At 36.2% G+C, this 56,410-nt stretch overlaps 4 protein-coding genes across 10 annotated transcripts; 2 read left to right on the top strand and 2 right to left on the bottom strand.

Annotated features, from left to right (window-relative positions):
- Nucleotides 1–212: 212 nt before the first annotated feature.
- Nucleotides 213–6,301, bottom strand: copz1 (COPI coat complex subunit zeta 1). The gene is made up of 9 exons (XM_019096360.2): nt 6,154–6,301; nt 5,707–5,775; nt 4,634–4,715; nt 4,463–4,554; nt 4,323–4,378; nt 4,161–4,238; nt 2,825–2,876; nt 2,570–2,608; nt 213–716 (listed from the first exon to the last, which is right to left on the bottom strand). Exons 1-9 carry the CDS (start codon nt 6,169–6,171, stop codon nt 669–671), a joined length of 534 nt encoding a protein of 177 aa, XP_018951905.1. The 5' UTR covers nt 6,172–6,301; the 3' UTR covers nt 213–668.
- A 7,117-nt stretch (nt 6,302–13,418) lies between these two features.
- On the top strand, nt 13,419–19,270 carry LOC109081369 (transcription factor NF-E2 45 kDa subunit-like). The gene is made up of 4 exons (XM_042750837.1): nt 13,419–13,599; nt 15,710–15,788; nt 16,599–16,736; nt 17,267–19,270. The coding sequence occupies exons 2-4, from the start codon at nt 15,741–15,743 to the stop codon at nt 18,503–18,505; spliced, it is 1,425 nt and encodes a 474-aa protein (XP_042606771.1). The 5' UTR covers nt 13,419–13,599; nt 15,710–15,740; the 3' UTR covers nt 18,506–19,270.
- LOC109081365 (heterogeneous nuclear ribonucleoprotein A1-like) lies at nt 18,834–22,628 on the bottom strand. 5 transcript variants are annotated; one of them, XR_006158231.1, is made up of 12 exons: nt 22,488–22,628; nt 21,862–21,981; nt 21,576–21,722; nt 21,277–21,487; nt 21,102–21,194; nt 20,907–21,023; nt 20,752–20,826; nt 20,492–20,671; nt 20,259–20,402; nt 20,099–20,170; nt 18,990–19,061; nt 18,834–18,904 (listed from the first exon to the last, which is right to left on the bottom strand). XR_006158231.1 is itself a non-coding variant. In XM_042750839.1 (11 exons), the coding sequence occupies exons 1-10, from the start codon at nt 22,497–22,499 to the stop codon at nt 20,109–20,111; spliced, it is 1,161 nt and encodes a 386-aa protein (XP_042606773.1). In that variant the 5' UTR covers nt 22,500–22,628; the 3' UTR covers nt 18,834–19,061; nt 20,099–20,108. The 5 variants fall into 5 exon arrangements, 3 of the variants coding, with proteins under 3 accessions (XP_042606773.1, XP_042606774.1, XP_042606772.1); XR_006158230.1 differs by having other exon boundaries at nt 18,834–18,917; XM_042750839.1 differs by having other exon boundaries at nt 18,834–19,061.
- Nucleotides 22,629–23,009: 381 nt separating this feature from the next.
- Nucleotides 23,010–30,466, top strand: LOC109081372 (chromobox protein homolog 5-like). 3 transcript variants are annotated; one of them, XM_019096359.2, is made up of 6 exons: nt 23,010–23,182; nt 24,283–24,357; nt 24,803–24,964; nt 25,294–25,519; nt 25,939–26,039; nt 28,793–30,466. In XM_019096359.2, exons 3-6 carry the CDS (start codon nt 24,879–24,881, stop codon nt 28,932–28,934), a joined length of 555 nt encoding a protein of 184 aa, XP_018951904.1. In that variant the 5' UTR covers nt 23,010–23,182; nt 24,283–24,357; nt 24,803–24,878; the 3' UTR covers nt 28,935–30,466. The 3 variants fall into 3 exon arrangements, with proteins under 3 accessions (XP_018951904.1, XP_018951903.1, XP_042606775.1); XM_019096358.2 differs by having other exon boundaries at nt 23,026–23,182; nt 24,803–25,018; XM_042750841.1 differs by lacking the exon at nt 23,010–23,182 and adding an exon at nt 23,220–23,499 and having other exon boundaries at nt 24,803–25,018.
- The last annotated feature ends 25,944 nt before the right edge of the window (nt 30,467–56,410 follow it).

Here is a 56,410-nt window from a genome sequence, read left to right on the forward strand (position 1 = left end):
TGAATGGTTTTAGCACATTTCTATGGAGGTCACATACTTAGTGTCCCGTCGAAAGAGTCCCTAACCCTACGTGTGAGCAGCAGTAATAGTGATGATTGACTTAAAACACAAAACAGTAAACAAAGTGACCTCAAAATATTGGAAAAGTACCCGTCACTGCCGCCTCTGCGAACCAAATAGTATCCAAAAGAAGGAAAACACCGTGGCAGAACTAGAATGAAACTGTTTCTTTACTTCAATCAAAACAAGGGTCAGAGGGAAGAACAGAGAACAAGATCAACCACTGGAATGTACATGAATCCTAATGAAAATCTCACAGTACAACAGTGATATCATTCACAAAACCAGCCATATATTCAAGAGCTTACTGGAATGGAATAAAAAAAATAAAAATAAAAAACACGCCCTGGTACTTTTCCCTAAAAAGAAAGTCCCGCCAAGACAATGTTCCAGCTTCTTCCTCCTGCCTTGACATTCTTTAGAAATGCTCCTGTTCTTTGTCTTATCTTCGAGTGAGAGAAACACTAGAAGTCTTTTTCAGTGGATATTCACTTTAACAGTCAAGAAAATACTCAAGGGAAAAAAGGCGGATAGGACAGTAGTGAGGAAAAGTGGTAGAATTGTATTTGTTCTCCTCGTCTCAGTTCTGGAACGGGACCAAAAGTGTCCTATCGGAGTAGAGACCATTTGATCTGCTCCTTAGCTGACTGTAGCACCTAGAAAAAAACAAAAAGATCCAGTAAAGTTAGAACCAAGACATCTATTAACAAAAATAGTAATATATATATATATAGATTATATGAGAAGAGAGAGAGAGAGACAGAAATATAAAAAAATATATATATATACATGAACTTGTGTCTATGCATATATAATGTAATGATATAAAGAAAAAAAGAAGAAGTAGAATAGAACTGGAATCTCATATCATTTGTACTATTAATTTTTTAGATGTCAAACATTAAATGGAAGAAACATTACTAGGTGCTTCTTTAAATCCACTTATAATGGTTGTTATAATTAATTTGAGGTGTCATTAGAATCTTAGGAAGGAATATATGAAAGTGAGTTCCTGCCAATTGATTAAAACTTGATGTTTTAAATTAGGCAATGCCAAATAATTAGTCATATTTAATTAGAATGAATCGCCAGCCTCGGAATCATTTATTTAAAGTGTTTTGTGTTCCTCTTCAGTAAATCCAATCACTCAGTGATGACGGATACACCAAACCACTCCCTAAAAACCTCACTCGTCTCCAAAGCTACAACAGGTAATTGAATTTTAACGTGTTTGTTCTCTTGACACATTAATGCCATCATTTTTCTTAAGAGATATGCATTCATCGGGATGCTGCTTTATGGTTTTAAAAAAGGCTGAGAACATATCAAGAGAAACTAATAGCACATTTAATGTACGGTGTGGTCCAAAAGCCACAAACTATGGGTGAAATTACTTGTATTTTTTAAAATACTTAAACCAGAAAAAAAGGGGGAAATCGTTTAAATGTATGTAGTAAGATTATTTTAAAGTCTCTTATGCTAACCAAGGTTGCATTTATTTGATCAGAAATAAAAAAAAGTGAAAAAAGTGTTAAAAAAAAGTATTTAAAATAACTGTTTGCTATTTGAATATATTTTAAATTTTAATTTATTCCTGTGATGAAAGCTGCATTTCAGCATCATTACTCCAGTCTTCATTGTCACATGATGCTTCAGAAATCATTCTTATATGTTGATTTGCTGCTCTAATTCTTATCAGTATTGAAAACAGTTGTGATGCCTAATATTTTTGTAATATTTTTACAGATTATTTGATGAATAGAAAGTTAAAAATAACAGCATTTATTTAAAATAGAAATATTTTGTGACATTATAAATTTCCTTCCTGTCACTTTTGATTAATGTAATGCATCCTTAAGGTATTAATTTCTTTAAAAAAAAACAAATACATACATACATATACATACACATATACACACACACATATATATACATATATATATATATATATATATATATATATATATATATATATATATATATATAGCATATACTTAAACTAAAACAAAAAAACTACAGAAGTGAAAAAGCCAAACCCATCATACGAAGGCACTAACATTGAAGGGAACCCTGTAATCGAGTAATGCAGGTGCAGCAAAACATCCAGGAATTAATTCATCATCTTAATTTGCACGAGGCGAGGCAAAGTATAACCATATAGTGGGGAAGACGAGGAGACAGCCATTAATCACAGACACGAAAGGCATACAGCCAGCCTGTCGCAGGGCCTCTTAAATGAGAACATTAATCAGTCCGCACTCACAAGTACGGCAGCCACGGGGAGCCATCGCTGGCAGACAGCCGCCAATAATTAGCCATCATGTTTACATGCAGCAGACACACACGGGAACCCAGAAAGCACGATGAAACGTTCTTAATGTGGGAGCTGTGAAACCAGACCACCGTGGACTCATTTTCTAAATGAATCATGGGTAAATCTCAGAGCTACTATAAAACATAAGAGCTGTGATGGCGACAGGTGCCGCTGAAGTGCGTCGACTGCTCTCACCTGAGTGACTGTCTGTTCTGTCAGAGGCACGTCATCGCCCTGAAACGACATGAGAGAGGGAGGTGACTTTAGGACTGCTGGCTTGCTTTCTGTCTCACACATGCAAGATTATTGGAAATCAAAGTTAATAGCTGCCTAGCAGGACCATAATGCTCATCAGTGCACATGAGATGAAGCAGAGCCAACAAATACTAAGCAGATTAACATTTACAACAGCATCATGAAAGTCAATAGAGGAGAACGGGAAGTAGTTACCCTCAGAGCGACACGGTGAACCACCTGCTGTGGGTCGCTCTCCAGGATCACACTGTAAAACAGACAGTTAATGAATGATCAGTGCTGCAACCAAGGCAATGTGATTTCTAGGCTCATTTCTGTTTTAGAGAATGCCACTTTTATTGATAGAGAGAATGCAGAGAAAACAGGAAAGGATGTGGACAAGAGGGAGGAACTGGATGAGGAAATAACATACGCCAGAATCAAACCTACGTGGTCGCAGTGGCTTTTTAATGACTGATGTCTAGCCCCAGAAGGAATCTATAGACTCTTCTGCAATTATTTTGGGGAAAAATCTGTGGAATTTGGCAGATGCCTTTAGCTTAAGGGACTTATTTTATTACTACATTTATTTCCTTTGGAATCGAACCCATGATCTGGGTGTTGCTAGCACCATGCTCTACTGTTTGAGCTACTGGATTGGGGTATTTAAACATAATAAAAAGTGTTAAACAGAGCTGAGAGTACTACAGTCTTATCTGTAGCTAAAAGCATTAACAAAACAGCCAGAATATTCAATGAATTAATGAAAGGAGCAGTTAACTCTTTCCCCGCCATTGACGAGTTATCTCGTCATTTAGAAAACAACGCTTCCCTGCATTGACGAGTTTTACAGCATTTCGTGTTTTCACTGTTATACACTCAGGGGCGCTATTACACATCTTCTGAACGAGTACAAAACCTCCCGAACAAAAACACACGTGAACAGGACAGAGAAATAATCAATCTCTTACATAAACAGATGCATATGATAAATAATAAGATCATCAGCAATAGACAGCATATAAATGAAAACTGCATAATGTTATGGAGTAAAATGATGATCCAGGAAGTGGTATGTGTCTGTGCAAGCTCTGGAGGGGTCAATGGAAGTAATTTACTGGATTTATGCTTTGATAATCATACTGAATATTATCCAGATGTAGTTGTGTGATTTTCTCACCTTTTTGCACAAAATTATACATTTTTATGTAACCTACCTATATTCAAGTGTTGATAAAAAATAATGCTTTAAGCTAGAATAAAACAGATTTTTTTTGTTTAAAAGTAGAGGCTTTGATCAAATATTGTGCATAATAATAATAATAATAATGCACATTCAAATATTCATACAGAAAAATATACTGTAGGCCATCAAATTTTTGTTAAAATCATCAAAATCGCTGGCAACTTTTCAAAAATGCTGGCGGGGAAAGGGTTAATTTATATTTTATGAATGATGAGAATTTATATGGAATTCTTAAGCTGTTGATTCTGTGTGGGCCTCCTAAAACCCAATTTAATTTTAAAAAATGCACACAAAATTAAAACTTACCCTCCATCAACAATCTCATCAACAGCCAGGAAAAGACCCTCCATATTTTCAAGCAGGGCTCTCTTTTCCACATTTTTCCTAAAAAGAAGAAGAATTCAGTCAAGAACAAACTGTCGTTAGCTGACGGAGACCATATAGCATACGAGAAAAAGTCTTTCCTACCTCAACATTTGGCTCAGGGAATCAAAGAGACAATTCAACACTGACATGAGCATCAACTGTGGGAGAAAAGACAATAACACTCATGAGACTCACAAGGTTTGATGAAAAGATACAATCCTGGATCAAGTATAAAGCATCACCTCGTTTTCATGGGAGCTGCCGATGACATAAAAATATAAATCAATATTGCTCTTGTACACAACCGTTAGACCCTCCAGCAATGCGATTTCACCTGTGTCAAAGAGAGGAAGCATGAGTCCACAGGACTTTATGTTAGCCAACACAACACGGACAGTATCAGAGTCACTTACTGTCTGTTCTGTGTGTCTTGTTGAAGATGTTCTTCTCAAAGGCTTTCTGCTCTTTCACTGTGGGATACGTGTCATCATAATACTGAAACACAGTCACAAACTAATACATGAAGCTTCTAATACAGTGACACATCTAGACAAAGAAAGAGCTAACAAAAACTCATCCATAAACCTTATGCAACAAAAAGGATAGACTGCACGGTTAAAAAAACATGTTATGTGGGTTCTGAATAACATAAAGGTGTTAAAATGAAGTTTACTTTCAGGTTTAATCCTATAAAGCCTGCTGTATCATATTTGAAACATGAATTTCTAAGGCCTCTAAATGATCAGCATGATCAAAACCTGTTGTACACAATCTACCACATGCCTTCCATCATCTGATTTATAGATTATAGTTTTTAAACAAGTAAAAAGCCATGCCTGACCTCTTCAGGTTGTGCTCCAAGTGTCTTTTGGCTGTGATTTTTTCAAGTAAACATAGGAATAACTTTTATAATGTTAGAAATATTTCAAGATGAACATGTACTGGACTGAAGCCACTTAAGTTTACTTGATTATCCATATAAGATCTTTTAGAAAATCATGTTAAAACGTGATGCATAAAGCTTGTGATGATTGTTTATTTGTTCACCCTCCATTGCATTGCATTGCATTTTATGTTTTTCTCCCTCAATTAAAACCACGGAGCTTTGAAAACTAAGCATTTAAATATCTTACTAGACATATAATTGGGAAATACAGAATGACAACTCATATTTATATGCATTTCACAAAAGTAGTAAAGATCTCATTGATATACAAGATTTTCTCAGTTTGGGCTGCTAGTGAAACTGAAGTGTGAGCTCCGTATTCTCACAATATCATATTACATGAGCCATAAAAGCCTGATATATCAAATATAATATGAAAAATCATAAAACATGTTTGCAAACTTTATTTTAGTTTCCTTTAGTTTGTCTTTTATTAATGTTAAATGCATCTGTCTGACTTCACAAGGTTAATTAAATGAATCCTCGCTGTATATCAGTGCAAATCTGATTATGACCCTTGTGTTCATGTGATGATCTCACCTTCGCATACAGTCTCTCTCCATCATTGTCCATGATCAGAACAGCTTTGACAGTGTACAGAGAGGGCTCCTGTCACAGCACGCACGCACGCACGCACGCACACACGCACACACACACGACAAATCACCAATGAATTACAGTGAAAACAATCAGCTGATCAGGCCAAAGGTAGAGCAGACTGTCCCTGCAGATACCCATCAGCTTAATATTAAACTTAATATTTTAACATAATACTTCCCTGTAACAGTATACTAATTTTTACTTTTTGATATATATTTCATATGCACGGTAATGCTAAACTCAAGTTAGATTGGTTACTGATTCATTGTTTCATTGTTTAGCGGAACTAACGTTACTCTCTGAAATGGAAACAGCGGATTGAACTGCCAACGGATGTTGTACACTTTACATGCAAATATTGGACACACAAACATAAAATCATATTACCAATATTAGCGTGTCCATCTTGTACTGTACAGATGTCGCTCACTCAGCCTCCGTGTATTGAACTTCTGTGTATGTGTACTTCCGCTGACGAGATGAGGTTAAAGGGCAAAACTGAGCGGAAGTACTTTAAAGCGTCTTTAAAGATTGCGGAAAATATTGCGGGAAATGAATAAGTACAAAAAAAATGTTTATCATACATAATGAGTTTAGGTGTAGGACGATATAAAATATGGGCTGTGTAGTAAAAACCAGTATGACTGTGGAGAATGTGTGTGTGTGAGTATAGGTTTAGCTACTGATGAGAGCCAAATACATGTTTGTGAGTGTCCTCACAAATATACTGCAATATCATGTATTTAATATTATATAGTTATATTTTATCATACATATTTAATAACTCTAAACAGGCTCAATAACAGAAATTGTGGTAGTAAATGTACTAATTAAAGGGGTGGTTGATTTTTTTTGTAGTGCACGACTACAACAGCAATATCTTTAAAAGAAAATATCTCACTTTGCATTGAGCTTTAAGCATCGTAACTTTGCAGACGATGTTTATGCTCTAACAGCAACATTAGCTACACACTAACTGATGTTAAAAAAGTGAAATTCTCCTTACACTAGTAAAGAATAAAAAAAAAAAGATATTTGTTAACTTATAACCTATATTGAAGCAATACTGATGTTGATATTTGATAGTGTCTGATACACAACCATAGGCTTTGTTATTTATTAGCCTAAATAATGGCACGTGTTGGGGACAAACATGCAATATAACACACAGGCCTAGGCTAAAGTATAAATCTAAAAATAAAACAGAGTTAAATATACTCTGAGCCCATTTAGTTAATGTCACTATATATGTTATTACAGGATAGAATAACACTTTACATCTATACATTTAGCAGACGACTATTAAATAGTGAAAAAATAAACAATCATGAACACTGAAAACTCAATTTAGTAGTGTGATTTTTTTCTGTATGATCAACTCTGTTCCTCAAGCTTTGTTATTGGCATCCAGTATTTTGTCTGAATCGTCTTCTAATAAGGACATAAATTATTATTTTTTTCCTCCTGACACCTCCTCACCTTTTGAGCCTATTTGCATCTGCATTTAGCTGATTATTAACAACTTGTTAGGCCTGTTTACTTGAAGTTTATATAAAAAAATTAGAATTTAAAAACAAAACTCCTATTTACATCCTATTTAGTAGCATTAAAAGTCAACCTAGGTGCAATGATTTAATCTTGCTTTCAGCAATGGAAACAATCTGACCTGAAGTAAACCTCTGGCTCTCATGAGCAGACGCTTAGTCAAAACTAATGAGTGATTCGGATCCTGATTCTGATCTGATTGGGATTGGAATCTGTTTGCCCTCCGTGAATGACACACTGGCCTCAATGACACAAGTCCTCCTCAAAATTGCATATGCTTCCAGCCTGTCCTGTTTTTTTTTTTTTTTTTTTTTTCTGTGATAAATTAAGAGATCCTCCTACAACTGGGCAACATAATTACACTGGTCACTTTTTCTGGGAAGCACCACTGTTAAAACTAATCCTAACAGGGGTTTTCCCTGCGCACGGCTCACAGCGCTTTACTACAGCAGCTACACTCACATCACAAACGGTTTAATCTAGAGAGCTGTGGTGGGATAATTTGTAAGTAAAACTCAAAATACAATGCTGAGCATGTTGACTGCATTTAATTTTGTATCCCAATTGAGTCTCGATGCCAAGAGGACAAAGAGTAGTTAGTATTCTGAAAAAAGGTTTTCTTTATATGCTTCTACAGTATGAAAGCTCACCAGCAAGTTTCACAATGAAACACAGGGTTTTCACAACTTTACCACGAAAAGCATTTCGAAATTACCCTATATTATATGAGAGAGGATACAGTATGTGTTTCCTTGGTGTAGGCTACTTTTTTTTCAGTTATAGTTATAATGTCAGCCAGAGCATGAGAATTTTACTTTATAATGCTGCTCACATTTTTTTGTATTTTATATTTTCCTTATTTACTATGTGTAGCATTGTTTAAAAATTTGGCCGTTACAATATCGTGTGACTCCATAAAAAATGAACTAATTGCATTACATAGTTACCTTTAATGGTTACTTTTATGTTATTTTTGTCTGAGCTGGCCTGCTTATTTGTTGTTTGATAACAACAACAAAAAAAAAAAAAAGGTTATAATTTTGGCAACTGTAAAGGCCCTTTCACACCAAAAGTGAAATTCATAAGCCTCAGCCTGAAGGAAGTGCCTCTGCGCCTCCCTCGTGAATTTTCTCAACACGGGTCAGGAGAGGTGTCAGTAATTAAATGAGCTTGTGACTCAGATATTAAAAAGTAAACTCAAAAATAATCTTTTAATCTAAAAATTAATTTGAAAAAATAAAATTTACTAGAAAAAAGTAAATTGTTTTCGCATCCCGCATTACTTGTAACGCATTACCCCCAATGCTGTATATATATAAAGATATAGTTACAAATTGTTGTTGTTTGTTTAAAAAATCCTAGAAAAAAAAGTTCTGCAAAAAAGTATAAAAGATAAACATATGTAAAATGTGAAAATAAAAAGAACATACTTATTCTGACCTGTACTTAGTAAAATATATAAAATAATAAGTTATTGTACTAAATGTTATTTTATTTTAAATGAATACAAACTTTTTGCTGATAAATAATTCAAATATAGAGATATGAAGGATCTTAAAATTACAATTAATTCATTTTTGGGGGCTACTTAAATAGGGGCTTTTAATGTCATCTAATTATTCTTGTTTTAAATATGCCTTACAAGAATTTTTGGTGTACAAACTATCATTACACTGAGTGATATTTTTTCTGTAAATCTTGGTAAAAATGCATGTCTCAGAAAAAAATTAAATTAAACAGGACACATTCTAATGTACTAATTTAAATCTGTATTAAACCTTCATTGTTTTTGTCCCCTTTTTGTCTTTGACCCATTTATATATTTGGCTGTCTGTATGTGAAGTACGGCATTTCATATGGGTGTGTTTATAATAGATCTGTGTGTTTATGTTTATGTACTTGCTTTGAGTCATTTTGCCTTTATTACATTCATATGGCCTGCAGTGTTCTAAAATTATTATTAGTAAAAGTATTAATAGTAGTACTCCTGAAATAGCACTGCATTTACAGTGCATCTGGTCAAAAGTACAGTGGAAATATCTGCAACAGAGCTGATCTTCTCGGAACTCAGTTTAGGAGAATATTTGTCACCAAACAATCGTTACACCTGACGAACTCCAAATGAGGAACCGGCACCCACAGTATCATTGCGCAGAGCAACTGTGTCTCAATAGTGCTTCAGATAAAAAGATAATCGGACGTCTTTCACAATAACATCTTTATCTGTGCGGTCACGGCAAAGTACGTGTCCACTCATCTCTTTCACACAGTATCAGAAGGGCAGTGATGGACATGATCCTCATCATCATACTGACCTGTGATGAGTGTCAGGCATGGCAGTGTGTCTGTATCCCGTCGGTTTCCCACTGTGGGTATGGGTGTGTGAGAGCAGCGCTGCCCTTGTGGTTGGAGCCTGTGGCTGCAGAAGGAGAGGAGAGCGGGGGAAAGGGGATGTTGGGTGGCGGAAGCTCTGCTGAGCGCTGATAAAGCCTTGTCTAGGTGCTCATGCTAACTGTTGTGGTTTCTGGCATGAGACGGTGGTTGAGGGGAGCTGTGTACAGTATCGCTGTATACTTCATTTCACCCAGCCTCCTCTATTGCACAATAAAGCATATACCATATAGTGGAGTCCAAAAGTGCACGTAAACGGGAAGTCTTGCATGGTGAATGTCACAAATTTGCTTATTTAGTGTGCAAAAGTGGCCTAGAAATTGTGTGGATTCTTTTGCATTTTACATCCTAATTTTAATGTTATCTTAAAAAATATAAATCCTGTTTTTGTAGTTAAATATACTCTGAGCCCATTTAGTTAATGTAACTATATATACGTATGTTATTAGAGGATAGAACTTGATGTAGTTGTGCCGAAGTTGAATTAAGGCATATATGTAAAATGTACAATATTTGAGGTTAACGAGAACGTTGCTAGAGTATATAGATTTTGCATCGTGATGAAATTACGTTACTCTTGATTACTCATACACATATTTTCCACTTTTCCCAGCAGCAGGCTTGGACGAATTTTCCCAATGGACCACAAACCAAAGGCACAAATGCTCTCATCATAAGTAGCTTGTGAGGTTTTTCCGTGTAATTGAAAACATGTTCTCATGTTTACTTGTGGCTAATGACACTTTGATTGTGATATTTTTGACAGAAAAAATAGAAGTTATATATGTGTGTTTGTATTTATATTTATATTTATATTTATTCACACAGAACTGTTCAAACGTTTGGGGTTATTTATTTATTTATTTAGTTGTTTTTATTTTTTATTTTTTTTGACCAGTCTATGCTCACCAAGGCTGCATTTAATTCTAATATGCTGATTTGTTCAAGAAATATTTCTTACTACTATCAATGTTGAAAACATCTGTGCTGCTGAATATTTTTGTGGAAACTGTGATATGTATTTTTTTTTTCCAGGATTCTTTGATGAACAGAAAGTTCTAAAAGAATTTATAAATATAAATATTTTGTAACATTCTAAAATGTGTTTACTGTCACTTTTGATCAATGTAAACTTATGTTATACGCTATGTTAACTCTTTCTAAAACTGTCTATCTCTATAAAATATATTGAAAAAACTTATACTTAACTTAAAAAACTTATACTTAAACATATATATATATATATATTAACATGGGTTATAGAAGACCTTACTTTTAGAAACCACTAAGTTTTAAATAAAATAAAAAAACATATTCTGATGTTTCTTCTGTGAGTTTCCTCCTACCTATGGGAAGCAGGAAGAATAGGAATAGTTGGATGGGTCAGGATGGTGTCAAGGAGCTGTTTCACTTCCTGTGGTCAAGCCAAAGAGGGTTAAGAGCATCACGAGGCCACAACGTGGCAGAGTGTGTAATGAATACAAAAATACAAGCTAACACGTGAAACTAAACAATGAATGGCAAGAAAAAACAGTTGAAAATGACAAAAAGGTTACAGACCAGTGAGATACAGAACTGTGCGAGCGACTGGGTGACCTGAACTATGTGTGGAGAGAGTCAGAACTGCTGTTTAGGTTGGAACACACCAAATCCCAAACCATTGTGGTGTATGTAATAGCAGGCTGTTTTCATGTGTGTGTTTGTAGGTGGTTGAGTCGGGTGGGTGGGTGGGTGCTAGGAATCAAGGCTTGGGAAGTCCCGTCTCTCTGATTCCTGGCAGGCGCCCACCTCTTTGGACGATGTCAGCCACCTACGTCCATCATTATGCTGCATTTACATACAAACATATTAATGCGTGGGAATGAAATCACCGCATCGTAAAAGACGAGCATGAACAAGTATCTAGAAAACCACGGGCACACCGCTATCACGAGCTTTGATAAACAGTTTTTAGTCATAACTTACCCTTTCTTAGTACTTTGTAACAACACCTTTGGGCATCTGTTATGTTTTTACACTTATTGACATTGATGTTTCCATGAAGCACCTTTAACGTCCACGGAACCTCGTGATTGTACAAAACATTCTTCATATAGTGGAAAAAAGTTCTTTAGATTAAAAAAAAATGTTTAGACTAAGAATAAAAATGTTCTTTGGGGAACCAAAAATTATTTTTCTACACTCTTAAAATGACTGTGTATTGATGGTGCCATGAAAAACCTTTAACATGAAACTTTCCATCGTACAAAAGGTTCTTAATGTTTTTCACACTAAGAGAGCACACTGATCACTGAAAGGTTCTTTCGGGAACCAAAAATTATTCTTCTACTCTCTTAAAAATAAAGGTTATTTTTTGGCATCTGTAGTTCCATGAAGAACTTTTAATATTCATGGAACCTTTCCATTGTACATACACTACAAAATAAGAGTTCAAAAAGGTTGTTTTTGCAGCAATGCCATAGAAGAATTTCATCATTTTTGGTTCCCTGAAGAACCTTTCAGTCAACAGTTCTTAAAAGAATGATTTTTGATTATCGTGAAGAACATTTCAATGATCTGAAGAACTGTTTTCCACTTTAAAGAACCTTTTGTGGTGTGGAAAGATTGCATGGATGTTAAAGGTTCTTCATGGAACTACAGATGCCAATAAAGAACTTTATTTTTAAGAGTGTAAGTTTCCTCATAGTGGTTCTTTAGATTATTAAAATGTTCTTCACACTAAGAAAAAAAATGGTTCTTTTAAGAACTGTTCACCGTAGGGTTCTTTGGGGAACCAAAAATTATTCTTTTATGGGATTGCTGCAAAAACTCCCTTTTGAAAGCTTTTTAAGATTGTATCATTAATAGGAAATTCGATTTCTCCACTGGAAGTCATTGGTTTCTAATGATTGTTGACCATCATGCATCTGAACGCTCGTTGAGTGATGTATTATTGAAGGTGAGTGTAACACGATAAGGCATCAGTCAAATAAAATAAAGCACTTCAAACGAACAAGGAAAACACATCCTTTCACCTCACCTGACAATTGTGCCTAAACAATCGTGCTGATTGTCCTGTGTGTGTTTGACTACGGAGGGATTTCGGCAAAGACTCAAATGGTCACTTGCAATGTAAGACACGTTCTTCCACCCTCCCGTCCCCCCGGCCCCCGCTTTCACTTGCTGTCTGTGGTTGAGCGGCAGATACAGGAACAATGTGGCCTTTCTTACCTGTTGAAGGTGTACATTCCATCCCTACTATATCAAGTCAGAAAACAGCCCCTCCTCCGCAAAGCAATCCTAGATTTAACTCCAGGTGCGCCTGCTCGAAGAGTCTGCGCTCAAACCACATCCCTCACGGTGGCTTTCCTTTACATGAACACCTCGGGTCTTTATGAAACACATAGTTCTTATTAATAATGAAGTGTGATTTTTTTTGTGATATATTTAGGACTTGTACACACCAAAGCTGCTGATGTGAATAACTTGTCCTTAAACTACAAGCTGAAGGGTCCGAGTCTATATTTGGTAGGGCAGTCCACAGTATCAGGCGTGAGCTTTGTATATATAAATTTGTGGCTTAACCACTTGCTCTTTTTTCATGGTAAATATAATTTAAACATATTGTAGTGCAAGTGTTGAATTTGAGTGTGGGTGCTTTACAGGAAACCTGCTTGCATCGCCCATAGACCCATCCCATCTGTGTGAGTGACAGCCAAAAGCAGACAGGGTGAGTGGGAGAACGGGTGAATGAGAGAGAAAGACAGGTTGAGCGCATGCACACTTGTAGTTCAAAACTAAGAGCATGCAGCAAACTCTTTCACTCTGCACTTCAACACAGGGGTCAGTGGTTATTGTGAATATGACATTGTGAAGACTTTTTCATCTGAGCTTAGTGCTTAAGGACATGCTAATAAGGTACAGTCATTTCATCTTCTTTGATAGCTTGTTGTGAAGTTTCTTCAGTAAATATGGCAATTGTTGACAGATATTGTACAATTCTGGTTCGCTATCAGATTTGAAAGATTCTAAATGACATTTTTTGAGTCATAATTCTAGTCATTCAAGTTTTTGAGTCATAGTTTTAGTCATAAAAACTGTTTAAAAACTAAGCACACATTAAATGTAAAAAGTGTGTAAACAATTTTTTTTTTTTTGCTTTAGAAGAAATTGACAAGTGATTAAGGTGTTAAAGTTGTATTATATTTTAAATACATTCTATTTTACTAAGTGTTATAATGTGAACATTTTATTAAGATGTGAATTTTGCTTAAAAAGTTTCGTTTTTAAAATTGTTTAAATTAAAAAAAAATACAAAATATTTTTAAAATCCATTTTTCATTAGACGCTACCCACTGCAGTCACTTTTTGATTATCACAAATATTGCAACGCATAATGTTTAAAAAGAGAGACAGACAAGTTTATTCAATTAAGGTAAATATAGTTGAATTTTTTTTTTTATCTTTCTTGCTTAATGTTGGCTCGTGTGCACTGGTACAGTGGTTAGTACCACAGCTGATGTCGAAATTTGGAAGGCCGGTCCCATAGCCCTGTCCCCTCAGAATTTCAGAAACTAGTCAAAGGAAATAAGCTAGACACCGCGGTAAAGGCAGGATATATGTTTTTACCCTCAATATGACAAAAGGAAAGATGTGTTTTGTTAAATACTTTACCACACATGAAATGTCAACCATTAGATGTTATACAGCATTACTGCTGCCACGTCCTGTCAAACTTGTACCTGACTTTTCAATCAGGCAGTGCCTATGTATTTTTACAGTCAGCTAAAGTGTGCTTTCGAATTATATGAAATTGTACTAAATTGTATGAAATTTTCACTCTTTTGTAAAATTGTTCATTTGAATTAATAAGATAACACTTGCAAGCAGAATAATGATATTCGATTCCAAAATTATTTTTATTATAGCTGCATAGCTTTAAGGGGAAGTCGTGGCCTAGTGGTTAGAGAGTTTGACTCCTAACCCTAAGTTGTGGGTTCGAGTCTCGGGCCGGCAATACCACGACTGAGGTGCCCTTGAGCAAGGCTCCGAACCCCCAACTGCTCCCCGGGCGCCGCAGCATAAATGGCTGCCCACTGCTCCGGGTGTGTGTGTGTGTGTGTGTGTGTGTGTGTGTGTGTGTGTGTGTGTGTGTGTGTGTGTGTGTGTGTGTGTGTGTGTGTGTGTGTGTGTGTGTGTGTGTGTGTGTGTGTGTGTGTGTGTGCGTGTGCGCACTTTGGATGGGTTAAATGCAGAGCACGAATTCTGAGTATGGGTCACCATACTTGGCTGTATGTCACATCACTTATAGTGTACCAAAATAAATGCCCAATTTAACAGGAACCCAACATCAAAGTTCAAAGCAGTTGTTGTGTATAAAAAGGCTCTAAAATAGGACCAGTAAAAGCAAACCAACAGATGAGACACAAGTTTAATGAAATAGCTAAATAAAACGAAACTCAATGGTAACCAGAATGACTGCTATTGCATATTTAGTATCACATGGATTAATTCATTTATTTTCGACGTGAGGGAGTGTGCTGAGAAAGTCTTCCTGACATTCTGATGTCTGTGGTTAGGCCCCTGCCTTCGTTTACTGGAGGACAGGCTGGCTCCCAAAAGATTGTCTTATCAAGGGTTGACATTAATGTTCGCAAAGCCAGCTGATAGGACAAATCCAGCCCAAAGAAACTTCATGTCCAGTGACACAAAATGACATTTGGAGCACATGGGAAGGGAAACGTGATAAAGTCTCAAACAAGATATATTCTGAAGGTTAATGTCGATTTTTTGAAGTTTCAGTGACATCATCGTCCGTTTACGTGTGTCGATGAAAATGTTGTCGAGTCAGAATAAATTTGGTCCTGTGATTGTTGGCATGTGGTCACAGCTGACCTATATTTCCTGTTATGTGAGCGCTAACATTGTGTGTTTTTTTAAACTCTATTTTTAACTCTACAAATGCATTTTTCTTTACATTCATGTTTGACAAAATACAGAAAGTGACTGATTTCTTTTAATGTTTTAGACTGATTCACTGCAACAGGGGTCTGTCCTGAATGTGTTCAGCAATCAACGGTGTACTTCCCCTGAGGATCAGCTGTGAGGTCAGTATCTTTATGGGGAAAAATATTATAATTCAGCTTTCCCAGTAAGAAAAGCCTAGAAAAATAAAATATTTTTTTAAACGAAGAAATAAATGCTGTAAAATCTATCTGTACCCTGCAAAAATGACTTAAGTTGAATTACTACTTTCTTGACTTGTTTTTCAGTTAAGAAAAATAATTAAAAACAAAACTTGATAGAATGCATATTTTGTCTTACTGCACTAGCGGATTTTTAACAGTACACTTAAAACACTTTAAAAATAACATATGTGACCCTGGAGCACAAAACCATTCATAAGTAGCACGGATATATTTGTACCAATAGCCAAAAATATCGATTTTTCTTTTATGCCAAAAATCATTAGGATTTTAAATAAAGATCATGTTCAGTGTAGATGTTTAGTAAATTTCCTACTGTAAATATATCTAAACTTAATTTTTGATTTGTAATATGCATTGGTAAGGACTTCATTTAGAGATCCCTCAGATTTCAGATATTCCAGTATCTTGACCAAATATGGCCCTATCCTAACAATCCATACATTAATGGAAAGCTTATTTATTCAGCTTTCAGATGATGTATAAATCTAAATTTTGAAAATTTGACACTTATGAATGGTTTTGTGGTACAGGGTCACACACACACACACACACACACACACACACACACACATATATATATAAATATAAAATATATGTGTGTGCACACATTGGTTGAAAACAAGTCTCTTGTTCTAATAATTTGAAGTAATTATATATTTTAATAAATAAAAAATTTATACATTTTTGCATACACTGTGTTAATTTTAAGGACTGGCAAACCCTGGAAGACTGCATGGGGAGGTGTCAATGTCCACCAATGTCACTGGATTCAGGGCACAACGTTCCCCCCAGCATTTGGATATGGACTTGGCCTGGCAGGAACTGATGGCCATCACAGAACTTCAGGTCGGTACACTGGAACACCTGACTAAACTTGCTCTTTCACATGCACAAATGTCAAAACTCAAAAAAACTTCTGATTATTTTATGGTAGGATACAGCCAGTTGTTTTAGAGTCTTAATGAAATGGTGGCCTTATAACATTTTTCTAATGCTGAATCCTCTGTAAATGCACACATTGAGCTACGATCTGCAACAATGGGCCAATTGAGTGATGCAAGGATAAAGGCAGGCAGAGAAAAAGAGTGAGTGCTGTATATTGCTGACAGCCCCCTGCATTGCACAATGACCATCTGTTTCTACATGAAACCTGAGCGCTCCTAAGTAAGACCTGCATAAGCTACGGGTGGCACATTCACCCAGGTGGGCTGGTCCTGAGCAGATGACTGAATACAACCCTCCTCTGCAGCAAAAATCGACTGCAAACCTTCACTTTACTAGTGTTTTATTGTAAAATAGTTTGATTTGAATCACCTTCATGGTCAAGTTTGAGTGAAACTGGAAATTCTTTATTTTTTCTTTTTTTTCCCCCACAGGAGTTTGAGGTACCCAATGAGAATCCCTTTGAAGCTATTCCATACCTGTCCATGGAGCCCATGGTTTCTCAAGGAGGGTTCGGGATGAGTCAACCACAGCCAGAATCCATTCCAGCCACTTGTGATGCCCATCCTGCTGCGGTCTATGAAAGTGCATACCCGGAAATGATGCCACCCTATCAGCGTTTAAACCCACACATGGATATGCACTACAGCCTCCCTGTACACAGTGGCCACGGTTCCTCCAGAATGATTACGAATACGCAAGCTCTTCATCCTCCTCTCATGAGTCTTTTGGAGCACATGAACATGACACGCGGTCATGGTATTACGAAAGATGCCGTTATCAACCTTCATTGCACAGGACAAATCAAACAGGCTTGCGCAGATGATCCTGAGTCAGATTCCGGTTTGTCGCTTGGTTCGAGCCCACCGCTGGCCTCTCCTGAGAATGCAGTGCATGGAGTACCTTCGTACTTACCTGCAGATGGTACGATGGGCTACACCGAAAACGAAAGTATTGGGGAACAATGTCGCATGCAGCCAAGTTTGCTCGGGTCTGTCGACTACCAGCAGTCGTACAGTTCATACCCTGGAACTTCTTTTCCCACACCTGCAAATATGCAACCCATCAACCAGCAGACTTACCAACCAATTGCATCAGTGAAGCAACTAGTTTTACCCACAGCCCTGCATGACCTACAACTGAACGGCTCAGGTTTAACAAGACTGGGTGCATATCAATCTATGTACTCAAAACCAAAATCAAGCAGTGTTCCCGTACCCCTGAGCAGAGATGAGAGGCGAGCCCTCGCTCTCAAAATACCGTTCGCACTGGACAAGATTGTGAACCTACCAGTGGATGACTTCAATGAGCTCTTGACACAATTCACACTGAGTGATGCTCAGCTGGCACTTGTGAGGGACATTCGCAGACGAGGGAAGAACAAAGTTGCTGCTCAGAACTGCCGCAAGCGGAAGTTGGAGAATATTGTGTATTTAGAAAACGAGTTGGGACAGCTTAGAGCCCAAAGAGAACATTTAACCAGAGAGAGACTGGAGTTTCAGCAAAACCTAGCCATCATTAAACATCGGCTCTCAGATCTTTACACCCAAGTGTTTTCACAGCTACGTGATGAGGAGGGACACCCTTATTCAGTTGATGAGTATTTACTACAACAAACTAATGATGGCAACATTTACTTAGTGCCACGGAATACAGCCCTGGAGGGTGAATGAACTGATGTTCATTTTGAAATGTGCAAGTCACCCATAGATGGACAACTAAACTCTTGAGGTTCCTACACTTGACAGATTAATAACTTCAAATCACTTGTCATGAACAAAATCTCTCTCATAGTAATTTTTAGGACAGAACTACAAGATACGTGTAACTACACAAATTATGAAGTGTTTAAGACTAAGACACTCCCAAACTTTTATGAAGTACACTGCAAGTGATGTTAAATATTTTTTGTACATTTAAATATTGGTCTAAAACCTAGAATCAGTATTATGTCCAACAAACATGCTTTAAGTAAACAGGTTCTACACAAGACAAATCAAATCATTTGTAGCATTAAAAGTTTTATTGGTAAAAAAGGTAAAAAACAGGTAATAAAAATAAAATCTCTTCAGCTGCATTTTGGTCCTAGAAAAGAGAACAAGTCTGAGGTTTGGAATATTGTAAACAAGATTAATACTGCATTACAAGAGCAAGTACCTTTTATAATTTCACCAGTTTAGACAGACAATTGTCTTTCCATTTCGAGAGATGATTTTCACTCATCAGATCCTGTAAAAGCAAGAGTAACATGGTCAGCACATTAAATATAGAACACAAAAAAAACCACAAGTGGGCATGCATTAAAAGGGTTTAAGGTCTACAAAATCTTGTGCACCAAACTATGCTGACTGCAGTTACTTCCCCTGTAATACACACAACACTGAATGGGAAGTTCACATTAACTGTACAGCCTATGCTAATAAAATGTTAAACAGTTACCAGCGGTAGTGGAGAAGTCTGTTCTTACCTACAGGAGTTATAAAAGCGCTGCCTGCTAGTCTTTGAGTTGCGCCCTGTACTCCCTGCTCCTTCACAGGGCGATGATCTTGCTACTCCTTTCTCAGCAAGCTCCCATGGCTAGACTGATATGCAACCACACTACTCTAGGCATTTGCATTAAACAGCCTATGCTTTTTGAACCAGTTTTGACCATTTCACTCACGTTCCCATTTTTTTCCCCCCAAGAGCCAAACAGTTTACTTTCTACTAAAAAAGGCTCATAGAAGCTCCATTAAATTCAAGTGTACTACGCTAAAACCCCCAGAACACAAATGACTAAAACGCACATCTTTTAAAAAAAACAAAAACAAGGATGTTTTATTTCATTGGTTACATAATCAAAACCATAAAGACTGAAAGTAGTTCTACATAAAACCTCATTGGAATGCTTTTCCATAGACAATATAAAATAAGTCTGCATGATGACAAAATCATGATGTCCCACACATGATAGCGCTACTGTACACTTCTTCTGGTGGCAGCTGTTAATCTGCCACACCTGTTTGGCTGAGCAGATCTAGGGATGTAAACCTGCATCTGCCCTGTCACTTCTCTTGCTCTCCTCTCCTAAAGCACTCAGTCCTGTTGAACAATATGAACAACAATTGTTAAGCTGCACACTACCTGAGGTTTGTTGTTTCTACACCAGATGTACAGCAAGGTTACAGTATGCAATGAGTATTCAGTCCAAGACTAACGTATTGGGATTGTTAACCTGTAAACCTGCAAGTCTATTTATGTAAAGTAGTCAAGAATTTGAAACTAACCTTTCTGAGCTTAAAACCGTCTACCACCAGAGCTGCCTCCATATCCACCACCAGATCCACCGCCATAGCCACCTAAAACAGATGTCATTTAAGATTCAAGTTGTTTATACAAGGCGACAAACCAAAAGGGAAGCCTAAAAGGCCATTATGAAAAACTCACCACCATATGGGCCACTGTTTCTTCCTCCGCCTCCACCACTTCCAAAGTTCCCTTTCATGGGACCATAGTTGGACTGCTGGTTGTTATAGCTGCCAAAGTCACTGTAGTTCCCACCTCCGCCGCCACCACCACCTCCAAAGTTGCCTATTCGCATTTAAAAACCACATACACCTGGTTACTGCTGACCATTCTTCGAGATATTTGAAAGGAAGTTCAGCCTGGCATCTACTCACCACCTCCAAAGTTTCCATTGCCATTGTTGTAATTGTCATTATAGCCACCGCCGCCGCTGTTGCCGCCACCACCACTACCATAACCGCCACCCTGGTTGCCATAACCATGTCCTCCTCCTCCGCCGCCACCTCCATATCCACGATTTCCACCATAGTTTCCAGGGCTGCCACCATAATTACCTGGAGAAAGCAAGTTACTTAACATTAATCAAAACATTTACCAAATCGTGTTTTCAAAGAACCAAGAAACCACTGCATACCATCTCCGCCACCAAATCCATTGTTGTAGTTGTCGCCTCCATAACCGCCACTGCCGCCTCCACCACCTCTCCCTCCTGAAAAGGGTTGTGAAACTTGCGTTCATACGAAAGACTCATTCATCATTTAAAACGTTAATGTCCACTAAGGCACGTACCTCTTCCAAAATAGCCATCCCGGTTGCCGCCGCCGCCACCTCCAAAGTCACTGTTGTAGCCGCCATTGTTGCCGTATCTGTTGAAGTTTCCACCTCCTCCTCCACCACCACCACGGCCTATAGATGGTTTTAAAAATCCCATTTAATACAGCCAAGTACATTAAACCAAAATAAACAGCTTGGACACCAACTTACCTCTCATGTTCATGCCAGTGTTTTGCATCTCTTGTTTAGACAGAGCTTTTCTGACTTCACAGTTGTGTCCATTCACAGTGTGGTATTTCTGAACTAAGGAGAGGGAAAATAATCAATGTTAACATTTATAATAAAGAGACCAATAATAAGACACTAAAAATTACACTGCACTTACTGACGATACGATCAACGGAGTCATGGTCGTCGAACGTAACAAAAGCAAAGCCTCTTTTGTTTCCGGTCTTGTGGTCCACCATTATCTCAACGGCCTCAATTTTGCCAAAATGTTTGAAGTAATCGCGAAGATGGTTCTCCTCTGTGTCATCTTTAATGCCACCCACAAAGATCTTCTTCACAGTTGTGTGGGCAAATGGCTTGTTGGAGTCCTAAAACCAAAATGCAATCAGGTATTTGCATTCATACACATCTATATAAGTTTTTAACAATACAAAGGCTTGGGATGTTAAAACGCACCTCTCGAGACACGGCTCGTTTGGGCTCCACGAGCCTACCGTCGACCTTATGGGGCCGTGCATCCATAGCAGCATCGACTTCGGTCACATTGGAATAAGTGACGAACCCAAATCCCCTCGAGCGTTTGGTGTTTGGATCTTTCATCACCTAGAACAGCACATAAACAAGCATAATCAGGGTTACGGTCATCACCAGACCCTTAAATCACAATGCTTGGTGTTAGATCATGCAAAGATACGATTGATATTGTATACCGCTGTATACAAGCAAGATAGAAGGCACTTACCACACAATCCGTTAAGGCGCCCCATTGTTCAAAATGCGCCCGCAAACTATCGTCTGTGGTTTCAAAGCTGAGCCCTCCAATGAAGAGCTTCCGCAGCTGCTCTGGCTCACGTGGCTGGCCCTGAAAATAACCCATAACAACAACTTAACACCGAAACTGAGTGCGTCGTGTGTATTATTCTGCAGCAGATATCAAACTAGCAATGTATTGATGCGCAAAACGTCATTAATCGTCGAGGTAACAGACTGTATCTGGGGGGGGAGGTGATCGAACACCTCCGCCATGTTGGTGCCGCGCGCAGCACAGCATATCTATAAACAGTACCTACTTCAGTAAAACAACATAGATTATACACTCATGTAAACAATCGCAGATGTGGCCGGTGAGGAATTAAAACCAAGAAACTACTATTTTCGAGAACACGACCTTCAGTGAAAACACGCGGCCTATGGGTGCACAGTAACGTTACAAGAGTTAAAATGGCGGCCGAACAGGCTGTTTGCGTTAACAAAAGAGCCACGAGTGAGATCCGAGTTAAATCGGAAAACGCTCAGAACATGAAAGCTACATTGCTTAAACCGTGTTTCATAAAAACAAATATAGCTGCATTATTAAAGCCAACCTACCTCTTTTGACATTCTATCGACTGTTTCTATCCGTGCTGCGCCACACGCTTATCGGTGAGAGACAAGCACGCGCTGAGAGCTGGGGAGATACCATAAATAGCTTGGCCAAGTACAGTTCCCGCCTACTGCAGACGATGATTGGTTCACGCTTCCCGCTAACGCGTTTGTTTTGCGCTTTGACGATACCTGATTAGCTGAGACTCAAGTCAATCGCTGGAATAGAGGTTAGTGCGTTTAGAAATCTTTCTTGATACGTTTTTAAAAAAAACGTTTTTTTTTTGTTGTTGCAAAAACTATTAAAAAACGTATTAAAAGATATGATGGGATTGATAATTTACTAATTATATTTTATTCACACAGCTTCCATATAACTTTCATCCCTTGTTCAAAGGCATTCATTCAGCTTATATGAAAATATGTTTTTTTTTTAAAAGGTGTGATTAAATATGGATTTTTAAAAATATATCAGAAAGTCTGTGGTTTAGTTGCCGTGTGACGCGTGCGCATCCCATTGTATGCGCATGAGGACGTTTTTGGCGCGAGAGCGGTTCGCTCAGGCGCACGCTGATTGGCTGGACGCGCCGCTGGACGGATGCATGGGCGAAAGGCAGCAAACTCTTATGTGCAGGGAAAAAGCCGCCGCCGCCTCAGCATCATTATCCGACACGAATAAGAAAACATCGAAAAATATCTCAGTAAGTATACAATAATTATCCACGTTAACGTCAGGGTATGCCATTGTATGCTCTCCTTGCGTTGGAGATGATTTAGTCCGTCAGTGTTACGCTTTAACGTGATAGGATCAGGTGAAATCTGTTCCGCTCGGCCCGCGCTGTTGCTAAGCAAAGCCTCACTTGGCGAGCACGACGATAATATTCAAATAAATGGGAAAAAGCACACGAATGCTTTGCTTGCAGCGGTTAGATGCAGAAAACCAAAGAAAGAAAGAAGTGGAGCGAGTATGCTAATTGAGCTAACTTACATTAGCCTGCTATCATGCGCCTGGTCATCGGTGAGCCTTGTTTATTGTTTTTGCATGCATTTGGCTAGTTGAGCTTGAGTTCTACACAAACACAACACCGCAAACACATCAAATTATGCTCTCATTGTATTGCTCTCTCTCTCTCTCTCAGTGTTTTTGTACTGTTACAATTTCGAAATGATCTTAAAGCGAGGCAAACAGTACCAATCAATGGGACTTCTGTAGCTAAATGTTAGCAGTGCAGCTAGCACTGTTTTTAAATCCGTTTATTTCGTATTTTGGAATAAATGCATTGGGAATTAGATCGCATATGGCATGCGACGTGAAACTATGAAAACGTGAGTCGTGCAGGGCTGTTCAATGTTTTCACATTGTTTGTCCTTGCTCGCTAAAACCCTTCAAGACAGTAAGATAAGAACACATGGCTGGTTTATCGCACTTCTTGTGCAAGGTTGATTAAATATGTATCTTGGTAAATGATAAAGGAATTGCATCCCAGTATAACTGCTTGATTTTAATGAAATGTATACAGACTGCATGCATTGTTGTTCCTTTAGTGTGCGCAATGTTTACTAATAATTAAACGTGTTAAAGTTTGTTTATTTTGCTATTATTATTATGCATATAGGCTTGAAAATAATTTTACAGCTCCTCAACTCAAAGGCATGCTGATCTTTTGTGTGTCCTTTACAGTCCTCTACAGTTAGGCTATTTGTTAGAGCGTTGAATGTGTTTCACCTCATGCATGTTTATTGATATACATTTTGGTTTTGTGTAAGTGCAGTAATGTTTAAATGAACTGTATTTGTTTAGGGGAGCTCTGAATGCTGTAATCCAAGGATCATCTTTGCACTTTAAGAGGTCACGTCCTCCAATACAATACTGTAGGTGAGTGTCTAAAAATAAATATTGATTTTAAGGTAAGAAAGGTTTAACCTTTAAGTCGTGAGATTTTTCTCATACCGTCCAGCTTTTGTTATCATGTTAAGAGTCACTTCAGTTCATAATAAGGTTGTTTTTGCTGGAAATTGAATATTCACAATATAGACAACAGTCCATATTAATGCCATACAATACAGGTAATACTTAGACAAGTGAAATTTCATGATGTAAGGCTAACTAATTTCTTAAGTAACCACTGTCCTTTGTCTTCAGGCAATTATTAAAGTGAACAGTGAGTAATAAAATTGAATTGATCTATTTTTAAGTCAGATGTTTGTTTATATTTAAGTTATGTTTGAAATGAATATGCATCTGAACCATCAAATACACTCCTCTTTTTGTATTTTTCTATGGTAAAGGACTGCCCAACACTTTTTTTCTTTTCCCTCAGTGGGAACACTTTCCTCCCCGGACCAGGGAGCCACACAGGTCACACTTGCTCATAGGAAAGACATTCAGAATAAGTCATGGGAAAGAAGAACCAGAACCGTGAAGATGATGAGGCTGCTTCCTCAGATGAGGAAGAGTATATAGTGGAGAAGGTCATGGACAGGCGAGTTGTGAAGGGCCGTGTGGAATATTTCCTGAAGTGGAAAGGCTTTTCAGAGTATGTCTTCACTGTTCTTCATAATAAGTAGTAGTATAGACTGGGTTTGTGTTACTGCATGTAAAATTCTTAAAATGCATGTCTATGGAAGAACATCAGTAGTTTTTACACTGAGATTAATGGACAAGACTAATTACAAAAAAAAAAAAAAAAAACTAGTTTGAAGAACACTCATTGTATTATCATAGTATATGCACTTCCTGAAGGTGTATCTATGATATGAGGAAATCCAGTGGCTTTAGTTTATCATGCATAAATCATGCATTGTTTTGCAGCAAACACAACACATGGGAACCAGAGAAGAACCTGGACTGTCCAGAGCTTATCGCTGAGTTCATGAAGAACTATAAAAAGACAAACAGCGGAAGCACACCCAGCAGCAAGCCCTCCAGCACAGGCTCTTCTTCGGTCCGTCCCAAAGACAGTAGCAGCAGCACCAGCAAGAGGAAAAACTCAGAGGAAGAGAACGGGAGTGGCAGCAAACCCAAAAAGAAAAAGGAGGTAAGAGCTTAACGAAAAAGGGTTTAAGGGCCCCATCTTAAACTTCATTAAAATGTTATTACCATGCAATATCCATCCTGATATTGCAAGTACATCCAGAGGGTTGAAATTCTCTCTAAAATATGTTTCTTACCTCATTACTTGCTCTAAGGAATATTTCCACCAAAAATGAAAATTTGCTGAAAATGTACTCACCCTCAGGCCATCCAAGATGTAGATGATTTTGTCTGTTCATTGAGAGAGATTTTACATCACTTGCTCACCAATGGATCCTCTGCAGAGGATGGGTGTCATCAGAATTATTTTGCGTTATGGATTTGTATTTTGGACAGAAGCAAACGTTTACAGTAAAGTGCCTTTATGATGGATTGATCTGCTATAAACAAGGATTTTTTGATTGTCGTCTTTGTTCTTTCTAGGATGAGATCCTTGTAGCAAGAGGTTTTGAGCGAGGCCTGGAGCCTGAGAAGATTATTGGAGCAACAGACTCCTGTGGAGACCTTATGTTCCTTATGAAGTGGTGAGTAAAACAGGTCTTTACATATCAGGAGTAAAGTTTATTTAAATTAATCTCTCCTTAGAAACACATCTAAACCAAAGCCACAAGTCTGACCATATTCTATTTAAAATAAGTGGACGTTGAATTTTAATTTAAATCCCATCACAAGTGGTCACAGGAGATGCATGTTGATGCCAGGACTAATCAGGGAAGTGCCTCAGCTGACCAATTGTGATTGGATCACCCGAGGCGGGTGTTAGGACAGTGATGTCAATGGCCACATTTACACCTGCCATTATGTCTGAAATGATGCAAACTGCCCCATTCTTGTTTCTTTGTGTCAACTTTGCTCACGTTCACACTCCTGCCCTGTGTGAGACTGTACGACCATTATTCTTTCGTCACCATTCTATACCTATTTACACCTGAACATTTGAACCCTTCATTGTAGTCTCCACTCTGCATATTTGTCTGTTTTACAGTTTCTGTATTTCTCTTCTTGTGTTTTTTACGTAAATATATAATTGCAGTTCCTGACTGGTACTTGTAACAGGGTATGTTTAACTCAGCATACATAAAAATGTGCACTTTGACAGACAGACTACAGAAATTACAAACCCTTAGTCCATAAACATGTTCCTTTTCTGATTCTTTTCGTGTGTATTTTCTTCATAGAATGTGGCAGAAATTGCATTGTTTATTTTATGTGCAGTCTTTTACATTGTATAGCGTGTTTAACACTATAAACCACATAATCCTAATTGTCTTTTGCCTAAATGTGTTCCTGCGGCTCAGTGGTAGAGCATTGCGTTAGCAGCGCAAAAGGTTGTGGGTTCAATTCCCAGGGAACACACATACTAATAAAATAATGTGTAGCCTGAATGCATTGCAAGTCGCTTTGGATAAAAGTGTCCGCTAAATGCATAAATGTAAATGTTCCATTGGTCAAACGTTTCTAGTTTTACAGTGGTGTAATACAATAAAATAAACCATAATTAAAGGGTTACTCCATCCCAAAATGAAAATTTAGTCATTAATCACTTACCCTCATGTCGTTCCAAACCCCTTAAAAGCTTCGTTCGTCTTTGGAACACAATTTAAGATATTTTGGATGAAAATCAGGGGGCTTGTGACTGTCCCATAGACTGCAAAATAAATAACAGTGACCAGGTCCAGGAAACTATGAAAAGCATCATCAGAATACTCCATCTGCCGTCAGTGATTCAACTGTAATGTTATGAGGTGACGAGAATACTTTTTGTACACAAAGAAAACAATAATAATGACTTATTCAACAATTTCTCTCCTCTGTGTCTCTCCAAATCAGCGTAGCGCCATTTTGGCAATTCTGAGCAGTACGCAGGCGGCTTCTGTGCCAGCAGTGCTGCATCGATGCGCTGTTTGCTTTCAAACCAAAGCGTAAATACACAAAAAAACGTATCCTTGTGGCGCGGCTGATACAGAAGAGCGTAAGCCGTTTGCGTACTAGTCGGATTTGTCAAAATGCGCTATGCTGATTTGGAGAGACACAGAGGAGAGGAATTGTTATATAAAGTCATTATTTTTGTTTTCTTCGTGTACAAAAAGTATTCTCGTCGCTTCATAACCTTACGGTTGAATCACTGATGGCAGATGGACTATTCTGATGATGCTTTTCATACTTTCCTGGACCTTGACACTGTTATTTATTTGGCAGTCTATGGGACAGTGTCAAGCCCCCCGATTTTCATCCAAAATATCTTAAATTGTGTTCCAAAGACGAATGAAGCTTTTACAGGTTTGGAACGACATGGGGGGTGATGAATGACAAAATTTTCATTTTGGGATGGAGTATCCCTTTAATCAGCATAGCTTCATAAAAAAAATCTTGCAGTGTTTACAGATTTTTGCAAATTTAGACATTACTATTGCAGAAACTTTTTCTAACATAAAGCTGTAATCAAATATGCATAGCTCCTTAGTGTTGAATATATTTTTCAGGGTTTTCCTTTGTCCTTAAAAAGTCTTAAATTTAGTTTGGTAAAATTTAAGGCAATAACTGGCATAAAAGTATTGATTGAGAGGTTTTAAATGTATGAACAGATAAACAGTGGTGACTATACGGCCTAATGTGATGATTAAACTTCATAAGGATGTGACTTAAATGCGATCGCTGCACACTCAGAGTCAAAACTCAGTCATTTGAATTTCTACAGGCTGGCAGTTTCAGAGCAATTTGCAATCAATGAATACCAAACATTTTATACTTAGCCAACACTTATACTGTTGATGAATTATGACTGTATGGTTACATTATTGTATTAGCAAGGTCTTATTAATCTCTATGTATTGATACATTAGTGCATAAACTTCAATAAAATTTCAATACATATGTATTGCCCCAGTCTGTTTAACTGAGTAAAAGAATCTTGAGTTACCTGATATATTTTGAAATTGGTCTTAAAATGTGTTAAAGTATTAAATCTAATTTTAAAAACTCTGATGTTATGACATGATTGTATGCAATGAATGTAAACAAAGTCAATGTCTGACGCTGGATCAGTTTGAACTGCTGTAGTATCTGGAGGTTAGCTCAATCATGATGTCTTTTACATCTGGACTTCTGTTTAATTCTGTTTAAGCTTTAAGAAGCTTTAACTAACAAATTAAGGGCTTTTGAGGATTTTATTGTCACACAATTTAAATTAGAGCTTAAGCTAATGCTGATGTATAACACTGCAATTGTCCACTTAATGCAAATCTGTCTTTGCTTTGTTGCTGGTGTCACACCACAGGAAGGACTCTGATGAGGCAGACCTTGTGCTTGCAAAGGAAGCCAATCACAAGTGCCCTCAGATCGTCATTGCTTTCTACGAGGAGCGCCTGACTTGGCACGAAGACGGCGAAAAGAAAGAAAAGAGCGCCACAGCGGTTTAAAGGGCAGAGTGGGGAGGAAAGACGCTGAGTCCTCCAAACCTTGTGCCCTTTTTCACACCGGTGACACTCTCATAGCCAACTTTTAACGGACCATTTAGTAAAAAAAAAAACGGCCAGCGAGTAATGGAGGTTACAACCTCCATCCACCATCTCTCACCAGACAACCCGAAAGGCCATGGCGAACGGCGGCTGCAGCAGAGCGGTGGAATGTGATCTCTCTTCTCTGATCTTCCTTCTATTTTGACACAGTTTGTGTATTTGTGCCCCTTCAACTATGTTCTTATGATGTGTTGTGTGCTAGTGTAGATGTGAAACAGTGGAAACCCGTACATGTCAAACTTTCATTCACACAGTTGATTTGGTAGTGTTGCTGGAAATGACTGAAAATATCAGTTGCGTGTGCGTTTAACATCTAAAACGCTGGATAAAGATGTGACTGCGCTGGTTTTATTTCACAAGCTGATGTCACCCGCTTTACTGATTTCTGCTTTGTTTTTGTTTGTTTTTTCAAACAGGTAGAATTCATTTTGCTGTATCACCATTTTAACTTTAATAATGACCCTTGTGGGCCAAAATCCTGTGATTTGTAGTTTTTTTTTTGTTTCTGATTGCCAGTAAAGCCACTTAAAGAAACTACACCTTATATTCGCTTTCCCCATATTTAATTTAGAACATTGACATCCATTTTTTTCTCTGTTCTTCCTCTAATGTCTTTGTAAAACTCTGCTACGTTAAGAATTGGCCCATTTTTACCACCCTTACCTTTGAACTTCTCATTGTTGCTTGCAGGAGGGCAGACAATCGTCATCATGTGAGTGTGTAATGGGACATTTTTATCTGTTTCTACACACTTTTATCATTATGCTCCATAAGTTTAACTGATATGCTCCCTCTTGTGGCGGATTTGGTGAACACATTCCATGTTTGACCTCATGAACGCAGAGCTGTTCTCACTCACGTGGTAGTTTAATCATATGTTGGGTTCTTATTACTTTTTTAACCTAGAGTTGACTCAATAAAATGGTGTTTATCAAGGTTACATGCCTATACTAGAGTTTTGTGCTCTGTAGTTCTTTTTGTGCGCTTTGCAAAGCCACTGAACAAAAGCTACTCCTTCAAGATAATTTACAACAGGAAAAGAGCTTGTTTTATTTGAAATGTATGGGCGCAGTCCACTGACAGCTGTGGAATAGTGAGAAAGGTTTAGTTTGAGTTGTTTGTAATGTGGGGGAAAGTTTTTAAACAGGGTCGAACATTATGTGTAGTTACATTTTTCTGTATTTTTGGTATGGTTTTTGTTATATTACAAAAGGACCATCCCTTCCGTGATCATTTATACACATGACTAGCAGTTGTTTTTAAAATGTGCAACAATAGTTGTCTTTTGCTATAAGTGCATAGCCTTTTTTAAATGTCCTGTACCATATTGTATTAAATCTAGTTTTCAACACTAACAGTTGAACATTTCTGGAATCCCTGAACCTTGGTTTTCTGACTCAAGTCAAACCAAATAAATTTCATTGTAGTGCTGAGATTATGAAGTTTCACTGTATGTCAGATATGCACCTTCTCATTTAATGCAGTGTTAAGTTTAACCTGAAAAGCAGTGCTGATGTGTACCAGCAGATGTCATAATGGAGCAAGTCTTGCCTGCTTGTTTCTACTTACCAAAAAATGTACAACTTAAGTTGCATAGGGATTCTGATTACAGTAAAAAAAAAAAAAAAAAAAAAAATGGGGGATTCCTGGGTGTAGTTGTACTTTTTATTCTTATTAAAAGTAAAATATTTGGCCTATAGATGCATTATTTTCACTAATGTTTCAGAGGTCATACATCAACTTATCTCTCTGTTTTGACCTAGTCTTGATGCAGCTTAATTTTATTTGTTTCATGCAACCTCCCATGCGGAACATTTGTATGAATGCCATACATTGTTTCCATAGTCCACTCGTTCTCAGTTTCATAGATATTCAATATCGTAGTCATATTTTACAGATGATGACAATAGCCTAGCAGATTTGCTTTAGCCTCATTATATAGACTTCCAGTTCACAGTTTTCTATTTGTATCGCGTTTCTGAGACATTTGGCCTATTGTGAATGTGGCTTGTAGCCCCTTCATGGCCTCAGCTCTGCACAGTCCAGAGACGCAGAGCAGTAACCCCTCCCTGTAATACTGTTTTCTCGACTACCTCAGTGGCAGTGGAATTTTCCAAAGGGGAAAAGGGGGAAGCGGTTCAGCTCTGAAATGGAATGCAGAGGTCACTAGTAAATTTTCAGCCCCGGGGAGCAGAAGTCTCAGCAGATAGCTGAGAGGCTGCATTTATGCTTTATGGAACGCTGGAGAGCTTTCACACTCGCTCTACTCCACCAGGACTCGAGGAATGTAAGATCAGGAGAGATGGAGAATAGAGTATGTGAAGACACATTTGAAAACACGAGCAAAATGACTGTTGAAATTAATTAAGATTAGTGTGTTAAATGAACAGTTTGACCAAAACGTTCCTAAATTAAATTAAATTCAAGATTCTTTATTGGCATCAACGATTACATGAAGAACCCTTTAACATCCATATAAAAAGTGGGATTTTGCAGTGATGCCATAGAAGAACAATTTTTGGTTCCCAAAAGAACCGTTCAGTGATCAGTTATAGTGTGAAGAAAATTTTATTATTCTAAAGAAGCTTTTTTCCACTCTAGAACCTTTTGTCTAATGGAAGGATTTTATAGCTGTTTAAGGTTCTTCATGGAACCAATAAAATAAAAACATTATTTTTAAGAGCATGTAACCTTTCCATAGCACAAAGATTTCTTTAAAGTGGAGAAATGATCTTTAGATTATTAAAATGTCCTTCACACTAAGAAAACAACAGTCTTTTTTAGCAATGAAGGTTCCATGAAGAACCTTTAATGTCCATAGAACCTTTCTAATCCACAAAATGTTCTTTAGAATGTTAGAATGTCCTTTACACTAAGAAAAAGTGGTTCTTTTAAGAACTGTTCACTGAAAAATTCTCTGAGGAACCAAAAAAGGTGGTTCTACAATATTAAAACTGAAGATTCTAAACTAACAATAAAAACAACCCATCCAACCCACAAAATACACAAAAGATTCTTAAAATTTTCAAAATAAAAACTACACACACACACACACACACAAATGGTTCTTTTAAATGGTTATGGCATTGCTGTGAAAAAACCTTTTAGGTTTTTTGAGTGTTTGACTTTCTGTATTTAAAGTTATTAAAATAACTTTTCGTTTCACCAAAGAAAGTCATACAAGTTTTGAATGACGTAAAACCCACAATGTTGAGCTATGAGCAGAACTTTGGGGTTTGCCTTTCCTGAGTGACGTTTTTACCAATAAGCAAAGAGTGCACGCTTTGAATATGTTTGCTGAGGCAAAAAAAACAGTCATTGAGCAGCGAATAGAGTCTGTGTGCATGATTTCTGGGATGTATGTGGTCCGATGGGTTTTTGCTGCGCATAAGTTCTAATAGATGGCTGTCAAGGGGACCACTGAACAGCTGTGGTCGGGGGCTGGAGTTTGGGAGGGGAAGACTGCAGCAGTGTGTTCGATCCACACTGCAGCACCGTCCCAAACGCTGGAATACACACACAAAGTGCACTCGAGTGCCATCGCTTCCTTCGGATCAGCGATCGCCGTCCTGTAGGCCTCATAAGCGTGATATGCGACAGTTTCTGAATCCTTTTCTGAAACTAAAAAGCCTAAACGCACACGCAAGTGCAATTACACCATGATTCTGCTGAATGAATTTTAGTGTGCGATTATGTGCTCCATCATTAAGAACGCAAGGTCACGTCGTTAGCTGTGACCTTTAGAGATGCTTATCGGCCCTCTATTGGGCTGTTGTTAGAATCGTGGAGCCTAATGCCGCAGCGATGCTCTTTGCGTTTAATACGCAGCAAAGCATCGAGAAACAAAGCCCAGCCTCTCCCAGAAGCCCCCACCGTGGAGCTAGCAGTCTGGCGTTACGTCCAGTCCTCCTCCACCCCCATCTCTTCCCAGCCAGGGGAGTGAGAGAATTATGACCGCCATAAAAGGCAGATAATGCATTGTTAACTAATTCTGTCTGCTCAGAGCTGATGTATCCACTGCTCTAAATCTCCATGCCTCCAATAAAATGCAAATGCTAATGCTCGCCCTCCACGAGCTGATATCATTTTTAACAGGCCGGAGGTAAAAGCAGAGATAGGGTGGGGCAGGGGCCGACAGACAGCGCGAGCTTTGCTATCCAGAGATGCTCGGCGGGAGGAAGAAGATACAGTGTGGCGAGAAAGCCTATTAGAGCTGCGTTTAATAGCAAAGCTCTGTATGAACGGCTCATTCTGGTGCTGGAGCTTTTGGAGGCAGGGAGCTGAATGAGCGCAGAGTAAATGTCAGTGTGGGTTGCTCTATGAACTGATTCATGGGCTTTTTTAAATTAGCTTTGAGCAAATCATTACATTACTTTGTATGTATTATTTACAGCACGGTGCACGACGAGCTCCGCTGTTGAAATATTACATCCCTTAAGGACATTCTAATTATAAAAATCTGGGCATCTAAATCATAAATATTCGTTTTAATACTTTCATTAAGATTTGTGGTACATTTTGGTATGATCAGCTTGTGACCAGTGTTTAATGTTATAAATTGCATTTATTATATATACATATATAAATATATTTATATGAAGTATATTATAAATATATATAAAAAATATATTTATATTGGGAAAAATTATTATTACTATTATTAGTATTTAATATATATATAATTTATATTTAATGATCCGAATAATGTAATTGACATTTTTTCTGTATATGCTTTTGTTTTATATGCATTTGTTAATTGATAAGAAGTTCATAAAGTTCTTGCCGTTTTCTTTCTTGATTCTGTTCTGCAATTAACAACGAACACAACACCGTCAATCTTAGTAGGCTGCTCGTTTCTGTGTCGCTTTGTAACCTACTGGGACTTCTAAATATTGATTCAGACCTATACTTCAATTACAAAATGGCAGTTTTCTGTCATTTCTTAATGATGTCTGATTTGTGTCCCTTCCACACGTGCGGTGTTCTGTAATTAGACTGTAAATTCATTTTCACAGGGGGCGACTTAAAGATGAGAGAGAAAGACTGAAAGAAATAATGTCTCACAATGTCAAGCCTTTATTAGGTGAAAATGTTTATTTCAAGCCTTTAAACTACATGGAATTATTCTTACACCAGAATTACACCGGCCCTGCAATTACACATCTGCATTTATAAATTTATTTCTATGATTTAACGCCCATCTTTAAATGTGTTGCGGCTGACCTCCTCTAGCATAAAAATTGACCACACTGCTGATAGAACCTCATCATAGTAGGCCAAATTCACTTTTAAATGTAGGTTTCAATTGCTTTTCGTTTAGTAGTATTGCCCCGGTTTTCTCTGATGACTGTTATTTAATGCTTGCATAGGCCTAAACTGATCACAGCGCAGTTGGAACTAACTGCACAGTTAATCTCAGTAAGCATCTCACTTCTGCTCTGAAATGACACACTTGTGTGTATTCACCGTGTTGGAGAGAAGCAATTAAACACCTTTGAGTTGGCACACGGCTAATCGATTCTGAGCATGTAGATCAGTAGGACTACACAAGTCACTACCACAATCCGTCAACGTTTATTTTGGAAAAAAATATTTTTGGTAACACTTTTCTTTTAAGCCTTTATGTATGTATTCATAATGTACATTATAATACATGCGTTGTTATCAATAATTGTAAGTAAAGTGAAAATACGTTATAATATTTGCAGATTCCCTTTCACATTTAATGCATTATAGTGTATAAAACTGAACTCAATGAATAGAATATATACATATATATCATGGTTACGTATTACACATTTCTAAAATGCAGGTAATTTATATAAAATATTTCTCTCTATATAATAAAATTAATATTGATTTCATATTTCCATATTCCTTCTTCCTTCTATTATACCTGAAATTGGTTGTTTGTTGTGTTTTAATGCATTATACTCTCTAAAGCTGTAACAATGAATAGATAATGTATTATAATGTGGTTATAATTAGTCACATGATCATAGAATGCATTATAAGGTGCATTACGATGCATTAAAGTACTTTTATAATGCATTATATAGTAAAGTGTTACCGTGTTTTTTATATATTTAATTTTGATCATGTTGAATTCATAGATGACAGTCACAGCCATCCATGTTTTCTTCACTCGAGCTTTAAGGTCAACCAAAAGTGCCCACCTGCTGGCCTCTCCTGCATCCCATCATGCCCCAGGGCTAGGAAGCCCACTTTGCATTACTTGGGTTGTTTTTAGTCAGCATGTGTCCTCAAATTTATGATGGCGCCTATTTTGCTTTAAAAGTCTTCTTGAGTTTCCTGGCTGAGCTGGAGGTGGAGAGTGCTAATCCACTCACATTCAGGACAGACACGTTCAGATGCTGGCCCGCGGCCACTCATTTAAACTGACAGTTCTGCGCCGACTGCAGTACAGGCAGCGTGACATGGCACAATGGAGCCTCTAGAGTTATGGCATCCCCGGAGGACCCTGTGTTATCTGGCAGCGGCTGAAAACAGAGGGCTCTGTGATCCAGCGGCTAGAATGGCCCAGCCATGTGCAGGACGGCCCAGCTGGTGAACTAAAGGGCTGCGGGCACATCTGTCCGATGGAAACACCGGCCCATCACATGCATCTCAATCGTAAAATGTCAGAGAATGACTGATGGGGCTTTCAGGAAAGAGCTGATCTTTGAGACAGGGATTCCTCTATTGAATCTCTGTGAAATCCCCTGGCTTTCAGGACAGGCATGCTAGGCAGCTCAAAATAATTTCATAAACAACCCGATATGGTTTAACGCATAAATCTGATGGGGGAATTTGGAGTTCAAATGACATAAATAAGTAAGTTATCCAATTTGGCCTTAGAATAGTGCTATTGAAATGAATTCAATGAATATCACATGGTTTAATCTTCATATTATAAATATATAAATACACACACTACCATTCGAAAGTTAGGGGTCAGTGGCATTTTTTGTAAAGAAATGAATACTTTTATTCAGCAAGGGTGCTTTAATTGAGGTGATGGTAAAGACATTTATAATGTTACAAAAGTAATGATGCTGATGAACATTCAGCTTTGCATCACTGGAATAAATTACAGTTAATATACAATATACAAAATATACAATAAAGTAGAAAATGGGTATTTTAAATTGTAAAAACATTTCACTATATTAAAATTTTTTATCAAATAAATGCAACCATGGTAAGAGGCAAAAATATATATATATTTTTAAATCTTACTGACCCCAAACTTTTATTTTGCGCAGGTGCAAACATTCATTGATTTTCAAGAACTATATTGTAACAAGAGGGTTTGTTAACATTTGTTAGAAGGATTATTGGCGTAAATTTGTATTATTTTGTGGAAAATCAAAATATATCAAAGACAAGACTAAATTAAAATGACATATTTTTAACTGAGTACTGTAAATCTTTTAAAAATGTATTATAAAAAAATAAATAATTAAAATATAATATATCATATATGTATATATATTGTGTGTATTTTATATATACATAATAAAATACACAGTACACATACACACATTATGTAAACAAAAACGTTTATTTTGGATGTGATTAATCGTTTGTATACATATATATATGTATATATATATATATATATATATATATATATATATATATATATATATATATATATATATATATATATATATATATATACACACACACACATTTTTTTCTCATACTTCTTTTAATAAATTTTGCAAGAATAAATTTTTGTAGATAAAAGTGGAATGCAAATGTGTGCACTCAGCTGTATATAGTGTACACAAACACATTCTGATTGTTTTAAAAATAGTAAGACCTTCCCAGAAAGCTATTCCCCATTTGTTCTGCAATACAACCAGAACGGCCTTGCAGAAATCTAGGAATTATGAGAGGATTAAGCAAATGGCCTCTCCAGCAGACGACATCTCTGTCTGGCTCTTCCTCTCTCTCTCTCCCTCTCTTTCCTCAAATCACACTCCCGTCCGCCTGTCTTGACAACGAGAGCTTTTCCACAAAGGATTTATCTTCCACAAAGGTTTCTGTTTGTTTGTTTGTTGGGAGCAGATGTGTTGCATTGCTGGTTCTCCGAAGTGTTATAAACCGCTTCAGCATGCTGCATTTGATTAGCAATCCTTAGAAGACCGTGAGTAAAAACAGTGCATAAAAGTTTGTGTTGCATGTTTCCACTCCTGACCTCTGGAGTTCAGCTTGTCCACACCTGGTTTCCTTTAGCCTTCTATAGAGAGACTCACATCATATGGAGAGGGAACAGGGTCCAAATGTTTAACAAACACGAAACGCAATCTGAGTGTAACGCTGACGTTTAGCTTCTCACGGAAAGGAAAATATCTTTGTTGAAGAGCCATGGTGTGTGTATGAAAGAGCCATAGTCGATTGCAGAATGCATTTAGTGGGTATGACTAATACTGGCCGAGTCTCATCACAAACTATTCAAAATGATTTTAGGAACCCCAAAAGATGCTTTTAAATGGGATGCCGAACTATGTGAAAATGCATGGCAGATGTGTTACCTTGGTAACAGCAAGGTCATAAGAAGCCTTTCCTTTACAAGGAACAGAAAAGACATTTCCTGTGTGTGCTACCCGGTGGAGAGAGATGAAGGGGGCTGGAGGGGTGGCAGGAAACAACAGTGGCACTGCTGGGTTCACTTACTGCCCTGCTGGAGCCTCCGCCGGCCGCAGGACTACTGCTTCTGAAACCTCCTGCATGCTGTTTGGGGTTCCTCATCATAAATCCAGGTAAAGAGGGACCCTTTGAGTCCGCGGGCCCTGCAGGGGGCCAGAGGCCTTATGTTCAGGGACAAGAAGATTTGGTCTTTGAGAGAAAATGCAATAACTGAAAAGATCACACTGAAAATCTACTATTTGTATTTATTTTTAAATGTAGTTTAATTTAATTCATTATTTTAAAAAACTTGTATGATGGTTTTTATGAGTATTTTGATTCCAAACAGAATAGTTTTGTAAATGTTGTCCTCCAAAGTTGATTTTATCCAAAAGGTTAAACTGCATCAAGGCTATTTCTGTTTTAAATATTATAAATTCATACAGTACATAATAGGCCAACTTATCATAATATCCAAGCCTTTTTTTTATGTCTTTATAGAAACTGACTTTCAAAAATAAATCCCCCCAGAAAAAAATGATTAAAGGTGTAACAATAAACGCATTAATCGCTTACACAATATTACTGATCTCATGAAATAGGTTTTTTTTTTTTTTTTTTTATCACTTCCAAAACTAGTTAACAAAAAATACTGTTCACGTAGGCCTATAAGTGCCGAATTTGGTAAAACATCATGGGTACTGGCCGACACCAAAATATAAATGTTTATTCTGCTTAGCTAAAAAAACAGAATTATCTTAGGCACATATGCTTACACTTTGTCCCTGAATACATATTTTATTGTTTATTTATTATTAATAATTGATAAACATGAAAGCTAAAACGTATGACCTGTGTTTACCATATTTGTTGCGCCATTTACCTGAACGGTAATTTAAATCTGTCTAACTGTAAATTTGTGCAAACTACACGCATATTTTATATCTAATACTATTACGACTCTTTTCGATCGACTCGTTCAAATAAATGAGTCAATGATTCATTTAAAACACAAAATGATTCGATGTTTGCCACCTACCGGCATACAAATGTAATCCCCAGAAAGAGTCACTGAGCGAATCAGCGTACGAGTGAATCGATTCTTTTTGTATCGATCAGATTCAAAGATTCAGGTCACCGAGACGGTTAGTTTTCGATCGGTCACGTGACTCAACATGCTGCCATCAAGAGGAATAATCTCACATAAACAGCTTTGATCTCCAGTTTTCAAGTGTTCATGTGAGTGTATATCATTTTAACATGTTTTTAAGCGTGATGTATTGTGGGGAACGTCACTAAGTGCACTGTTTTTAATTATATAAATGCGATTGCGTTAGATGGAAACCAACTCTGAATCCAAGTGGAATTAATTATGCTAAATTATACTAAATAAAGGTCATTTCTAGTGCATATATGAAATAAGATGGCCTCTGGTTCAAACTTCAAACTCTGGTTCAAACTTTTTGTCGACAAAGGACAACAAAACACGGAGATCCACTTTTTCTAAACTATAAAGATGGTTATAACTTTTACGTAACGTTATATATTCACATATAACTTTATATACGCTAAAGTAAACTGTGTACAAAACAGTAGGCCCAAGCGTGATCAGTCATGTAAACACCAAACTGTTTATTAACAGTAAGCGTTATTGACACTAATTGTGCTCGTCAGCTTAAAAGAGAACATTGGCTAATAAAACAAGATCGTCATGATTCTCTTGATTTCTGACTGAAAATAAAACAGTCATAATGTCAAATTGTATCTTTTTTTTTTGTTCTTTTACTTTATTCTCAGACATTCACTTCGGACCCCCTAGGATCCCCTTGTGGTCCCCAGTTTAAAAACCCCTGTACTAGAAAAATAATCACAATTATCACATGAAGTATGTGCAGGTTATAGTTAGACAACCAAAAAAGAGTCTAAATCCTTAATTTTGACACATTTCTTTTTTCAACAATCTTTCTTTAAAATAAACTCCACATAGTTTGAGATATATATATATATGTATATATGTATATATGTATGTATATATGTATGTATATATGTGTATATATATATGTGTATATATATATATGTATATGTATATATTAAAAAAATAGAATATAAAATGAACATGCGAAGATGAACTATATATATTATATATATATATATGTAGTATGTGTGTGTGTGTGTGTGTGTATGTATATATATATATATATATATATGTGTGTGTGTGTTTATGTAACAGTTTGAAACAACTTGAGAAAAACACAACAGTTTGAAACAACTTGATGTTTTAATGACATTAAAAAAAGGTTAATGTGTGCATTAAGGCTATGTTTTTTTAACTGGTTTGCTGCTCTGCTTGTAGTTTGTGAGGATGTGATGTGATGTGTCTGCTGTAGACAGACTGCCCTCTGGCCTTCTGAGCAGGACTTGCATTTAGGATAATGTGCTGTTCACCGTCAGATTAAACCTGTAGAAGAGAGGTTTCAACAAACTGCTAAAATGTTACGTGAAATACTATAGTAAGATTCTCTGGCAGTGTGATTGGAGTGCTGACAAACGTCTGTTACTATAACAGAGTTGGCACCGATGGGACAGAGGCCAAACGGCGCTCTATACAGAGTTATGAGCTTGTGAATGAAGACAGATTGGGTACTTAAGGGCATGTTCACTCCTGTAAATAGCCACAGTGGGTGTAATGTGCTCCTATTTTCATTTGATGTTAATAATTCTGGCATCTATTCAACATTTATTCACAATAACTCATGTATTTATTTGAATCTGTGATGTTAGTCAAATAATCATAAACTTATCTTAATGTGATGTAATTACATAAAATGTATTTATTCAATAAACTCCATTTATTAAATATCAGAGAATAGATATTTATTAAATAGAATCTCTAAAAAAAGTTAAATTAAATAACCTTTACCAATATATATATATATATATAATATATATATATATATATATTATATATATATATATATATATATATATATATATATATTGGGGCTGCACGATTTACAAAAATCATAATGTTCGAATTATGTAATTGTAATTGCGATGATTAATTACGATTAATTTATCACAATTTTGAATGATGTGTATACCATTATTTGATGCAACTGCATGCCATATTTTTATATGAAAAAAAAACAAGCTGAAAACACTAACTGAAAAACTTTTGCTTTTCTATGTATCTTCTGCCTCAAATGTAAAATATACATAGGATTGGTTTCTTCTTTAAATTATATAAAAAAAAGTAAAAAATATGAATGGTATTATAATGTTATACTAAAACTTAAACTAAAACAATGGAAAAAACCTTAAGATAACATGTAGAAAGAAAAAAACATCTTTAGTGTGCAGAATAACATAAGTGGACTATTTATTTTATTGGACAGTGCAGCTATGGTGAGGGTTTGTTTTAGTTGAAAGAAAAATATGAGCACACAGAGAAATGTATTCATGTGAAGACTGATGATGGAATTGGATAAAAATATCCATCACATCAGACACACACACACACAAAAGAAAATAAAAAAGCAGGTGTTTGACGGGCACCAGAGGGCGCTGACAAGCTTATTTTTTTTTTATAAAAATGTGGAACTTGTGCAGTTTCCTTAGTGTGATGAGTGAAACATGACAAGATAAGTATGTGATTATAGTATTGATTGCTTTTAAGTAAAGAGTCAAAATCAGTAGCAACTGTATTCAAATGTGTATTCAAATAATACAAAACAGAGATATCTATTCTTCTGAAGACTCTTTCCTATTAAAAAACATACACAGAAAATAGCAAATCTGTTGTGTTGGCAACAGTTATATAAGTAGTTCAGCATCCTAGTGAAGAGATAATGCTAGTAAACATAAACCAAGTATGCTGTTGTGTTGCATTATGGGTTACTCCGTCGCAAAATGAAAATTTTGTCATTATTCACTTACCTCCATGTCGTTCCAAACCCATAAAAGCTTCGTTCGTCTTTGGAACACAATTTAAGATATTTTGGATGAAAACAGGGAGGCTTGTGACTGTCCCATAGACTGCCAAATAAATAACAGTGTCAAGATCCAGGAAAGTATGAAAAGCATTGTCAGAATACTCCATCTGCCGTCAGTGATTCAACCGTAATGTTATGAAGCGACGAGAATACTTTTTGTACACGAAGAAAACAAAAATAATGACTATATTTATATATTGGTAATTCTGAGCAGTACGCAGATGGCATATGCTCTTCTGTGCCAGCAGTGCTGCGTCGATGCGCTGTTTGCTTTCAAACCAAAGCATCAATACACGTAAAAAACTTATCCTTGTGGCGCGGCTGATACAGAAGAGCGTAAGCCACTTGCGTACTGCTCAGATTTGTCAAAATGGTGCTATGCTGATTTGGAAAGACACAGAGGAGAGGGATTGTTGAATAAAGTCGTTTTTTTTTTTTTTTTGTGTGTTCAAAAAGTATTCTCGTCGCTTCATAACCTTACGGTTGAATCACTGATGGCAGATGGACTATTCTGAAGATGCTTTTCATATTTTTTCTGGACCTTGACACTGTTATTTATTTGGCAGTCTATGGGACAGTCTCAAGCCTCCCTGTTTTCATCCAAAATATTTTAAATTGTGTTCTGAAGATGAACAGAGCTTTTACGGGTTTGGAACGACATGGGGGTAAGTGATACATGTCAAAATTTTCATTTTGGGATGGAGTATCCTTTTAAATCATGCTTACAAATATGATAATGATAACCATAGTAAACCAAAAAACTACAACGGGTAGGCTACAATTCTAGATTAATTAATTTAGACATTTAAAAAAAAAAAAGTTACAATAACCATATTAGGAGTATTCTTATATTTTTAAAATATTAAATAATGAAAGGTTTGTTTGGTAATGGTTGAAAAGGCCTGTCATTGGTCTTCTTGTATTCCACATTTCTTTAGGAGATGCTTCAGAAAACAACAATAGAGAAAATATATCTTGCTTGGTTTTTTTTTTCAACAAATCTCTCTTTAACAGCAATTCACTGTGGATCGTTATTGCAGCATTTTATAGAAAAAACAAAACCTTTTGTTAGGTTTTATTAAACATTGTCAGAGCAAATGTGGTGTAATGATTACTGGCAATGGTCAGTTGTTGTGTTGTAGTATTGTGGTACAAACGGCCACCAGAGGGCACTTTTAGATCAGTGTGAAGCGCATCTGAAGCTGATTAAAAGGTGTGAAAGAATTATTCCCATTAACCTTTTGAATTTTCACCCTCATTTTATTTCCCTCTTAGGTAGGTCATATACAAAATTCAAATAAATAAACAAACCTCTTAATAAATGACTGGAATGAAACAGAATGAATTCAAAACAAGCTTTTTTAATGCTTAATAGTAGACATACTATATTTTGTCACAAAGAAGGACGCTCATATACAGACATTTTAATAAACAGGTGATATGGAACAATGATGGATCAGAGTTATTATTTAAACCTAAAGCCACAATCACTTGAAATTAAAAAAAATATATAAATTAATAAATAAAGTAAAATAAAATAAAATATATGTGATCCTGGACCACAAAACCAGTCTTAAATAGCACGGCTATATTTGTAGCAATAGCAACAATACATTGTTGGGTCAAAATGATACATTTTTCTTTTATGCCAAAAATCATTTGGATATTAAGTAAAGATCATGTTTCATTAATATATTTTGTAAATTTCCTACCATAAATATATGAAACTTAATTTTTTTATTAGTAAAATGCATTGCTAAGGACTTCATTTGGACAACATTGATTAATTTTTGATTAAACTTTATTTTGATTTTTTGCACCCTCGGACTCTGGATTTTTAAATAGTTGTATCTTAGCCAAATATTGTCATATTCTAATAAACCATACATCAATTGAAGGCTTATTTATGATGTATAAATATCATTTTTATTTTAAAAATGGACCCTTATGACTGGTTTTGCGGTCCTGGTTCACATATAATGTTAAAAATATTTCACCTTTTCAGCTCTAGCAAAAATTGCATCAATGTGACTTAAGCATTAAAAGATTTCATTTTCAAAAAATATTAGATGTTTTCCTTATTCCAGGTGAAAAGTTAATTTAAGACATTTGGAATGTAAGCCTGCTGAGTAATGAGAGGATTTTATTTTCTTAAAAAAATAATTATTTGACCTTTGTCTGGTCAAAACAATATTCAGCGACATAACTAGTCATTTTAATCTCTTACTTCCATTTGTTCTTCTTATTGTAATGCATGGGATCAAAATGCCATTTCTCTTAAAATTTGCGGAGGCTTAGGTGTGTCTAATAAATCAGGGATTTCGAAGCTGAACTGCGAAGTCATCATTTTCTTTGGCTGTGCGTCTGTGTTTTCAGCACTCGTCGCGTGTTTCGAATGTCACGTAGGTTAAAAAACGTTTCTTTCTTTTCCAACCAAGAAGCATAGCTCACCTACTCTCAAAATGTTTATAACCACAGGTTTGTTTGGCTTTGTGAGGAGGATGCCGAATATTTCTACCCGGGTTGGGGGTTTGCTTTGTTTGTTGATGCCGGATTGAAGGTCTACAGTTGTCCAGATGCTCTGTCTGGGAATAACGTGTGTTGTCTTGGCATCTATGAGATTTTGTGTTTAGTTGATCTATGTGATAACACTGGCAAAGTAGGGTCCAATTTGTGATTTTTGAATCTTGTTCAAACCCGAATTTCAGGGCCTGTTTTTGATGGACCTCCTCCAGATGTTCTCACTCTTAACCGGCTGACATCCAGCTGTTACAGATGGTGGACGTTCTGGATCATACCGGACAATATCAGGTCCAAGTCTCTGCTTCTCAGAATTGAGACCCCAGTGATGTGGCCTGCTGTTTTCCTTTGTGCTGCAGAGAGGTTTACTGTAGATATTCAAGATGGTCTTGTGGTTTGAGCTGGCTGGAGTCGATCCAGTCATGACGTTCCTCATCTTCTCTGTTTTTTTGTGAGTAGGGGGAGTACAGGAAGTGTCTAATGATGAGAAACTGGAACCTAAAGCATTTTACTTCCATGAGAATACAGTATTTTTGGTGCATTTAGTTAGTGAACTTGCAGGCTTTCCCAAAACAGTCATCAAAAAAAAAGAGAGATACATTTTATTATATATATATATATATATATATATATATACACACACACACACACACACATATATATATATACATACACACACACACATATATATATATATATATATATATATTTTATTTTTAATTTAAATATCAATATCAAAACTGATATTTTTGGAAAAACTGAGGTATAATAAGGTTTTGTTTGGTGTCTTTAGTATACATACAGATTTTCTCTTAATATTAAAAAGTAAATAAATAAAATGACAAAAAGATTCATATCAGATCATATTATTTTTATTATTAATAATTTTAATTCACAGGATTTCAAAAAACATTTTATACTTTCTACAAATGTTGTTATTATTATTATTATTTATTATTATTGTTACTTTTTTAAATGACAGAAAAATTAAGTAGTTTTTTAATTAAAAAAATTTTAATTGGCAGAAAGATTCAGAAAGCATCTTACACTTTAAAGAAGATCCCTTATTATTATTATTATTATTATAATTATTATTTTCAAAACTGTAAATTAAGAGAAAGGTTCAGAAAACTTCCTACACTTTGACAGAGATCCCATGATATATTTGTAAATGTAACTATGATATTTTGACAGTAAAAATGTTTCTTTGATTTACAATTTCAAGCTGTTATTTAATATGAATTGTATTACCCACAGTACAGCTCTCACAAACACAGTTTTCCAAACCACAAGGCAGGTTGAACCAGTTTCTGAAAGATGACAGGCAGAGCGTTTAGAGACACGTCTTGATTACATTGCTTCATACGTGAACAGCTGCATCAAACCGCACCAGATATACACAGACTGTATAAGTAACAGAAAATTTATAACTAAACATTAATTACCAGGTAGTCTCTCACTTCGTATGGAATTAATAATTTGCCTTTCAGGATGTGTGCTTGGTTACCTAGCAACCACATCTATTAATTTATATTTCCAGCACTGGCATTTGTGCTTATTTTTCATGGTGCTAAATTTCCAATTGGCAATAAAACGCTGGGAATTAACATGCATAGTGCAAATCAGAGGTGTGTAGGGCTGCTGTGCTTCTTCAGGGTCTGCTGAGCTTGGAGGGGACTATCAGAGCATGATATGAGGAATTAAGATTCACTGAAAAAATGGTGCAGAAACAGTTTTCACTCACAAAGTGCTAGTAAATTTCACAAACAGCTATAATATTGTGGCAGAAACTCCCACAATAGAAATAAAAAGGGGGGAAAAATAAATTGAAAAAGCTTCTTACCCATATTATTTTTTTATAGATCTTATGTATGTTATTTTGCCAGAAACTGGCATTTTAACTTAATATTTGGTGTTTTTGGTTTGTAGACAATTAAATAAAAAAAAAAAAAAAAAAACCTTTAGTAAATACCATTACATGTATCACCATTCATATGCCATTTTGCCAGAAACACTTAATATTTTACAATATTCTTTGGTGTAAGTTAATGTACACAAAGGTTGTCCAACAAGAATCACTAAATGGAAAAAAGTGATTAATTTAGAATTTATTTAAAAATATATTTATATATTAAAAATATATATAAATTGACACAAATATTTAGAGAGCATCTCATACTTCAGATGAGATCCTATATTATTATGATTATTATAATATATTTTTTAATTAATTTTCTAAAATATTTTAAACTGACAGACAGATTAAGGAAGCTTCTCGTACTTTAAAGGAGAATCCCATATTTGTGTTTTTTAAATATTTTAAATTGACAAATATTCAGAAAGCTTCCTATACTTTGAAAGATTCAATTTTTATCTATAATATTTATTTTCGAAAAGTAATATTATATGGTGTTTTTCACAAACAATTACAAAGAAACATTAACACACTGAATTAAATTTTACTTTAGAAAAGCTGAAAGTAAATAAAAAAACTGAATTAAAAATTGAATGAATAAACACTTATTTTTATTTTTATTTTTTTACTTTAAAAAATAAATACAGTGTTCTTTGACTGTGTCAGTCCCAGAGCTATAGTCTATATACAATGTTTAAAAGTCTCTCTGGTGTCTGTCTTGTGTGTTTGTATATACTGCAGTTCTAAAGTCAGCCTGTAGGAGGCATAATTTATTCTGTGTCAATTTCAGCATGTTCACTTCCTTTTTATTACAGTCAGCTTCCTTTTTATTACAGTCAGTGGTAGTTTGTCACACGCTGTGCTGTTGTTTTCAAATTCAGATGTTTTTATTCTGAGAGATGGATCATATTAATTCTCCACATAACTAGGTTTGCTTGTTGAAATGGCACGCAGGCTTTGCCTTGATTTGGGGGTCTGGTTTTCTCCCTTCCTCTTGTACGCAGAGCCCCGTGCTGTGAAGAGACTGGCGCACCTTATAGATTTCTCCTAAATAAATCATCCTTATGGGACAAAGATGCATTTCACCGCATGAGAGAAGAAGAATGAGGGCAGGAGGATTTATGATGGGAGATGTGAGGCCTTGATGTTGCTGTCAGCCGTTTATTGCGGCTGCGCCTCAGGCCTGGAGCGCTTTCACAGGAACATAAGCTAAGCCTGCGCCGGGCCTGAATGCAGCCAACATGGCCTCTACATCCAAAACAGATCCGCTGTAGTAGGCTTTTGAAGTTCACGCGCCTCAGCCCGTCGCAACTCTCTCTCTCTCTCTCTCTCTCTCTTAATGCCCATCCAACTCATTCATCTTTCTCGGGCGGCTTCTCAGACTGTGGTGCTGAAATATGGCAGATGAACCTGTTACATGTTAGTTTAAGAGATAGTGTAGGTGTAAATTACACAGGAGGCTCTGGCTAACCTTATTTATGAGAGGGCTGTCAGGTGTTTAGGTGTTAGAGCGAGACGTGCAGCTTAAATCATTTACTCCGCTGTAAATCAGAGCGTGCGTGCCACTTTTGCGCACTGGGGTTTGCACACGTGTTTACATGTGTGCGCTGCTCTGTTTTTGTGTACCGGAGGTTCTGGTAAACTCTCAGACGGAGGCCACCAGCATGGACGGAGCTTGCTGTTATTACTTTTTTGAGTTTGATATCATTTTATTGAAATATGTAGCTCATAAACCCTCTTGTAGTAAGAGTTACCCATGTTTTATTGCAGATGAGCTTAAGCGGATAAATTTTTGTTCTTCAGTTAGATTTATATTCTCAGCATTATTGTACAACATTGGATGTACCTTTTTTTTTTTTTCCAAAAGTTCATTTTTCTTTCAAAAATTTGTGGTCAATAAGATTAAAAAAATGTATATATATATATTCCGCTAGGATGCATTAAAATAAACAAAAGTGATGTTTATACTGTAACATTTTAATTTCAAATGAATGTTTTGTGTTCATCAAAGAACCCTGAAAAAAACATGGATTCAGCAAAAATATTAAGCAGCACAACTGTTTTCAACATTAAATAATAAAGATTTCTTGAGCACAAAATCATCATTTTTAGAATGATTTTTGAAGGATCATGTGGCACTAAATATTAAATACATTTTAAACTGTACTCAACTAGAAAAGTTGATTTAAATTTCACAAGATTAATGTGTTTACTGTGAGTTTGATCAAATAAATGCAGGCTTATTTCAAAAACATTGCAAAATTCTACCAACCCCACATTTTTGAATGGTAGTGTATTTAAAAATTAATAAATGAAACAGGCCATAGAACTGGAAAAAACTTTTGTTAGCTAATTATTTTGGTAAATTTTTGTTATCAGTTGATATTAGAATTTTTAAACAATTTAATAGTGTAAATTGTGAATTGATTTATTTGTTAAATTTATTACACAAAATAGTATAGAATTTTATCATGAAAAGAATTATTGACTTATTAGTATCAGCTAATATCAGTGCGTCCTTATTTGTAAACATGCTTTAACTCATATTTTAGATTTCTATTATATATATATATATTTTATTCATGTAAAGTATTGAGTTTTGTATTTAAACCAGCTTCACTCATCAATTAAAAGTAGCAAAAAAAAAAAAAATATGTCAAGAAAAGTCTTAGGCATGTTTTATAATGCCTCAAAAGTGAATATTTCCCTCAGTCTCAACAGAAGTGCACCTGCATTTGACCCAGTGAATGGAGCTGAGCTGATGAATCGGTCTGTGATACCGAAGAGGACGTCGAAGCACATTGAGAATGAGTCATTGAAACACTAAACCCACTCAGAGCACTTAAAGAGTCTGGATGTGAGCGCTGCCGGGAGACGTGTTGATTTTATACCTGTGGGCGTTTACGATCCACCCTCCATTCATTCTTTGAGTAGCCCAGAAGTGGGACAAGCACGTCAGTGAGAAATAATCTTTAGCCATGCGATGTTCTAGCGTTGACAGCGATGTCCTACTCTTATATTACATAAAAGCAAATGTAGTATTGGAGGTAATAGTATTTGTTACCATTGTTACGTTGTTAGTGGGAGCCTAACGTCTTGTGATGGGAGTCTTTGTGGTTGCTTGTCTTTGTCCTCGTGCTGCCTGCAGGTACGGCGTGTCTCGTGTGTCAGGCAGAGCTCAGAGGTATTGTTTGGTAAGTGGTTAAGTGTCCGGCTCTTTGCGGGGCGAGGCAGCGTTGGACCTCCTCAGCTGCAGGCGGGTACATCTGGACCCAGTCTAAACATGGCACAGGTCTGTCTCATGTGTCTCTGACGGTCTCACACCCACAGATTTATGATTCCCGATGTGTGTTTTCATTACACATATACACATACGCTTGCAGGCAGTTTTTGTTTGAAATGAGAGACAGCAGCACAGATTTTTTTCTGCTTGTGGCCTCTTGGACCAGTAGTCCAAATTACTATTGGCCCTGCAAATGTTTTTACTGCAAAAATGCAAATCATGTAAATTTTTAATTGTATGTTTATTTTACGTTTAGATTTTTCATATTATACACTACTGTGTAAAACTTTGTAGTCATTAAAATAGTTTAATGTTTTTGAAATAAGTCTCTTATGCTTATCAAGGCTGTATTTATTGAATCAAAAATACAGTAAGACAGTAATCTTGTGTAATATTATTACAGTTAAAAATTGTGGTTTTCTGTTTGAATATAATGTAATATGTAATTTATTCCTCTGTTGGCAAAGCTGAATTTTCAGCATTGTTACTCCAGTCTTAAGTGTCACATGATCCTTCAGAAAGCATCCTAATATATACTGATATATACTAGATACTGATATATATCAGTTTATCAGTAATATATGTATATACTGATACTGATATATATATATATATATAATATAATATATATTGATATTGATTTAGTACTTTAGTACTTTTAGAAACATTTCTTCTTAATTTTTCAACATTTTTTAGTTGTGCTGCTGAATATTTTTGTGGAAACTGATCTTTTTGTTTTCAGGTTCTTTGATAAATACAAAGTTGAAAAGAACAGCATTTATTTTTTAAATATAATTTAAATAGATATTTGTAACATTATAAATGTCACTTTTAGTGAATAAAAGTATTCATAAAAAAACATTTGAATGGTTAGCCTATACTATATTTTTTAATAAAATAATCAATAATAACACCACTAATAAAAAAAAATTATTCTTTTTATTATTTATTATTATATATAATTATTTTATATATTTTATATTTATTTAAAAAATTTTTCAAATTTTAACACAAATTCAAAAAAATCTAAAACAAACTCTAAAAAATTAAATATAAAATAAAATCTGCAAAAAAAACTATAAAAAAAATATTTAAATACCATGTCTTCATTAATTAATAGACACTTTAGCTGGAAAAAACACAAAACATTATTGACTGGTTTGTCATTTTTTTCCCTAGCCACTCTTACAATTTCAACAACCTTGTCTTTGTTAACCAGATAACCAAATGTCCCAGAAAGCCAAATTTTTAAGTTTGCAAGACATAAAAATTTATGTATATAGCACTGGCCCAGTAGGGCCCAAAACACACTCTCTTTTGTTCTCGTCATGGTCTTAAAATATAGCATACCTTCAAGCCAATGCGATCGACTTATTACCCTGTCTGTTTTGTATATTGTGTTTTTGCTATTTTGCACATTGTCTATTTTGTACATTTGTATTCTTTTTATTGTCTGTCTTTTGTTGTCACTGTCATTCTGTTGCACTGTGGAGCTTCTGTCACTGTACGTGTTAACATACCTGGCAATAAAGCTCATTCTGATTCTTATTCTGATTCAAAAAATGGGTCAAACTGGTGGGAATTATCCTAATTATAGAGTTAATAACTCACCTACTCGGACAACATCACTTCCATCAAATCCAGTTCTATAGAAACTTCATGTTTAACACGTATTTATTGACTAATGGTTTGAAAAGACGGATTACTTATTAATAATAATTTCAAAAACAACAGTTATTAGCAACAAATAAAAGCTATGGCAGATATGTGACTTCACTATTGTAGTTTTTGAAGCAATGCAAAAATATAAACCTGATGAGACATTAATGTGACTTGGTTCTGATGAATATATTCTTCTCACGCTTGCTGTGTTTCAGTATCTCATCCTCGCGCTCCCCTTTCTGCTTTGCTCTTATTTGACGCGGGCTATAAAGCACTCTTTTTAGGGTAGGAGACATAAATAACAGCTCGCTCTCCTTTTGGAGGGGATTTCCTGAGGCCCAGACCACTAGGCCCGATGGAGAGAGACCTGTGAGAGGCTGTGTTAGACTGTAAAGTTCGTATGTAAAATATGAGCAAGTGGAAAACGTAGGTCTGTGCCCTTCTTAGCCACTCCTGTGAAAACAACCAGCAAACCTCTGATGGCTCGCGGTATGAGACTTTTGCTCGGAGGTTTGTGTGAATGTGTGTGGCATTCTCTCCTCGCCGTTTGGGTAAAAAAGTGAGGGCAGTGACCCACTCCCCCTTCTTTCCCCCTAAATCGTCGACCAGACGAACTAGCTCTCTTTTGTTTCCTCTTTCTGTTCCTCTCCCCCTCCTCTTGCAGTCTGCTTTATTGCACTTGATTCCAAGCGCGGTCATTCCTGAGATGGTGCAGATAGCAGCTGCAGCTGAATTGCCCACCATAAAGCATCCTCAAACCCGCCGGAGCGCTGGCAGTGGGGGCTGGGCCACACCGAGCATTCAGTTCTCTGCAAATTTCTACACTTAAAATTTAATGGTCGTAATCTCCTGGAGTTGTGACTTGCTTTGATTGGATTTGCAGACGGGATGGTTGTGGTGGTGTGGAAGACTTTGAGATTAATGGTCTGAAATGTATTGGATCGGATGTAGTTGTGGTGTTGTAAGGCAAAGAATTACAAATGCAGCCGCTAATATTGGTGCTGGCTAGAGATATGTGAGAGCTGACCGCCACTGTTCACATGCAGGGGGCGATAGATAGTCAGAAGAGTAATTGCCTGAGAATCTGAATGTGGCTCTTTTCAGAATGGAAAACTATACATTGTATACTATGTACTATAAACATATTCAGTGAAGCAGTAGGCAAATAATAGGCCTATGTAAGTTATAAATGTAATGTTGTTGCATGACCCGACTATATTTATTACTTCTATGATTTATTTATTTTATTTTATTTATTTATTTATTTATAAGCACATTACATGGTTGATTCAGCTTGGTTCTTTCGTTTAATTTATTTTGGAAATTATTTTTATTTATTTTATTGTCTATCAATACATTGCATGTTCTGTTTGGTAATTTAGTTTAATTACATTGGCTTAATTTATTTAGAAAATATTACATTTATTTATGAATTTATTGATAGATACATAAATTGATAGACAATTATCATGTATGAATTTATTTATTTATTAATTTGTCAGTACATTGTATGTTTTATTCAGTTTGGTTATTTAGTTTAATTTATATTTGAAATTTATTTATTCATTCATTTATGTATTTTTAAATTTATTAAAAAATATATTTATCATTCATTTAATAATCTATTTATTTATTAATCTATCAATGGATTACACATTTAATGTAGTTTGGTTATTTAATTTTATTTTGGAAATATTTATTTAATTGTTTATGTATTTATCAGTTTATTGGTAAATAAATTGATAATAATCATAAATTTAATCTATTTATTTATCTATATATCAAAACACTGAATTCATTGCTTTATATCAGTTTGGATTTTTAGATTAATTTCAGTTTATTTATCTTGGAATGTATTTATTTATTAATTGTTCATTCACACATGATTAATTTAGTCTTGTTGTTTGGTTTGGTTTACTTTTTTATTTTTAATCCAGTGTTGTCTAAAATGTCTCACTATTTGCCAGTCCGATCAAATAATGAATCTATAGATCACAGCTCATATTAAGCTACTTCCAGTTCATTAATCACACTTGAGATGAAAGGTCACGTCAAGTGCGTTGCATTGTGAAATCCAAAATTCTGTTTTATATTGCTCTTCTTGCAAACGTATTATATTTATGGGTATTCTGTGCTTTGATTAAAAATTAGTTTACTTACGACATACTGCAGTCGTAAGTAGTATTTGATTCTGAACATAGCTGTGCAGAAATGCATGCACACACATTTAATATAGCATAAGAACACACTTGTTACTGATCTGAAGTATGCAGTGTGCATGCTGTGCAGAGGATGTGCATTTTTTCATAAATTGTGACCTTGGACCACATAACCAGTCTGAAGTTGTGGGATATATTTTTAGAAATAGCCAATGGGTAAAAATTATTGATTTTTCTTTTATCCCAAATCTTTAGGATATTAAGTAAAGATCATGTTCCATGAAGATATTTTGCAAATTTCTTACCGTAAATATATCAAAACCTAATTTTTGATTAGTAATATGCATCGCTAATAACTTCATTTGGACAACTTTAAAGGTGATTTTCTCAGTATTTTGATGTTTTTGCACCCTCGGATTCCAGATTTTCAAATAGTTGTATCTCGGCCAAATACTGTCCTATCCTAATAAACCATATGTATAAATCACAATTTTGAGAAACTGACCCTTATAACTGGTTTTGTGGTCCAGGGTCACAATTACGAAAAATTCCAATTACATCTGTCTTGACTTTACTTCCAGTATGATGAATAAACTGCTAGTTCTTTTTTTTATTCCCTGACTCATTTAATTGTAAAGCCAAGAGTTGCTTCATTTTTATACAAAGTTGGATTAAAAATGCAAATAACATTTAATTTTCTAGTAAACTTGAGCTTCCCCATGCATTAAACAAGCATGTAATGACAGCATGCAACAGCAGTGTAATGGTTTGAAATGTTATCATTGCATACTGTTTCACATTATTCTTTAAATAGTATTGCACAGTATGCTTAGTAAGTATTCTGACTGCCTTTGAAGGCCACCACTGAAGTTTCTGTAGACATTGCCAATGTGACATTTTGTTGCAACTCGCATGTTGACCTCACACATAGCTGATAAATACCTCTTCTGGTTTCTGCGGCTTCTCCCTGCTTCTTCAAGCCCCCCCCACACCGTGTCTATAATGACTGAAAAACACATACATAGAGTCGCAGGGAGCAGGTGAGCAAGACCGGGCGGCTTCATCTGGCAGCCGTTCCTGTGTGATCCCTCAGCAGGAGGAGGAGCGCGTGGTGCCTCGCAGGTACGGCCACCTCCCAGACAGATGAGCCTGGTGACAGAAGGGACGCGACAACCTGCAATTCCACCGTCTGATACGATCCGTCAATGTCCCCTGTTGCCCCCGCGCCTCATGCAAACATTACTCCCCTGTACGAGCACGCAGAACTTGTTTTCTAAAAGTAGGCCTACAGGAATTGGCAATAATGAGCACGTTCACTCACACCTGTGATGGCACGCACACATGAAAACAAACAGTTTCCTTCATTTGCACATGTTGCTGATGACTCACAGAGCTTAAGAGTTTTTGGATTCCTCTCCAGGGCGCTTATCTGGTTTGTGCGATTTTGTCTCTTGATAAAACGTGTCTGTTTGTTTTATCTATTTCTTGGGGGGCCGTTTGAACTGCAGACAATGACAGGCTGTCTTTTCTGTCCCGACGCCAACCGGCCACAAGGTGGCACTCACCCTCAACAAGCAACTAGGAGTTCACAAGACTTTTTTCCCCCTCCACACTGCTATGAGCATGCTGATGTATCATGGTGCAATGAAAAGGAGGAAATGAGAGGGGGACATAAATGTGTTTGGTGCATGCAGGGACTAATGGAGTCTACCTTTGCCAGTACATTAGGAACAAAACAAGAGAGGTGAGAGGGAGAACGCCACCCGTCCGAGACAGAGCGGTCGTGCCCTAATGGAGAAGGGAAATAGAAGTCGGTGTCAGTGAAATGCCAGGCCTCTGGCTGTGTTGTTGATACATTTGTTTCCTGTTAGTCCACTTATTTATGGTCAAGGGTTTCTTCATTGCCACACAGTGATTCATTACGTGCAAAAATGAGGTCAGGAGAAAGGTTGTGGCAATTAGTTACATTAAAGAGGCATTTTATGCCCTCAACCTGATGTGTTCACGTTCTGCTTCAGCTTTGAAAATGTGACACTTTTTTTAGGGCTCAAAAATAAGGATGGCCCGCAGGTCCTGAGCCGGCCCGAGAGGATTTTCGGGACAGAGCTGTGTTCTCGCTGTGTTCTTTGATCTTGTAAATGTTATTACCTGTGGTTTTCTATGCTAAACGTTTCTAATATTTTGTTGTCGCATAACCTTGCCACGTTGAATTCAGCTCGTTCATCACACTGGAGATGAAAGTGCATTGCATTGTGGGATGCAAAATTCCATGCAATAAGCTCTGTTTTTATTTATTTAATTTTTATTTAATCCTTATCTTTTATTTGTATTCTTTATTTATTTATGGCATTTGAAATACAGTGTGTCCTTTAATAATAAATCAAGAAAAAGATCAAAATCACAACTCATATTAAACTTTTTCTTGCATTGGAGATGGATATGCATTGCAGATACAGTATTCCGTACATCAAGCTCTGTTTATTTTGAGAAAATTAGTATGTTTTATAAGTATTCTACTGTATGCATAATATATTGCAGCAATGGTAAGTGTTATGGTAGTGTACTGTTTGGCCATGCATATGCAGGTTACATTCAGTATATCGTACTGTCAGACTATATCTACTCTACCTGCAGTTTATATTGTGTATAGTGTGCACAGTATGTGAATTTCCTGTATGCATGGAATACCAGATGACCTTCTACATTTGCCATGCCTTGACCTTCTATTTCCAGTGTGATTAATGAACTGCAATTAACATCAATTTTTAACATTTTTTTCTTGCCTCGTTTGTTTGTAATGTCAGTAGGTACGATTTTAATTAAAATGTGACTTGTATTTCAATTTCAAGATAACTGGACGCTCCTCACTGCATTAAAACATGCAACGTAATAATGTTGTGAATTCTGCTGATTTAAATGTTGACAATAAAACGTCATTTACATACAAGTGCAAGATTGACTAATAGTCTTGGAAATATCTTTAAGAATGGGTTAAAAATGAAACAAAATCATTAAAAATGAAGCAAATCAGCAATGTTTTGCACCATATGCCATCGTTTATCGTTTCTAGCAAAAGTGTTTATGAATGTAGTTGTCATCCTGCATCAGAGCGGCGTAATTTCCAGCTGTTATTTCAATTATTATTATTTTATTATTTTATATTAAGTTTATTCATGTAAAAATGTTATTATTTTATAATTAAATAAAAA

This window comes from Cyprinus carpio, chromosome B23 (genome assembly GCF_018340385.1).
Source record: "Cyprinus carpio isolate SPL01 chromosome B23, ASM1834038v1, whole genome shotgun sequence".
Classification (NCBI taxonomy): Eukaryota; Metazoa; Chordata; class Actinopteri; order Cypriniformes; family Cyprinidae; genus Cyprinus; species Cyprinus carpio.

Coding starts and splice junctions, on each gene's coding strand:
- LOC109081372 (XM_019096358.2), top strand. CDS start 24,879: ATGGGAAAGAAGAACCAGAACCGTGAAGATGATGAGGCTGCTTCCTCA. Junction 25,019..25,293: donor AAGTGGAAAGGCTTTTCAGA/GTATGTCTTCAC, acceptor ATTGTTTTGCAG/CAAACACAACACATGGGAAC. Junction 25,520..25,938: donor AACCCAAAAAGAAAAAGGAG/GTAAGAGCTTAA, acceptor TGTTCTTTCTAG/GATGAGATCCTTGTAGCAAG.
- copz1 (XM_019096360.2), bottom strand. Junction 4,555..4,633: donor CAAGACACACAGAACAGACA/GTAAGTGACTCT, acceptor TCTTTGACACAG/GTGAAATCGCATTGCTGGAG. Junction 717..2,569: donor CAGAACAGACAGTCACTCAG/GTGAGAGCAGTC, acceptor GTTTTTTTCTAG/GTGCTACAGTCAGCTAAGGA.
- LOC109081369 (XM_042750837.1), top strand. CDS start 15,741: ATGTGTTCAGCAATCAACGGTGTACTTCCCCTGAGGATCAGCTGTGAG. Junction 15,789..16,598: donor CCCTGAGGATCAGCTGTGAG/GTCAGTATCTTT, acceptor TGTTAATTTTAA/GGACTGGCAAACCCTGGAAG. Junction 16,737..17,266: donor TGGCCATCACAGAACTTCAG/GTCGGTACACTG, acceptor TTTCCCCCACAG/GAGTTTGAGGTACCCAATGA.
- LOC109081365 (XM_042750839.1), bottom strand. Junction 21,024..21,101: donor CACTGGCATGAACATGAGAG/GTAAGTTGGTGT, acceptor AACCATCTATAG/GCCGTGGTGGTGGTGGAGGA. Junction 20,171..20,258: donor AAACAGTGGCCCATATGGTG/GTGAGTTTTTCA, acceptor CATCTGTTTTAG/GTGGCTATGGCGGTGGATCT.